General features: G+C 33.1%; 8 protein-coding genes, 1 long non-coding RNA gene and 1 pseudogene across 12 annotated transcripts; 5 read left to right on the top strand and 5 right to left on the bottom strand.

Annotated features, from left to right (window-relative positions):
• Positions 1-4,697: 4,697 nt before the first annotated feature.
• Positions 4,698-8,737, top strand: LOC131617914 (protein disulfide isomerase-like 2-3). The gene is made up of 9 exons (XM_058889181.1): positions 4,698-4,892; positions 5,140-5,298; positions 6,442-6,555; positions 6,812-6,975; positions 7,113-7,212; positions 7,369-7,545; positions 7,631-7,776; positions 8,072-8,218; positions 8,308-8,737. The coding sequence occupies exons 1-9, from the start codon at positions 4,767-4,769 to the stop codon at positions 8,480-8,482; spliced, it is 1,308 nt and encodes a 435-aa protein (XP_058745164.1). The 5' UTR covers positions 4,698-4,766; the 3' UTR covers positions 8,483-8,737.
• A 3,906-nt stretch (positions 8,738-12,643) lies between these two features.
• LOC131616029 (centromere/kinetochore protein zw10 homolog) lies at positions 12,644-18,472 on the bottom strand. 3 transcript variants are annotated; one of them, XM_058887250.1, is made up of 14 exons: positions 17,757-18,469; positions 17,264-17,401; positions 17,001-17,159; positions 16,426-16,587; positions 15,862-16,092; positions 15,639-15,788; positions 15,247-15,339; positions 14,964-15,059; positions 14,609-14,737; positions 14,422-14,499; positions 14,075-14,233; positions 13,841-13,985; positions 13,670-13,752; positions 12,644-13,255 (listed from the first exon to the last, which is right to left on the bottom strand). In XM_058887250.1, the coding sequence occupies exons 1-14, from the start codon at positions 18,303-18,305 to the stop codon at positions 13,172-13,174; spliced, it is 2,256 nt and encodes a 751-aa protein (XP_058743233.1). In that variant the 5' UTR covers positions 18,306-18,469; the 3' UTR covers positions 12,644-13,171. The 3 variants fall into 3 exon arrangements, 2 of the variants coding, with proteins under 2 accessions (XP_058743233.1, XP_058743234.1); XM_058887251.1 differs by having other exon boundaries at positions 17,264-17,424; positions 17,757-17,895; XR_009288005.1 differs by having other exon boundaries at positions 13,190-13,255; positions 13,841-13,891; positions 17,757-18,472.
• A 6,237-nt stretch (positions 18,473-24,709) lies between these two features.
• Positions 24,710-29,639, bottom strand: LOC131619778 (GDSL esterase/lipase At2g04570-like; annotated as a pseudogene).
• LOC131616030 (transcription termination factor MTEF18, mitochondrial-like) lies at positions 25,859-28,161 on the top strand. 2 transcript variants are annotated; one of them, XM_058887253.1, is made up of 2 exons: positions 25,859-26,286; positions 26,458-28,161. In XM_058887253.1, exons 1-2 carry the CDS (start codon positions 25,925-25,927, stop codon positions 27,677-27,679), a joined length of 1,584 nt encoding a protein of 527 aa, XP_058743236.1. In that variant the 5' UTR covers positions 25,859-25,924; the 3' UTR covers positions 27,680-28,161. The 2 variants fall into 2 exon arrangements, with proteins under 2 accessions (XP_058743236.1, XP_058743235.1); XM_058887252.1 differs by having other exon boundaries at positions 25,859-28,161.
• A 3,683-nt stretch (positions 29,640-33,322) lies between the features above and the next one.
• LOC131619779 (transcription termination factor MTEF18, mitochondrial-like) lies at positions 33,323-35,050 on the top strand. Its single transcript, XM_058890841.1, has one exon. It carries the CDS (start codon positions 33,323-33,325, stop codon positions 35,048-35,050), a length of 1,728 nt encoding a protein of 575 aa, XP_058746824.1.
• A 498-nt stretch (positions 35,051-35,548) lies between these two features.
• LOC131616032 (GDSL esterase/lipase At2g42990-like) lies at positions 35,549-36,464 on the bottom strand. Its single transcript, XM_058887255.1, has 2 exons — positions 36,216-36,464; positions 35,549-35,994 (listed from the first exon to the last, which is right to left on the bottom strand). The coding sequence occupies exons 1-2, from the start codon at positions 36,304-36,306 to the stop codon at positions 35,798-35,800; spliced, it is 288 nt and encodes a 95-aa protein (XP_058743238.1). The 5' UTR covers positions 36,307-36,464; the 3' UTR covers positions 35,549-35,797.
• Positions 36,465-40,089: 3,625 nt separating this feature from the next.
• On the top strand, positions 40,090-41,820 carry LOC131619780 (transcription termination factor MTEF18, mitochondrial-like). Its single transcript, XM_058890842.1, has one exon. It carries the CDS (start codon positions 40,090-40,092, stop codon positions 41,818-41,820), a length of 1,731 nt encoding a protein of 576 aa, XP_058746825.1.
• Positions 41,821-42,511: 691 nt separating this feature from the next.
• On the bottom strand, positions 42,512-44,496 carry LOC131616031 (GDSL esterase/lipase At2g04570-like). Its single transcript, XM_058887254.1, has 3 exons — positions 43,982-44,496; positions 43,022-43,511; positions 42,512-42,919 (listed from the first exon to the last, which is right to left on the bottom strand). The coding sequence occupies exons 1-3, from the start codon at positions 44,354-44,356 to the stop codon at positions 42,723-42,725; spliced, it is 1,062 nt and encodes a 353-aa protein (XP_058743237.1). The 5' UTR covers positions 44,357-44,496; the 3' UTR covers positions 42,512-42,722.
• Positions 44,497-54,662: 10,166 nt separating this feature from the next.
• On the top strand, positions 54,663-56,648 carry LOC131617915 (uncharacterized). The gene is made up of 3 exons (XR_009288704.1): positions 54,663-55,146; positions 55,805-55,942; positions 56,175-56,648. It is a non-coding gene; the product is annotated as an uncharacterized LOC131617915 (long non-coding RNA).
• A 6,434-nt stretch (positions 56,649-63,082) lies between these two features.
• On the bottom strand, positions 63,083-67,576 carry LOC131616033 (GDSL esterase/lipase At2g42990-like). The gene is made up of 3 exons (XM_058887256.1): positions 67,139-67,576; positions 65,222-65,711; positions 63,083-63,440 (listed from the first exon to the last, which is right to left on the bottom strand). The coding sequence occupies exons 1-3, from the start codon at positions 67,511-67,513 to the stop codon at positions 63,247-63,249; spliced, it is 1,059 nt and encodes a 352-aa protein (XP_058743239.1). The 5' UTR covers positions 67,514-67,576; the 3' UTR covers positions 63,083-63,246.
• Positions 67,577-71,304: the final 3,728 nt, after the last annotated feature.

The following is a 71,304-nucleotide window of genomic DNA, read 5'->3' on the forward strand; positions in this document are numbered from 1 at the left end:
GAAGGAATCGTAAGCGTGGAGAAGGAATGATGATGCAGTCTTGAGTAGGTTGATTACACCGAAAAACCATTGGGATCATAGCGCCAAAAAAAACAAAGAGCTAAAGGATTGGAGTAACCTCATCTAAAAGGCATGAGATATCATTCAATTCGACTTGGTTAACTCTGAAAGTGAGTCATAGTGAATATTTAGGTTCCACATCCAAGCTTCATCGAACCAAACACCTAAAGAAACCACCTTTGGTCTCAATGCTGACACAGTTACTTCATCAAATAAATTTGGAAAGACCAACTCTAGAAGTTCTCAACCGATCCACAAATTCCTCCAAAAATTAAATCCCAAGCCTGATCCAAGTCTGTAAGATACGTTTTTACTGAACCAACCTTCAAGCTCTCCAAAAATTAATTCCCAAGCCTGGTCCAAGTCTATAAGATACGTTTTTACTGAACCAACCTTCAAGCTCTCCAAAAATTAATTCCCAAGCCTGATCCAAGTCTGTAAGATACGTTTTTACTAAACCAACCTTCAAGCTCTCCAAAAATTAATTCCCAAGCCTGATCCAAGTCTGTAAGATACGTTTTTACTGAACCAACCTTCAAGCTCTCCAAAATTGTCCATATCTACTTTGAGATACCTCCATCATATTGATGCATTTATGTTACTTGATAACTAATATGGATCAAGTATCTGACCTTTGATGTCTCCATATGTGAATGAAAGAATTGATGACTAAAAGCAATTTCGATCATTTAGAATCCTTCAAAGCCATTTGCTTATAACCGCTCTATTGAACAACTCACTGTGCAAGATACCCAAACCTCATTTTTCTCTATATTGACAAGTCGTGACCAAGCCACCCAATTGATTCTACGTTTATTTTCTTCCCCTTCCAAAGAAAAGCACGTTGAATTTTGACAATTTTGTTGATAACTACCTTTGGAGTTCTATAAAAGAAAAAGTAGAAAAGTGGTAACGAGTTTAAAACTGAGTTCGATAGAACCACATGACTACCATAAGAAACAAATTTGTCATTCCAAGAATTGATACTACTTAGAAGCATAGAGAGAATCGGCTCCCAAGTAGCTTTCCTTCGGGAATTTACTACAATAGGAATGCCTAAGAAAGTAGAAGGAAGATGAGCGATAGAGCAAGATAAAAGTTTCGAAGTTGCTTTTAGAAAGCATGTATCCAAGTTTATGATATGATTTTGATCTTATTGAAATTTACGATTAAACAGACTAAATCAAAACCACGAAGGATAGTTTTGATTATCCATATATCTTCCCAATTTTCTTCCCCCAGAATAACTCTATCATCTGCGAACTAGAGAATGTCAAACTGTAATTTATTAAAAAGCTTTAAGGGATGAATTTTGTTTTGAGAAATAATTGATTTCAGTAACCCCGTAAGACCTTCTGATGTTATTGTGAACAAGAAAGGAGATAAAGGGTCCCCTGACGCAGCCCCCATTCTATTGGGAAATCCAACATTGGGCTTTGTTGACTATGATGGAGAAGGAACTAGAAAATACACAAGCCTGAATTCACTTTATCCAAGTATTGCTGAAATTCATCTTCTTGAGAATAAAAGTGAGATAGATCCAGGAAACTGAATCAAAAGCCTGTTCGAAATTGACTTTGAAGAGGAATAGGCTTATTTTGTGCCTACTAACATAATAGACCAAATCGTTAACCATAAAACCCCCTCCAATATATTTCGACTTGAGATGAAAGCTGATTTATTAGGTTAAATAAGGCCTCCAATAAAACATTTTAATCTTCCAACTAAAAGCTTCAAAATATGCTATAAACATTCCCAACCTGACAAATAGGATGATATGCATCATGATCTTGAGGATTAGAATTCTCAAGGATTAAGGCAATTAAGGAAGAGGTGAAAGCCTTAGGAAGAGAACCTGCAAAAAAGAATTTGTCAATGCAACTAAATAAATCATCTCTGATAATGTTCTAGGTTGATTGGAAGAAATTCATGTTCAATCTGTTTGGCCCCGAACTCTTGTCACTAGTGGAATCCTAAATAACAGCTTTAATATCTTCCATGGAGAAAGGAGTTTCCAAGTTTGAATTTTCCTGAAATGAGAGTTTGTTAAAAAGGACATCCTCCAATGTAATCGTTAATGTTGTACTTGATTATCTTAAGAAATTAATGTAAGTTTTATGTCCATATATCATGGGCTCTCAGGTTTTAGGGTCTTGCTTCCATATAAAATTTATTGGTCATTGTTGTTGAAATATCTGTTTGGTTTGTAAGCTCGATTGACAAAAACTTTGTTTGATTTTGGGAGGTTAACCTGTAAAAAAATCCCCCATTTGTTGGAATAAGGTGTATGGGCACATCATTAAAAGCTCAAGACTTTTTACTAGTGGAACTCTCAAGAAGAAGATCTTGGAGAAATGAGTAGGCTAAGTGGATAGGATAAACTTGTATAAATCCCGGCGCAATCTCTCTATCTTTATCTAGTTATTCTTCATTATTTATTTTCTCTTCTCTAGAATTCTTTCTTTACTACTTCTCTAATGCTTGATCTCTGTTTAAATTGTTAAAAAAAAATTTCAAGAAAAGATTTTTTAAATTAATCATAATTTTTTAATGTCACAAATTCACCCTTCCCCTCTTATCACATATTCAAGAAATGCTTAATGTCATGCCATATTGAAGAAGAAATATGATGCATGATTATTTTTTGTGCTTGAAGTATCTACGGATAAGCACATATACCATTTATTATTGATAATCTACAACTTCCCACAAAGAGAAAAACAATCAAATTTATTTATTGTCTTAATATCTCTCAGACCAAGACCTTCTTCACACAATGGTGAACAGAAGACCTTCCAAGATGCCGTAATCGAATTTCTACTATATATACTACATGTCAACACAAAGTTTCAGATGCAAGAATTCAGCTTATTAAGAAGATTGACCGACCATTCAAAGTTCCTAAGATTATATAGAAACATGTCTTGTATGACTAGTTAGACAATTAAATCATACCCATCATAGAAAGAAGCAACCCTTTTAGATAGATATCTTAGTCAATACTCGATCTATTATGATTTGAAGATGATGAGTTCTAGGTTTGCATTCAAATATAGGAACTCCAAGATAGTTAAATGGTGTATGTCCTACAATGAATCCAATCACATCTGCAATGTACCTCAACCTATATCCAAAACTACCCATCCATAAAGCTCACACTGAGTTAGGCTGATGTACTAACTAGAATTTTGACCATATTTTTGAAGAATATGGATAATGACTTTGAGCATTTTTTCTAGTAGCTTTGTAGAATATCATAAGGCCATCTACAAAAAAAAACGTGGCTAGAAATGATTGTCTTACCAACTGATATACATGTCAACTTACCTTAATTAGTCAATATAGGTAATTGGGACACAGAGCATTCCTTGCCTCACTCCTCTATAGCATGACAAAAATCCCACAACTTTTCCATGTATCATGATTGATAGTTTGACTGAGTGGAAAGTGGTAAGAATCCAATCATAAAATTTTCATCAAAGCCAAATTAAACAAGAAACTTAGTAAAATATTGTCAATTTAAAGTATCAAAGGCTTTTTAAATGTCTATCTTCAAAGTCATATTATCTCAAAAGGATTTTTTATTCAACATATTATTGGCTTCTGATGTAATCTTAATGCACTTTAAATATGTTTGCTCTTAATGAAGTCTCTTTGGTGTTTGAAATAATTTTAGAAGCTAAGATGGTCAACCTGTTTGCAATGATCTTAGTGATGATTTTGAATTGAAAATTTTCAAGTGCAAGAGGTTTATAATGCTTAATAGTTGCTCCACATTATTTAGGTATCAAAGTCACATTAACTGAATTGAGATTAGAAAGGATTCAACATTGTTCAAAGAATTGATTCACTAAATTGATCATATCACTTCCTACTATATCCTAGTAGGCTTGAAAAAAATATTTCCCTAAATTATCAGGGTCTCTGAAGCAGAATTATCATTTATATTGTGGACTACATTCTTAATTTCGTTTGACTGTGTCATTCTGGTGGAATATTTATTATATGCATGAGTTATAAGCTGTGGTATAATTCTCTCCCATAGCATAAGTGCAATTGTTTTCTGAATTAAAAAAAATTCTTGTAAAAATTAATAACATGATTATCTAATTCAATGTTCTCTTCCGAAAACATATTGTCATACCTGAGTCTAGTAATTATATTACTATGTATCCTTATATCACTTATTCCTAACCTGTTTTATTTAAAATTGATTTTTTATTTATTTATGTAAATTTTGTATTTGCATTTTCTGATAGTTTAGTAATTTCTTTTTAAGAAATATGTTTTTTATTTTATTTATTTATATTACAAATAATTTTTTTGAATTTGTTTAATAATAAATTATTATAAATATAACTTTAATCACGAGAGTAAAGTAGTAAATGAATAAATATCAAAACGTTTTTTTCTCAATTTAGAGTTTAATTTCTAAAATCAACAAAAACATAATACCAAAATTGCATTTTTTTTTTTGGGATTAAATTGCATATTTAAAAGTATGAAATCAAAATGGGTAAAAAAAAAAAGGACCAAAACAAGTCTTTGACAGTAATAATGCACAGAGAGATGACGTGGAAAGATTTGATTGGATGACACACGTTGCAAAGAGAGAACTCTTTATACAAAATCGTGTTCTTCTTCTTCTTCTTCTTCCTTCCGCAGATTCAGACAAAGAAAACTGTGTCTCTCACAGATAGAAAAAAATGGCAAAGCCCTTATTCATTGCTCTAACCATCTTCCTTTTCATCTTCAATCTCGTCCCTTCTTACGCACTCTACGGTTCTTCCTCCCCCGTTCTTCAGCTCACTCCTGCCAACTTCAATAAAAAGGTTCGATCCACTTCGTGATCTCACTCTATTAGCTTCTCTTTACGATTTGATGTTAGGTAAAATCGTGAAATTACGCATCTTTGAAAACCAATTCGGCATTTTCGTATTTGATTTTGGATATTTGAATCGTGTTACATTTGAATTCTGGATATTTGATTCTGGACATTTTTTATGGATTAGGTTTTTGTTTGCTTTGGCTAGTTTGTGATGCATCGGGTTTTTATAGGTGTTATTTTTATAATGGCAGGTTCTGAATTCTAATGGAGTTGTTCTTGTTGAATTCTTTGCTCCATGGTGTGGACATTGTAAGGCTCTGACTCCTATTTGGGAGAAGGCAGCTACTGTATTAAAGGGTGTAGTTACTGTGGCAGCCCTTGATGCTGACGCTCACCAGGCACTGGCTCAGGTTTTCCATTCTTCATTGCTTGGATTTATATTTAAATTTTTGATGAAATCTGTTAAATGAGGACAAGACAATGCTGTACATGTTGTTTTCTTCTTGCATTTAGTCTTTATGAATATGAATTGTGTTATTATATATTTCACTTCGGTGATATGTGCACTAGAAACGCCTTTTATGTACCAAGCATGATGCAAAACAGGATATTGAGCCTGTTTAGGTTCATTTATTTGAGCTTATTTACTTGCATAAGTATTTGTGAAACCGTGTGGGAGAACTTAATGACACAACATCTGACATGTTGTAATGTCCATAAGCTCTCTTTTTAGCTTATGAAAACAGTTTGATGTTATCTTATCTTTTTTTAAGGAACAGCTTATTTATCAGCACTAATATGATAAGCGAATGATTAAGCTGATTATTCACATTGAGCCAAATGTTCTCGTGGAATGTTTTAAATATGTGGCATATGATTAATTGGATGCCATCATTTTGATCATTTCAAATAGAAGATTGTTTGATTGTTTTAAGGCTTATCCATGGTCCAGCCATGCTAGATATTGTATATCATTATAAGTCAAGATTTTCCTTCCTCTCTTTCTAAATCTACCCTATATGTAACAACAACAACAACAACAACCAAGCGTTATCCCACTAAGTGGGATTGGCTACATGGATCAAATTCTGCTATAATGTTTTATCCAAGACCATGTTTCTATCCGATTCGTTATTCTCGAGATCTTTCTTAATAATTTCTCCATCTTTAATTGTTTGATTCCTTTTCATCTGATCTACTTTCCATACAATAAAAATCTACCGGTCTTCTCTCGACATGCCCAAGTCACCTAAGCTTAATTTTCATCATCTTTTCTACTATAGGTGCTACCCTTTCTATGTAAAGCAACCAAAAATTATATTACATAGGCGAATTAGAATATCTTTGTTAAGATTTTTCTCTTCTTGTCTCTTACAAGACATTTGCTATTGTTGGCATAATGAAATATTTATTCATGTAGTTCTTGTAAGTTTCTTACTTCAGTTATGATTCATGTTAGACTATTTTCTTCAATTTTTTTATTATAACTGTATATTGCAAATTTGAGGAAGAAAGCATTTAGATTTCTATGTGTGTCTCCTAATTTCATGCAGGAATATGGTATTAAAGGATTTCCAACTATTAAAGTGTTTGCACCTGGAAAACCACCAGTTGATTACCAAGGAGCCAGAGATGTCAAACCAATCGCTGAATTTGCACTTCAACAGGTTTGTTTGAATCTCTTCTGAGGTGTTTTCACTTTTTGCCCTAAATTTTCAGTCAAATATTTCTTACATGTATAGTGAGTATTAAATTTCGGATTCAATAGAGAGATGTCTTCTTTTTGTGGAAAACAAAACTATTTCTTGTACTTGTAAGAAAATTTAAATGACTACAAACAAATGAGAGTCTGATCAATAACTTAAAAGGGAAAATTCTTTTTACGCATCACTTGGTATGCTTATAGTTCATCTGCATGTACAGGTAAAGGTTCTTTTGAAGGAACGATTAAGTGGAAAAGCAACAGGGGGATCAAATGAGAAAAAGGAAACTAGTGCTTCTTCTTCGGTAGAATTGAACTCTAGTAACTTCGATGAATTGGTTATCAAAAGCAAAGAACTTTGGATTGTAGAATTTTTCGCACCTTGGTGAGCGCTTGCTATATTTCAAGAGTTAAATTTTAGATATCATTATCTATTACCTGACTGAACCTGTAATTCTACTTCTGCATTTGCAGTTCTAAATCTAATTACAATTTTTTTTTCCTTTTTTTTTTTTCTCAAAGGTGTGGACATTGTAAAAAATTAGCTCCCGAGTGGAAAAGAGCGTCCAATAATTTGAAAGGGAAAGTTAAACTCGGTCATGTTGATTGTGATGCTGATAAGGTAAGCTACTAAACTTATACTTCTCATAGCCGATACATATTAATATAAGTGTTTTCAATCGCAGTCTAGCATAGTGGAATTCAAACAAACTGCTATTAACTTTTTTTATCTTCCTTTCAATTTATATTATTCTTCTAACATGTTTTTTTTGGTCAGTCTCTAATGAGCAGGTTCAACGTTCAAGGATTCCCAACAATATTGGTATTTGGAGCCGATAAAGATACTCCAGTTCCTTATGAGGGTGCAAGAACTGCCTCAGCTATCGAATCATTCGCATTAGAGCAACTCGAAACAAATGTTGCCCCTCCAGAAGTGACAGAGCTATATAGTCCTGTAAGTGTTTGCTTTCCTGCAAACTTGATTGTCACTAATTTTTAAACAGAGAATATAAAATACCAACATAAATATTTGTTTATAGGATATTTTGGAAGAGAAATGTGGTTCCGCAGCTATCTGTTTTGTTGCCTTCCTTCCCGACATTTTGGATTCCAAGGCCGAGGGGAGAAACAAATACCTTCAACAGTTATTAACAGTTGCAGAGAAGTTCAAAAGGAGTCCTTACAGGCAAGTAAAACTAACATTTTGCTTACAGTTCATACTTTAACATCACTGTGAATCCGGATTAATCTTTCATATTTAACTGTCAATACAAACTTGTTTTACACTAACATCCAATGAGAATTCTGCATTTTGCGGTTACAAAGTGAACTTACGTGACAATATCATGACTCATGAGTTCTCATTTGATGTTAGTAGTGTAAAATTACTTTACACCGACAGTACGTCTCCAGAAAAACTTGTAAAATAATTTTTTGTTGACAAACTTTAACAGTTTTTATTGAACTTTTGTCTTGGACAGCTACGTATGGGTAGCCGCCGGTAAGCAGCCAGATCTTGAGCAGAATGTTGGTGTTGGTGGGTATGGTTATCCAGCTTTAGTAGCCTTGAACATTAAGAAAGCTGTTTATGCTCCTCTCAAGAGTGCTTTTGAACTTGACCAAATTATGTAAGTATATTCTTCTAATGTTATGCTAAATGGTAAACACTTAACTGAAATGAACAAGTACTTTAATATTATTGATTTATTTTTGGCAGAGAATTTGTGAAAGAAGCTGGACGCGGCGGCAAAGGAAACTTGCCCTTGGGAGGTACTCCTACCATTGTAAAGACAGAACCATGGGATGGAAAAGATGGAGAAATAATTGAAGAGGATGAGTTTTCTCTTGAAGAACTCATGGGAGAAGATGCCTCAAGCAAAGATGAACTATAATGAATCAGAAAGGGAATGATACGAAATTAGTGTTTGTCATTACCAATTTTATGCTATAGGAAATGATAATATGTAGAATATTTAAAGAGAAATGTGTAACTTATGATGATTGACTAGCTGTTTTTGGGTTTTTTAGTGATGAGTGATCTTTTGAGGAACATCATTTGTCATTCAGTGGTACAACATTTGTGAGGAAAATGTTAACCATGTTTTGATATTTTCTGTCTCATTAATGATCAATTGAACATTAGTTAACCAAGTACAACCTTCACATTATAAAAATAACAACAGAAACTGACTTAAGCACGCCATTTTTTATGAAATAATGATGATATGGATTATTGGTGTGTATTAGAGGTTCTAACACAAAATAGCATGTTTTCAATGGCAAATTTTTTCTAGATTCCTAACTGCTGCATCAACCTTTCTCTTCTACTTTTTCCTTCTCCTTTTGCTTCACTGGGAAATTTTTTCTTTAGTTAATAATTGATTTAGATTATTGATGTTAAGAATGTTGGAACAAATGACTTGTTTATTTGAGATGAAGACATGGACCAGAAGAATGCATTGGATGATGTAGTCCTTCCAAGAGAAATGTTAGAAGATTCAAAGAAGAACAACAAATTACAAAAGAAATTAAATGTTGAGATGATTGTAGAAAAAATTAAGTTGCATTGTATTGTTGATTTTGATGTTGAACATGTTTTTGATCATTAAATGTAATAGTTGATATTGTATTTGACTAATCTAAGTCCCTAATGCAGTTGAATAATGTATATTTGATTGACATTTTGTTAACGTTTTGTATGTTTGGTTGAAGAATGTTGGAATTTTATTGTAATGTTGGTATTTTATTGTAATGCAACAAGACAAGATTCATACAATAATCAGATCAAATGCACACATTAACAAATAAGTATCCATACATAAATTCAAGAACTCAGAATGATTTAACTACAGTAGGCTTAATATCAATGGCATATCTAACCCTTACATGTGATACACCTATGTTACTCTTGTATTACTCTTAAGCTTGTCAACAATTACTTTAGAATTCCAAAAGGTTTTGGTATTTTTGTTGAAGAATACCCTTCCACATGTGTGCTTAGAAAACAACGTGTTGTTCTTATAACTCTACTACACAACACATTGTAGTTACTTTTATTTTTATGTTTGCATACCACCCTTCATCTCTTTGTATCATTCTTGGCAAATATAACTTCTCTACGGTGTGATTTTATGTGTTATACATGTTAAAGCATTATGAGGTTTTGATGATGACAACAGAATAAAATAGAGTTAATCAGAAACATCGTGAGACAAGAAACTAGCATAAAGAAAAGTTGATCAAATTCCTATGTTGAGAGCAAAGCAATACAAATCAAGTTTAAAGATCAACATCGAAAGAAATTGAAAACGTGAAAGCTTGCTTAATCTTGCGCTAAGTTTGTAGTCTTTATAATTAGCAATATCTAAAATAAATAAGAGTAAGTATTGATGTACTAAGAATATGCACATGTGCACTAAAACCTTTTAATTCTCTCCATACATTTCATATTTCTTCTAAAAAAATCGATCATATCAATTAAGAAGTAATTCTGACCAATTAGAAAAGTAAAACTCGTTGTATAATTGGTTAGAGATTTATGTTAATCGATTAAGGAGTGAGTTCACTTCCTAATCTTTTAAGAAGTCAATTAATCGATTATGAAGCAAATTTGAATTAAGGTTGTCTATTTTAACACAGTCTAATCGATTAACGTCGCAACCTAATCGATTAAAGAGCAGTTAATGCTCAAGGATCGTTGTCTTTTTTAGCAAAAATATTTTCTTATATAAAGGAGTGATGTGTTCACTTCTAAAGCATAAATTTTCTGAATATACTACTCTTCTATCAATTAGTTTCTTCTAAAATTAATTTTATTTATTATACACTGCCTTAATGCTGAGAGAATAAAAAAAATTACTTTGAAAATTGTATAATTTTGTTGAGTTGAATTTGTATATTTAAGGGTTTAGTTCTCTTGTACATTTGTTATTGACTATGAAATTACGAGCTTACCCTATAAAAAAATTTATTTTAAAAAAGGCTTTTGGGTTGAACCTTTGTAAAAGGTCAAATTGTTGATAGTGAAAATCTCAAAAGATTTTTTTTTTTTGGAATTAGAGTAAATTGTGTAATTTAAGGCTGAACAAATATATATTTTATGGTGTGATCTCTCTAACTCTATCTTTATTTTCTATTGTTTATCTTTATGTTGCTTAATATATGCTTCTGCTACTTAAAATCAATCTGTTGCAAAAAAGATTTCAAGAACCAAATAACACAATTCATTCTTAAATATTGCATCTTTGAACTATTTCAATGACAAGAGCTTTATTTCAATCTTGAAACTGAATTTCTTACACATAGCATCTGCTTTATTGAACTTAACTACATGAAGCCTACCTTCAACATCATTATCTTTCTCTAATGCACTGTCAAGCTTATTTGGCAAGTACTCGTGTTGTATCACATATTCTGTCAAGCTTATTTGGCAAGTACTCTGTTCTATCACATGTTCTTTTTCCTTCTCTGGTGTATTAAACTAATATCTTGGTCATTCAAGGTTGGTTCCGTTGAATAAATTCCTAGCATGAAGTGTGACACCATCAACATGTGATTCCTCAGCATGAACTTCATCTGCAGTAGTATTGAAATTGGTATCAAACCCTTCATTAATCTCCATTCATTGTCTCTTCTTCAATGTCATCAAAATGTAAATCTTTAATTGAATAGTCATTATTGTCATCTTTTGTATCATCACTCAAGTCAACAACATCAACAATGTCATTTTCCTTTAATTCTCTATATTATATACATGTAGAATTTCCGACATTAACCTTAGGTTCCATGTATATAGTTCAACACCACACTTGTTGTCGGCAACATATTTGGGCATTTCAACAGTATCTCTATCATTCTTGAATAGCTTGAGGTCTTTATCCAAAGTTCACCTCTCATATTTCCACTCTAATTTTACTGCATCTTGTTTAAAATTGGATTTAATTTCTTTGATTTATGTCACTAGCCTCAAAATAGGAGTAGAAACATGAATATTGACCATTAATAACAAACACATCATTGTTTTCATACCTTAATTGAGCCTTTGACAAAAAGAGCCTTAAATAAACTTATGTGTTGCAGAAAGTATAATATAGTGTTAAATACAATGATCAAATATATGTTGACCAAATTCATATCTAAACATGTGCATGGAGTCACGTACAGTGGACCAAAAGAATCCCTTAACATATGGATAGAGTAACCAAATATGTCTATAAGCAATCACCAACTACATATACTTGCATTGTGCTTTCACCAAATACAATTCAGACGCTCGTACATTCTCCGATTTAGTTCAGAAATACATACTGACTCAAATACGAGTGACATACACAATGAACACACAAATAAGGTTCAATATACACTAATACGATTCAATACTGACACATCACATCAAATTGAAAAGGATAAGCATATGGAGGATCAACCTTTTTAGAGAAAGTGAATGTTTATGTCAAAGGACCACACACAAGGTTCAATATCTTCACAAACTTTCAATAGCAATTGGTATATTTAAAAGGGTGTAATTTTTTAGAGTTGGGGGTAAAAACTTATGTGCAATCTACACGGCTTAGTAAGGTGTTTATATTAAATAGGTTATTAGTTTGACAATCATTCCTATAAACTAATAATTGACTTGTTAAAGGAACATATTGTCCTTGATGGGGAAACTACTTTCCCATGTTGCAACACAACCACAAATAAAATGTTCCTTCGAAAATACAAAGAATAGGCAAGTTTAATGAAGAGAAAAAACCTCTAGAGGAGTTTGTACAAAACCTAACAAATGTAATTCCAAATTCCAATGGTGAACTCTTCTTAGTACTAACAGTCATCTCCAATAAGCAATTAGAAAGCCTGCTATTGACCAATAATAAACCCTTGAATTCTGTCAAAAATCAACCAAACTCTTTCGTATTCCCTAAAACTTACACATATACAATCGTGCAATTCGCGCATAAATTCATTTTTAACATATAGCATTACAAAGGTCAAAAAACTATCATACAGTCAATTCACATGCAACGAAATATAATAGTTTCAATAAAGTAATGTGATTCACAACAAACCATATGATTGCTACAGGTTTAACTTGATAGGAAAATGCTACTTGCAAAATTTGAGCTACAATTGTTTTATGTATCTGGATCTAAAAACAGTCTCACTGAAACCATGCCTTTATAGTGGAAGGCATTACGCGTATATCTACCATTGAATTTATATCCTAATATGTCTGCCATTAGTGGATGACAAATTAAATTAGGGTGTAGCAGAAACTATGCTCAAGTATGCACCAATCCTATGCCCGTGTTTCCTCTAAAGGGAAAAAGGAAAAACAGATAAAATTAATTGACTAACTTACAAACATAGATATGCAACAACAAAATCTTCATGGGAAGCCTCCACGTCAGAAAATTATAAGCACGGTTTTGTTCCGAACACTAACTTTCTCCTATCTGCAATATTTGGAGAGCTAGCTAAAACTAACATTTTTTGCCTCAGAGGGATCATCGTCAGAGTTTTTAATCTCAGCCTCCAGAGTGTTTTAAGATTTACTTATCATGTAGAAAGTTAGACGTATCCTAAAAGTTCGTATTTTGTATCCTCCGTAAACAGTCTTTTCTTAAAGGCGAGTCTGCAAATATAGCTTTTATGAAATCTTCCACCTGCAATGAGGTCAAAAAATTATGGATTTAATGGAAATACACCGACAGTGTAAAGCAGTTTTACACTGTCAATAAAATCTAAACCGTTAAATTTTGTAAACGTTTGACTTTTTCTTTAAATCACATATAAAGTATTTATTTTTAAAGGTTATAATGTACTGACAGTGTAAAAAAAATTACACTGACAGTGCACTACCTTTAATCTCAAAAATTATTTGTAAGAAACATGAGTGAGGAGAATGCATGGGAAGAAAAGGATTCATTAAATCCGGTTCCAATACTTTTAGTCATGCATAAAACATTATATCAGAATCAGTGGTAATACGGCTGGATGAAACATTTATTTAAAATCAGAATCCCTCAGTTATAAAGCCGTAAGGAAATGAAATAAAGCCATTGATAACAAAATGATACCTCCGTTATAGTAAAGCCACAACTGAGCAATTCTTTATCCTCCCAAGATGCTGTAATGGATTTTAAAGGCATGTCTAATAATTCTGCATGAACAGGTTAATTATCAATATATGAGAAAATAATAATGAAACCAACAGTATCTGCATATATAATTAAGATGATAAAACATGCCTGATAGTTTGCGGATTTTACGTAAAGATGGAATAAGATCTTCAAGAAACTCTGCAGAGAACTCACGTAAATTCGGATCACTCGTGGCCAAGGACTCAAATAACGATGATAAGCCTTCCGGCATTAAATCGATTAATCTTTGCAGCTTGAAAAAAGAGTGGAATGTATTAGGCTGACTTCTTAAATAAAATGGTGTTACAAGCATTAATTAGCTAACTTATTGTAAAGACATACCTGTAAAGTCTCATTTGCAGCTATGTCATCTAGGAGAAGTATATCTCTTGAAATTCTAGAGAAAACTGATTCTAATACTGTACACATGCTTTTCCTGTAAGTTGAAGGAAGCAAAAATGGTTCCCATATGATATGCACTTTTTGCAGAATGAAAACAACCTGATCAAGAAAACTCAGTTTATGTCATTTGTTAGAATAAAAAAGGTATCATTTAATACTTGTAACCTATTGTAACAAATGCCCCACACTGTAGCTTGCATGCAGAAAAAAGAAACATAGGAAGTAAGAGCTAACGCAACTCTGGGGCCGCATATGACAATGTGCACACACTATATTAAAAAAATAACCTGATCAATGCTGAATTTAGCCGACTCAAATTGTTGCATTTGATGAGTATTCTGAAATCCATCAGCACTATCTATAACCTAATAAACATAGCCGAATATGTGAATTAGCAGATCAGAAAGGCAAGTGTTAACCAAAACTAAGTGATATCCTACACAGATGCTGCATGCATTTTAACAAAGGCAGTACCTCCTTCAAGTTATAAATAACAAGCTGAACTTGTCTCTGCAATATTTCTTCTGCCAAAAGCTGAAATCTTGGAGCCAAATCAGCAAACACAGCATGCTCCTTCATCGAACTAGGAAAATCTGCCCGATACTGAGGTAATATAGCATCAAAATGAGTGAGGCAAGGAAAAAAAACTAGTTTCCATTTGATAGACTAAAAGATAAAATTGAGATTTGGCCAATATAACATTGAATAATCCATAGTAACGAAGACATCAATTAGAAGAAAAAAAATGATTTTGTTCACAATAAAAAAATGTATTCAAATATTGTGAAATCATTCATGCTTAGTTATTCAGGTATGTTAGTATGTATACCTCAAATGCAAATCCAAGTATCTCCTGGGAAAGATAAAGGCAGTCATTATGCATCAGAACAGCAACTTGATTGAAGCTACCAAGCTGCCTCTCTAGCTTCACAAATCAAAAACAGAAGTAATTACTAAGCTGAATCATGCACATATACAAGAACAAACATTCGAACACAGTATTCACTAAGGCTCTGTTTGCAGGTTTCGAGGAGAGGGCTTTAGGTAACAGGAAAATAGAAGAAATGATAAAAAAGGCTTTTCCAGTATGTCACGGCCTTACATGGACCAACCTTGACAGGGACTACCACTTCATAAAGAAGTATAGCATCTCTAGCAGCATTATAAAATTCCAAAGCAACTCTTGTAGATGAAAGGCAGACATCCTGCACAAATTATTTATCATTTATAAAGATCAGTTTCACTATTAACAAAAAAAAGTATATTATGTCTACTAAAACATTATACTTGTACATGTGGCGAATTAGTGGCCATTTATTCGCTTAGTAGTACAGATAGTTGGTAACGTAATAAGTAATAACATATTATGTTGATCATGCACACTAACAAAATCCACTTGAGCCTATATAGTCTTGATCCGAAAAATTTTGAGCTTGTATTTCAAAAAAAATATGTTGTATGGAGTCATTTAGTAAATATTCATTATTCTGAATCGTATACCTACCTGCAGTGTCTGATGAATTAGTTCCATCAATTGTTTGGCTGCTTTGGATACCAAACACCTCTCTGATGTGAAAAGCAAATCAACCACGTGGCTGGATGAAAGATCAGAAGTTTCATCATTCTTCCAAATAGAACCATCCCTTGTATACTCCTGCAGCAAATTCTTCATCAACAATAACAAATACTAATAGCAACAGAAGAATTTTACCAGTTCAAAAACTCACTTGAGGAATGGAAAAGTCACATTCAAGGAGCAGATTTCTAGCTTTAGCCAAGATTTCTGTCTTTTTCTTAAATGCAAAGTGAACCTCGACATTTTCAGCATAATTGCTCAGCCTGTTATCCTTGTCATCTGAGGAAATGAACATAAGCTCTTTTAAAGCCGTTTCAAAGTCAGATGTACATTTGGTAATCTTCTGAAAGTCATGTAGTTTTGAAGCATCGGTTGGAACAACCTGAAAAAAGACCTCTAGAGTGACTATACGTTCAAACTTAAAAAACTCAGCTTCTTTCTGGTTACTAGACAGGGTAACTAAACACCAAGTAATTATTCAAATTGCCAGGGATTGAATAATCCAACGAGAACTTATTATGTTAGCTGAGATGAAAGAAATCACACAATGTTGCATATTATTAGTTACGGAAGACTTTAATTCCATTCAACTGATATCAGTTAAATGATATTTTTGTGGATACATATTCTTAGACTTGTTTCTAAGCACCAGATGCAATGCATGGACACAGTTTTACATAACCAAGTTTGTTATAGCATAGAGCTTAAGGCAAACCTTTGAAAGAAAGCTTGATATTATTAGCTCTGATATCCTAGGCCACGTCAAACGTCCAAAACATCGGATCCAAGAACTGTTCTCGAAGCAAATGCTTCTATAAATAAATTTAATAAAAAGCACAATCCCTGAATAGAGAAGCTCCCCATCCAAATACTCAAGCTGCAAATCCAAAATCAGATGTTTAGGAACATAAAACAGTAAAAATGATGATGCTTCCTAGGAGACATAAAAAAAACAACTGACAGTAGTATCTAAGAATGGGGTTTGGCTCTTTCAAGTGTAAGGTTCACTTAAGAGGGTAAAGTGCAAAGTTATAAACCTTAATAAAAGGTTGATACTGTAATAAAATACAAGCATCTATACAGCAAATAATGAAACTATAAGAATTTAAATATTAATACCAAGCAATATTCATAATTTTGCACTTTCTAGAGAAGCCAAAACCCTAAGAATAAGATCAATAACACATACCAGCATTAAAAACCTACTCTGGATGGTCTGTATCATAAAACAGTAAAACATGACAATATAAATTGATAATAACTTATAAGACCCGAACGCATATCAATCACCTTACTATCAGGTGTTGGAACTATCTTTAGTACGGCTGAATCTTGATTTGACTCTTCTAGAAATGAAAGAGGTTGTCCACGATTTAAGAAAGGAATGATGACATATTTGATCATTAAATCAGCAACTTTAGCAAGCCCATACTCTAGAATACCAACCACCTAATAATGTCATCTATTAGTGAAAGTCAAAATAGAAACATCTGAAATCCCAATTATCTAAATTTACAACATCACAGTTGTAAAATTGAGATAAATTAACTTACCTCCATTGCTTCCAAAACCATTTGCAACTGAATCCCACTCAAATTATGAACTTCTAAATGATACTTGACTTCTACTTGGTTCAAGTCGCCATCAAATCGCACGGCCTTATCCATAAACTTCACGAGGACCTCTTGAATCTACAAACCGAAATCGAATTCCTCTAAAAACAATCACAAACTCAATAAAAATTACAAATCATCCAATCATCATATCATATGTATTGATTATACTGTTACACATATCAGCCAAAATATAATGAAAGAAAATATGGGCTAATTATCTAGAAAAAATACATCAAGCTATGAGCTCACTGCACATTTGATTATCATATAACTAGTGTTACTAAAATGCTTGGGGAAAGCTTGTGCGGATAATTTGGATACATCATGCCATGAGTTTCATTTAGTTTCTACATACATTGTAATGAAATTTCAAACCAAGTCCATTAAAACATAAAATTGAGAGAAAAATAGAAAGAAATCAAAGCAATACCTCTTCAAAACACTGAGACCATTCCTTTCTCAACAACCCATACACCAACGGCTCCCTATCATCTTCATCCCCAATCCTCAACGCCACCTTCAACTCCTTCAACCATTGCGCAGCAAACTGAAACTTCCCATTCTTCAACGCTTCCTTCACACTATCCAACCTCTGATTCAAATTCACAATTATCCCCACCAACCCTAACAACTCTCTCTTCACCTTTAATTCCTCGCTCTTTGTCTTCATCTCCTCCACAACTTCCCGCACCTCTACATCCGCCGGACGCTCGGAAACCATCCTCATCACACCGGCGAGGTCATCGGAGACCTGGATTGTCTGCGATACCGCGTCGTTGCAGAGAGAGAAGAGGCTCGCGAAGTCATCGTGATGAGAGGCGAGGTAGGATTGTACCTGTGACCGGATCTGGAGAGAGTGAGACTCGACACGGTCGATGAGGAGGCGGAGATCCGGCGCCGATAAGGGAGAATTTCGGTCGGAGAGATCTTGCGCCGAGAGAAGATCGCGAATGTTGATTGCGTCGAAGAGAGACTCCATTACGCGTGGTGAAGATGGCTAACGTGCGCTTGGAGTGTCGTCGACAGTGATGCAGTGTGGTGGGGGTTATTGTTTGGACTAGATGGACTTTTTCAGTTTTAGATCTTATTGTGACCCAACCCGACCCGAATAAAAAACTCCAAAGCTTAAATAAATTTTGTCATTGTTAACTTTAGAGTATCTCAATGGGTACTACCGTACTGGTACTGCAGCTTTTTAATATCTATTTTATATTTTTATAACTGAATATTTTCTGATTTTACTATATTTATATTTCCTCAAGTTTGATGAATATTAATTTTAAGTTATAATTTTGGATTTTTTTTTCTTGTTATTTTTTATACATAAAAAAAATTATTCTCTCTATAGTGTTTATCTGAGGAATATAAGCATAACAACAATCAATATATTTCTTACTACAAAGTTACATATTGATTTTCTGTTAACTAATGGATTGTTGATAACAGGTGATAAAAAAAATTTGGTTATTGATAATTTGTGTAGCAGAAAAGAAGATGAGTGATAAAGTTAGTCAGTATTAGAATTAAAACCCAAGATGTTTGTATATGCAACCTGAGTTCATTTTGATTGTAAACAAATTAGATACTTGAAAAGTCCTCTTAACAGCAAAACTTTGCATCAATAGTCTTAGTATTAGATTTTGACTCACACCCCAGCTCCTTTATTGTATAGGCTTATTCTCCTATGCCTCCACATTGGTTCATGGCATAAAGTTCCCAAGCTCACCTTTATATGTGGGGTGTCCAGGTAATGCATATATTGGATCCTCAGCTATATATTAGTCTTCTTTGCTTGTCATTATTTGTTCTTTATATTGTTATCTACTGTGCCAACACTACAAAATATCTGTTTTGAACACTTCCACCACACCCATTTGATGCAATGTATCCCCATGGTGGTGGCATATATGCTCATCCATCCATGCCTTCGGTGATCATTATAAATCATGTTTTCCGAAAGTTATCATATTTTTATCGATCATTAATTCAACAATCACTCTCTGCTAACTGTTGAAAATTTACACAGGGATCTTATCCATACAGTCCTTATGTGATAAGATGCCAAGGTATTGCTAAGTAGTGCAATGTTACTGTGCTAGCTTGAAGAAGATGATGCAGTAACATTGGCGGCAAGAATGGAAATTTGAATGTAATGAAATTAATTGAATCAGCTAGGTTACATGTGTTTATATATTGGACCTAAAGATGCTAAAGCCCATTTAACAATATGGGCCCAAAGTAATGAAATGTTAACTAAGAGCCCAGTAAGGTAATAATGTACTCTAATAGCCCCCCATAAGCTAGGGATATATAGAATGTAGTCCTAGCTTAGTAATATTATCAATAAAGGGTGTTGTGTCCAATGGTTTTGTGAATACATCTGCAAGTTGTTGTTGTGAGGTTACTGGCAGTAGATGAAAGAGACGTTGTTGCAGCTTTTCCCGTACAAGGTGGCAGTCGAGGTCGATGTGTTTTGTACGTTCATGAAAGGAGGAATTGCTTGCAATGTGTCGTGCTGAAGCATTGTCGCAATACAAGTTGGCAGGTGTTTGAATAGGTATCTTGAGCTCTTGAAGTAGATTCGTTATCCATTGAATTTCGCAGACCGTTGTTGCCATTGATCTGTATTCTGCTTCCGTTGAACTTCGTGAGACTGTTGGTTGTTTCTTCGATTTCCAAGAGATGAGTGATTGTCCTAAGTAGATGCAGTATCCTGTTATTGATCTTCTGGTGTCGGGGCAAGTTGCCCAGTCAGAGTCGGAGAACGCTTTGAGTTGAAGTTGTTGTGTGCTGGGAAAGAAAATGCCCTGTGCTGGGTGACTTTTAAGATAGCGTAGAACACGCAATGCTGCCTCATAGTGGATGTCTGTTGGAGTTTGCATATGTTGGCTGAGTTGTTGCACTGCATAAGCAATATCTGGACGCGTATTGAGAAGATATATTAGTTGTCCCACGAGTCGTCTGAATTTTGTTGGATCAGTCATAGTGTTTCCTTTAGTTGCTGAGAGTCTAGTGTCACGAGCCATGGGAGTTTTAGCCGGTTTGCAAGCAAGGAGTCCAGCTGAGGATAATAGATCGAGGGTATATTTCCTCTGGTTGATGTTGATGCCCGTTTTGTTCCTTGCAACTTCAATGCCTAAGAAGTACTTCAATGGTCCAAGGTCCTTCAAATGAAAGTGTGTATGCAGAATTTGTTTTGTGTTGTTGATAATTGTAATGTCATTGCCTGCAATCAACAGATCATCGACATAAATGAGAAGAAATGTGAAAGAATGTGCAGAGTTATAAATAAATAGTGAATGGTCACAAGCACATTGTTTGTAGTTATTTTTGAGGAGGACTTTAGATAATTTCTCAAACCACTGCCTGCTGGATTGTTTTAATCCATAGAGTGATTTAAGAAGTCTACAAACTTGGTTTGGTGAAGAGGTAGTCATCCCTTTTGGCAAGGTCATGTATACTTCCTCTTCTAAGTCACCATGTAAAAAAGCATTGTGTACATCCATTTGAAATAGAAAAAGGTTTAAGGAAGAAGCAAGAGCAAGGAGAATTCTTACAGTTGTTAACTTTGCTACAGGAGAAAAGGTGTTAAAAAAATCAATACCTTCGATTTGTTTGAAACCTTGGGCAACAAGTCTGGCCTTGTGCCTTTCTAAAGAGCCATCAGAGTTATATTTGGTTTTGAAAACCCACTTACAGCCGATAGTTTTCTTACCTGGGGGCAGAGTGGTGATGATCCATGTTTTATTAAGTGTCAAAGCTTGAATTTCATCTGCCATTGCCTGAATCCAGTGAGGATGGATACTGGCTTGCTTGTAAGTAGTAGGATCTGAAGTAGTTGTAATGGCAGCTATATATGCATGATGTGCAGATGCAAGATGCTGATAAGAAATGTGTTTAGATATATCATATAATGGGGATGAATGTGAAACATGACATATGAAATCTTTTAAGTATGCAGGGGCTGACTTGGTCTTATGGAGTGTCTAACATTGGAAGTTTCATGGGTTTGGTTATTAGGATTAAGGGCAACTTGGTTATCAAGAGTAGTGGTATGGTCCTGAGATTGTGTATTAGTAATGGCCTCAGGGGTAGGGCTGGCAGGTTCATGTTGCATAGTTGGGGCATTAGTAGGTATGGTGGTTAGGTTATCTTGTTGAGCTGTGGAATTAGAGCTACCTGTATTGCTATATGAGTTGTGTTCTAAGTCAAAAAAGAAAGGTGTGTTAGAATCCTCAGGTTGAGGTGTTAATTTCTGAGAATGTGGTGGTTTAAAGGGAAAAATGGATTCATAAAATATGCAGTTTCTAGAGGTAAGTAAGGATCTGTTTTGGAGGTTAAATAACAAGTATCCCTTAATGCCTAAAGTATATCCCAAAAAGATGCATTGGGCAGCTCTAGGATCTAGTTTATCTCTGTCTCTAGTTAGTGTTGATGCATATGCCAAACACCCAAATGTTTTGAGGTTGTCAAAGGATGGAGGGGTTTGGAAGAGCAGGTCATAAGGAGTGGTATGCTGTAAAGAGGGACTGCATATTCTATTAATCAAGTATGAAGCATGACATAATGCAAATGACCAAAATGGCTTATATAAGTTTGAATGGAAAAGTAAAGATCTAGTGACTTGCAGTAAGTGCCTATGTTTTCTTTCGACTATGGAGTTTTGTTGAGGTGTCTCAACACAACTCCTTTGATGCACAATACCAAGAGTAGCATAATAGGAAGTCATTAGGAATTCAGGTCCATTATCAGACCTTATTATTTTAACAGTGCATGAAAACTGAGTTTTGCAGAAATTAAGAAAGTTTTGAATATGCTGTCTTGTTTCAGATTTAGTATGCATAGGAAATGTCCAGGTATACCTAGAATAATCATCAACCACAATTAAGAAATATCGAAAACCATCTAATGAAGGAACACTTATAGGGCCCCAAATATCCATGTGAATCATATCAAAAGGCTTTTTAGAGATAGTGTTACTTGTTGAAAAAGGTAATTTGGTTTGTTTAGAGAGATGACAAGTATGGCATGGTGAATGTTTGTGTGAAGTAATGATAGGGAAAGTATTAGACATGTGAGATAAAACTTCATGGGAGGGATGTCCAAGTCTATAATGCCATGAGAAAGTGTGAGTATTATTCATATTTGTGTCAGAAATGACATTATTACAAGTGGTGGTAGTATAATCCTCCTGTATAGGAGTTCTATGTAAAATATAAAGGCTGTTAAGGGTTGTTACTTGGCCAATCTTCTGCTTGGTAGACACATCCTGTATTGAACAGGAATTGTGTAAGAATTCTACACTATAAGCAGAGTTTTGACAAAGCTTTGAGATAGAAATGAGACTAAATTTGAATTGTGGTATGTAGTAAACATGTTGAAGGCTAAGATGTTTGTTGATATATACAGATCCAGAAAATTTAGCAGTTATATTTGTGTCATTAGGAAGTTTAATATGCACAGGCTGTATGCAATGTAAGTCAGAAAAACAAGTTATGAATGGGCAGACATGATGAGAGGCGCCCGAGTCTAAGATCCATATAGAGGGATTGGATAAGGTATTACCTGTATGGTTCATACCTGAGATTACAGCTTTGTCATCTTTAAGGGCTTCCTTCTTTGATTGTTGGAGAAGCTGTAGGAGAAGCTGATAATCTTCTTTGGAAATTGGTGGGAGTGCATCCGTGGTAGGTGTGGATTTCTGATCTGTTGTGTTCTTTGAGTTCTTATTGCGGTAACCCGGTGGGAAGCCGTGTTTGAAATAACATGTGTCGATGGTGTGGTTGGTTTTACTACAATTGGTGCACACCATTGAGGACTTGCCCGTGCCACGACCTCTGCCCTTGGAATTGTTGTTGTTTGCATATAGTATAGTGGAGCTGGAGGTTGTTGGGATCTGTTGTTGGGCAATCAATGAGTATACGCGACTGATAGGTGGAAGGGGATCAAGGAGTAGAATTTGTGTGCGGATATTTTGATAGTTGTCATTCAGGCCTTTCAAGAAACATGTTACATACTCCATTTGTTTGAAATCACGAACCGCCTTGGATAAGCCACATGTGCAAGGAATGGGGCAAGTACAAGAAGGATTAGGGCGCAAATCTTCTAATTCGTCCCAAAGAATCTTCATATCAGTGAAATAAGTGGATAAAGAACGATCACCTTTTTGGATTGAGTGGATATCGCGAAGAAGATCAGAGAACCTGAAATGGTTTCCTTTGGTGAAGCGCTCGCGAAGATCCTCCCAAAGCTCATATGCAGAGTCAAAACAGATTGTGCTCTGCGCAATGTGTGGTGAGAGAGTTCTGTTTATCCATGAGAGCACCATGCTATTGGCGCGGTCCCAAAGTTCAAAATTCTTGTCCGATTCAGAGGGTCTTGGAAGCGTTCCATTGATGAATGAAACCTTGTTCTTGGATGTGAGAGCTCTTTTCATGGACTTGCTCCAATTGTGATAGTTGTTATCATCTAAAGGAGGTGCGACAATGGTAGCTCCAGGGTTTTCTCCAGGATGAAGGTAATAAGGGTTTCTAGGGTTCATGGATGGATCTTGATGGATTTTCGGTTCTGTGTTGTGTATAGAATCAGAGTCGGAATCACTTCCATCGGATGCCATGGAAGCGATGGAAAGGGAAGAAGAGATGAACTAATGGATATGCAGGTGGGTTAAGGGCTGAATGAATGATTGGGGTTTATCTTCTGATACCATATTGCAATGTTACTGTGCTAGCTTGAAGAAGATGATGCAGTAACATTGGCGGCAAGAATGGAAATTTGAATGTAATGAAATTAATTGAATCAGCTAGGTTACATGTGTTTATATATTGGACTTAAAGATGCTAAAGCCCATTTAACAATATGGGCCCAAAGCAATGAAATGTTAACTAAGAGCCCAGTAAGGTAATAATGTACTCTAATACTAAGGCTTCAGCGACTTTTCTGCCTTATGTATTTTTGGGTTCTTTATTTCTCCTTCTTTGTCTGTCCTTTCTTTTCCTTTTATGTGAATGGCTTATTCTTATACAAGTTCAAAAAAAAAATACACAAGTTTATATGCAGGGAAACATTCCACCAGCATTGAAATTGATGATAAGCCTTCTTATGGTACTCCACCACATCCATTTGCTGCAATATATCCCCAATTGACGAACAAAACACAACCAAACTTATCCTCTTATTACACTGACACTACAGCAAACCCACCCGTCAGGAAGAAAATCTCTCCCCAGCACCGAAACTCTGTAACTCTTAGAGGACTCACTTTCTAACAGAAAACAGAACAATTAACACACACCTCGACTCTCTAGTAGTTGACAACACAAAAACCTCTACCTATCTTCAAGTTTCAAAACTCCAATCCTAGCAAGGCAGCAGGACAAACAACTACACCAGAGCCTGAGTCAAGTCCAAAAACAGAAAACGCAGAGGCAAATTCTCGACTACTAAGATAAAGCAGTAGACACCGAACCAAAATGTGACCTGAATAGAGCGACATTACTCCACATGCTGATAGGAAGGAAAATCGAGCTTGAAAAAAGAAACCAGATACCTGCAACCAAATTCTGAGATTTAGTTGATGCAAAATAAAGGCTTTCTAGAACTGCACCTCAACACTGCATTGCCGCAACGAAACCAGAAAAATAAGAGAACCTCTATAGACTCCCACAAAACTATAGCAATTATTTTGTTACATTTTGTCATGGTAAATTCTTTGATACCCTTGTAAAAAAAAAGTGGGGTAACAATACCCTGCTAATGTGGCTTAATATAATTGGTAGACATGAAAAATATTTTACATCCCGTTGATAAACATAAAATTCTCAGGTTATTTGAATCTAAATCAAGGTTAGGTTAAAATTTAGTTCGATATTAAAAGTTTGATATGGTTTGAGATTAGTCTAGTATTAAAACTTTTATGTTTTTGGTTAGTCTGCGCCAAAATCAATGTTTAAAGTTCATGAGCGTAGCTCTTGTTAAAAGTTTAAAAAGTTTATTTAGAAGCTTAAAGAATAACAACTCTAAGATGCTCGTGAAAAGGAGAATAAACAACTTCGATCCACTATTTAAAATGAAAACTTGCTGTTTTACTATGTTGCTTATTGTTTGGTTGGAAGTCAATCTTAAACTTCAATTTTTCTTTGTACAAGGAGGGTTCGTGCGTGTAACCTAATAAAAGCTCTCAAGTTATTGGACACTCTCAAAATCAATTCTTAAGATGAGGAGTAGGTCTTATATTTTACATAGAAAAAGAACGACGAATCCTAGATCCAAATCTAAATCTACACCGAAAATAAGAAAATGGATATAATTATGTTCAAGATAGACCACAATTCTTTTGATATATGCTCTATATTTTATAATTACTCTAATAATATTACATATTAATAGTTTTTTATTGAACTAAATATAAAACTATTTTACTCTTATCTTCAATTATTCATTAAACTCTAACAATATTTAATTTTATTATAAAGTGATTTTTATAATAAAATCTTTTTTCAACCTTAATTTCCCAAAAATTTGAATCTCTACTTCACTAAACCCTGTTACCAAAAACAAACAACCTCATCTTGTTTCTCTTCTACCTTTTAGTTCCCAATGGTAACCCTTTCGCTTCTGCATAATCTAAACCTCCCTCTTCTCTTCAACCCTTCCACACACCAAAACCCTATCCTCAAAATCCAAAGCCCTATCTCTTCAATCTCTCTCAAACCCTCACAACTCCGCTGTTCCCATTCCGCCACTGTTCCCGCTCCTTCTCCGCCACCTCCAGTTCGCATCTCACGCGGCCCAAAAATCGAAGCACGCCATGCCCCACGTGATTACCTTGTCATCACTCGAGGTTACAGTTTCATAGATGCAGATTTTATCTCCAAAAACTCTCCACATTTTATCAATTCGCTTATCTTCAGAGTCAGAATCAACATCAGAGACCATGATTTTCCTCAGGCTCTCAGAAGGTATCTTATGCTTCACCCTATTAATGAATTTGAACCCTTTTTAGAGAGTATAGGGATTCATCCAAGGGAATTGAACTTACTTTTGCCTAAAGATTTGATTTTTCTTAATGATGATAGTGTTTTGGTTGATAATTTTCATGTTTTGTTTAATCACGGGGTTCCGAGGAATAGAATGTGGAAGATTTATAGAGATGCAAGAGAGGTTTTTGGGTATGGGAGTGGCGTTTTGTCCAAGAAATTTGAGAGTTATGAGAATTTGGGGTTGAGTAAATCTTCTGTTGTGAAGCTGTTTGTTTGTTGTCCATTGCTTTTAGTTGGCAACGAGGTTGATCCTCAATTTGTTGTTGTTCTTGATCGGTTGAAGAGAATTGGGATTGATATCGGATGGTTTGTCAATTGTATGTTGCCCTCGAGAACATATAGATGGAAAGCGATTATTGATAATATAGAGTTTTTTCGTCAAGGGGGATATTCTGAGAAAGAAATGTATGATTTGTTTACGGCGGATCCTAAATTGTTGTTGGATGGTTTAGGAAAGAGGACATATTTGGTTGTAGGTCAGTTGATTAAGTCCGGTCTTGACGTGGATGAGATTTGTTCTTGTTTCAGAGAGCATCCTGATGTGTTGTCAAGTCCGCGTATGACAAATTTGATGTTTGTGATTTCTTTTATGTATAATGTTCGAATGGACCAAGATGCTATTGCTCATGTTTTGTATAACTACATGCATGAACTTAGCAAACTTTCGATAAAAGGTTATACAACTATGTCTAAAGAGTTGGGAGTTCGAGAAGGTGATTTATGTGAAATGATCCAGGATGATCCGTTAGAATTTTTTAGTTTGGCTTTAAAACCGAAGCAAAAGAAAGATATAAATAAATTCAGATATGACCCGCATAATTATTTGGAGAAAACAAGTTTCTTGCAGAAGCTAGGATATAATGATAACTCTGAGGAGATGGAAATAGCTATGAAGAGGTTTGAAGGGAAAGGTGATAAGTTACAAGAGAGATTTGATTGTCTGGTTGAAGCTGGTTTGGAATATAACACTGTAGTTGGAATGGTAAAGCGAATTCCTAGTATTCTAAGCATTGAGAAAACTCTATTGCAAAAGAAGATTGATTTCTTAAAAAACACTTTAGGTTACCCGATAGAATCTCTCGTGGGATATCGATATCCATCGTATTTTACCAATAACTTGGACCAAATGTATGCAAGATTTGCAATGTATGAGTGGTTGAAGAGGAGGACTGATATAAATCCCGAGCTATCCCTCGCTACCATATTTGCATCTTCTGAGAAACGGTTTCTAAAAATCTTTGTGAATAAGCATCCTGAAGGTCCAACGACTTGGCAAGCTATAAACAGTTTATCTGACAAATTTAAGAATTAACCGCACCTTATAAGTTTAGTTGAGATGTAAATACAGGCTTGGCTAAACCTTGCACTTACTTTGGTTTCATTTTGGTTTTGTTTAAGGATTATTTTCAATTCAGCTAAATGAGAATCAATCAAGCACTTATCGTCACTTAGTTTTCTGAATGAAGAAATAATCTTAGTCTATGTTGTCAATAGCGCATTATAGCCGAATAATGTAGCGGTAGTAAGGTTAAGCGCGAAGCAATGGGGTTGTGAGCCGCTGTCACCAACTGTGTTTGTTGAGGCCCAACCTGCTGTCTCTTTGTTATTATGGTTTTGGAGCAAATTTTCTCAAATCCCTTTTTTCAGAACCCTTGTATTTTTTTTGGGATAAATGTCAATTCACACCCCATTTAAGGGTAAAATTATGTTCTTCATTCTATTATATTCATACTCAAACAATTGTTTTGTTATTCTTATTTTTAATTCAATCCTGTTATGTCTTTTTTCTCTCTATTTAAGTTTTATTACATGTACTTTGGTAATTTAATTATTAAATATGCCTGTTTCTTTCTTCTTTTTGTGTATTTTATATTTTAAAGTATTTATGTTTTAACAATTACACCAATTTTTAGTCTATGCAAATACAAATTTCACCCTCCAAAACATAGCTTTAGATTTATAAACTTGAAAACAACATGCTACCTATTTATATAGCACATATATATGAAGAATAATACACAAAGGAGACCTATATATTAGTCCATACAAAATGACTAATTATTCTAAATATCAGCACATTTTATAATGGATGTGCTGTATTAACATTCTTACACATATATTTTTATACGCACACATTGACACGCAGAAAACCATATTCTTACACTTTGCAACTATTCGTTTTCTCTGTGGGATGAAAAGAATCCCAAAACACGAATTTGGAAGCATCAGAACACTGCACCTGCTGCATGCATAACCCATCTCGAACATTCCAGTAGCACAACATGCCACTCAGGCTGATTCAAACCTTGTGATAAAAAGAAATACAATTTAAATTTATAATGATATGTTTCATAATTGTTATATGTGTATAAAAAAGTGGTAAATTAGATTATCTGATGCAGTAGCATACAGTAGAGTTCGGGTGTTTTTTAATGATGTGCAACATAATGTGATATGGATTTGAAAACAACAATTTCAGTCCAGGGAATTCCTGATTGAGCTTATTAGTTATATTCTGGAGTTTACCATTGAATTCAAGTGCTATGTTATTGTAGCTTGCAACACAACCATTCTAACCCATAAAATTTGTAGTTCTTTCTAATGGCAAGCATCCCATGGGAGGTAACCCTCCTAGGGAAATCTTCCTAGTACCAAGACCATAGAGACTCCTAGGCTATGTTTGGGAGTTTGGAGGGGAAGGGAGGGGAGGGTTTTAAAAAATAAGAAGAATTAGGTGAAAAGGATAAAAAGATTTTGGGTAGGGGGTTTTGGAGGGTTTGAGTTTATTCATAACACCAAAAACTCCATAAAATGGGGGAACTCAAAAATTGTATTGAAGGAGGGTTTTGGAGGGTTTTGAAGGGCTTACATAAATTTTCCAAATATCTTTTAGGTTGTTATAGTATTCTGAAAATTAAAAATTTAGTAATTATAATGACTCTTTTATCATTCTAAACAAAATCATTTTTCAAAAAATGTCAAATATTTTTCTATATTTTTTTAATTTTTAATTTTTGGAAACCTTCCCCTCCCCTCCTCTCCAAACTCCCAAACATAGCCTAGGGAAAAGTTTGGTACTATTGAATTGTGTATTGTGATGCCCTACATGGTAGAGTAATTCTCTAGGAAATCATTTTTCCAATGCTCATATGGTGTAATGATTCAGAAATACTCTCTTTTGCTTTGGTTACACCAAGATATGCAGTTAAATTCTCTAGGTATTGTTTGTAGTCTCCTATTCTCTTGGTATCACACCCTCCATCAAATATCATATAGTTTGCCTCAGGGTTAAATATGCTTTTATCCTTATAATATATCAAATTTTGTTTTTCTCCCTATAAAAAAAGACAATCTTTCATCCAACTCTATGGTAGTTCTCACGTATTATGTGCGTTTCCAAAAATAACTCTGCTTTCGGAGGTATATCTTCGAACACACTTTTTTTTTATTTAACGTTGATTTGTTCCGTAGGTGTATTTACGAAACTTTTTTTAACATTGTTTAAACGGTTCCGTAGATGCACCTACGGAACAATCCAACGTTAAATAAAAAAAATGCTTCCGGAGACACACCTCCGAAAGCATGGACAAAGATGAAATTTCGTCAGGTGCCTAAGATTATTATGCGGTGGATTGAGATATTGTCTAAAAAAAATGCTAGGTTTTGGTCTCTACAAAATTATTATGCATGTAGTTTTAGTCAATACTGTTAAATCAATGTGTATTTTTGAATGATTATTTTGCAAATATGTTTAAAACGTTTTAAAAAGTTCATTGAAAAAAGAACTTAAAATTTTATTTCTAACTCTAAGTCGAAATTTTCATTACTTTTATCATTATCTTTTGAAATTTAAAAAATTCATATTTAATTCTTCTCATTCTATAAAATTCTAAAGTTTAGTAAATAAATATTTTACAATATTATAAACATGTATGAAAAAAATTATTCAAAAATTTAAAAATTAAAGGGTAATTAAAAAGTTTTTAAAATTTTAGAAAATAACCGGGACTAAAATTGCATGCATACAATTTTTGTAGGGACTAAAATATGTCATTTTTTTTAATAGGGATTAAAAATAAAATTTAAGATATTTATAAGGACCAAAAACTTATTTAACACTTTGTCTTATTATCAAAGTCGTTTCATGTTTTTGGAAACGTTTTTGGAAACCCTACGTAGTTAGTCGCGGGTTTGTTATGGCAAAACCAATCAAGGCCCTATTTCATCAAAGTTTAACAACAACAAATATTTTATGAGACTTTATTTAACCACAATGTAACTATGATAATTTTGAGGCATTGTTTGGTAGCCCACCTTATCCGCCTTAAAAGATGGTCCTCATTATTATATATGTTAGTATGTTAGCAACATATTATAGATTATAAGCTAGATTTAAATTTGTTTTTTCAAAATTTATGAACCAAGAAAATTATTTTGATTTTTTTATTGTGAAAAATTGTACTTTATTTATACTAATTTTTAGGTCAAATAAAAAAAGTTAAAAACCTATATTGACAAATCACAGCCAATTAGAAACAAATATGACACATTGCGACCAATTATAAACAAATATGACACAATGCGACCAATTAAACAAGTATGACACTTTGCGATCAATTAAAAAGCAAGTATGATAAAGTGCGACCAATTAGAAATAATGATGACAAATCGGGAAAGATTCTGATTTTTTGTGATTTTTTATTATTATTTTCATTAAAAATGGATAAAAATAAAAAATAATAATTAAAAAAAGTCTATTAAATAAAAGAAAAATAATAGTAAAATACTTCAAAAAGTAACAATTGAGTTTTTTTGACATTTTAATAAAAAAATAACAAATATAAAGGAATACAATAAGGTTCAAACCTACGACACTGTGTCTGATGTCCCTACATAATTATCAGCTGAGCTGACTTACTCAAATGCATTTTTTTCTTTTGAAATGCTCCTAAAAATAAGATAGTAAAAAACACGCGGGCGAAATTTAAGGTACGATATTGCCCCCTATTTAATCACCTTTTACCCGAGAGCATGAGTGATATCAATCTTCATGTAAACGTGGTGGAAGATGATTAAATTTGAAAAGACCCAACATTTTGTCCATCGAGGTATGAAAAGAAATATAGAAGAATTAAGAAAACATCTAGATCGTGATAGGACACAAGATTGTCATCAACTCGTGAATAGATGCTTATATCAAATAGGAAAGGATCGCTGTCAACTCGTGAGTTGATGCTTAGATCTAAAAGACAGGAAAGGATCATCGTCAACTCGTAAGTTGATGCTTAGATCTAAAAGACAGGTCGTCACCAATTCAAATGTTGGTGCTTAGAGGTAAATACAGGTCGTCGCCAATTCAAATGTTGGTGCTTAGAGGTTAAGACAGGTCGTCGTCAACCCGAAGGTCAGTGCTTAGACTTAAAAGATAAGTCGTCACCAATTCAAGGGTTGATGCTTAGACGTAAAGACAAGTCGTCGCCAGCCTGAAGGTTGGTGCTTAGACGTAAATATAGGTTATCGCTAACCCGAAGGTCGATGCTTAGACATAAATATAGGTTGTTGCCAACCCAAAGATCGGTGCTTAAACGTAAAGAAAGATCTTCGCCAACTCGAAGGTCGGTGCTTAGACTTAAAAGATAGGCCATCACCAACTCAAGGGTCAGTGCCTGGACCTACGAACGAAAAAAGATCGTCGTCAACTCGAAAGTCGATGCTTAGATAGAGACAAAGGAGATTGTCGTCAACGGATCAACACATTTTGATGCACACTCTTTTACTATTATTCCACGACAATTCTATAATTTCCTATGTTATTTTTACTATTGTGTTTCTTAAGTTTACTTTATTTCTACTTTTATTTTAATTTCGTTACTTATTTTATGAATAAGCAGTAATTTGATACCTTCTCGCTGTGCAAGTCATAACTTGAGCTAGGAGATGCTATTTGACGCGTTATAATATGAGTTAGAAAGATGAGAGGATAAGCTACAAGTTTTGTGTTGAAGCCAAAAACCAATTCGGAGTGTAGCAGAGTTGAATTATGTATTTTTGTTTCAGGCTAAAGAAAATAATTAGTTTTAGGCTTGTTTTTATGTTTTATGGGTCGGTTGCTATTAGGGTCCGATTTTCCTTATTCTATTTAGACAAACTTCATAATTAGGATTGAATTAACCACCTAAGGTTAATTTGCTGTAATCGTGTCTCCATCAAACTTTGAGGTTTTCATATTTTCCAATTCAATTTAATTTCTTTTAAATTCTTCTCTTTGAGTTTCAATTGCTTAATTTTTTTATTTCATAGAGGAGAGTTGATGATTCAATTGCTTAATTTGTTACTTTAGCGTAGCTTTTTTGTTAATTTCCGTTAGATTAAGTCGTGTTTGCTTAATTCGCGTATGCTTTATTCGTTTGCTTAATTCGGAAATTAGAAGCATATTTCTGATAGTATTAATTGCGCTTGTTGATTTTCACGGTTGTGGTATAGTGGTAAGTATCTCAACCTTTAAGGTGACTTTATAAACGACTTTCTCGAATTGCTCCGATTTTTTTCCAAAAAAAATTGAAAAAAATAAACTAACAGTACTTCCTTTGAAAGGACTTTTAAGAGAATTTGACTCTCCAAATCACAATTTTTTTTATTTGATTTGATTTGTTTCTTTCTAATTTTTCGTATTTTGAATTTTTTTTTGTAGAATCGTTATTTTATTTTATTCGATTTTCAGTTTGTGTTGAAATTGAAGCTACTATACATGTTGATATTTTTTCTAATATTTTTTATGAGATTTCTACGGGCAAAGCTGATGTTGCAAATTTAAATGTAGTTCTTAGCTGCCAAAATTTTACTATCCATTGAGCAAACATCTACTTTAGAACTTAAGTAACTCCCTTCCAATTTTAAATATGCATTTTAGAATAGAAAAAAAGTTACCTGTAATAATTTTACGTTTTTGTTCCCAATGGTAACCCTTTCGCTTCTGCATAATCTCAATCTCATTCTTCTCTTCAACCCTCCCACACTCCAAAACCCTATCTCTTCAATCTCTCTCAAACCCTCACAACTCCGCTGTTCCCATTCCGCCACTGTTCCCGCTCCTTCTCCGCCACCTCCAATTCGCGTCAAACCCTACGCAAAAATCGAAGCAAAGCATGCCCTACGTGATTACCTTGTCAACACTCGAGGTTACAGTTTCATAGATGCAGATTTTATCTCCAAAAACTCTCCGCATTTTATCAATTCGCTTATCTTCAGAGTCGGAATCAACATCAGAGACCATGATTTTCCTCGGGCTGTAAGAAGGTATCTTATGCTTCACCCTATTAATGAATTTGAACCGTTTTTAGAGAGTATAGGGATTGAGCAAAGGGAATTGAAGTTACATCTGCCTAAAGATTTGTTTTTTCTTAGTGACGATAGTGTTTTGGTTGATAATTTTCATGTTTTGTTTAATCACGGGGTTCCGAGGAATAGGATGGGGAAGATTTATAGAGAAGCAAGAGAGGTTTTTGGTTATGGGAGTGGCGTTTTGTCGAAGAAATTTGAGAGTTATGAGAATTTGGGGTTGAGTAAATCTTCTGTTGTGAAGCTGTTTGTTTGTCGTCCATTGCTTTTAGTTGGCGACGAGGTTGATCGTCAATTTGTTGTTGTTCTTGATCGGTTGAAGAGAATTGGGATTGATATCGGATGGTTTGTGAATTGTATGTGGCCCCCGAGAACATATATATGGAAAGAGATTATTGATAGTATAGAGTTTTTTCGTCAAGGGGGATATTCTGAGAAAGAAATGTATGATTTGTTTACGGCGGATCCTAAATTGTTGTTGAATGGTTTAGGAAAGAGGACATATTTGGTTGTAGGTCGGTTGATTAAGTCGGGTCTTGACGTGGATGAGATTTGTTCTTGTTTCAGAGAGCATCCTGATGTGTTGTCAAGTCCGCGTATGAAAAATTTGATGTTTGTGATTGCTTTTATGTATAATATTCGAATGGACCAAGATGCTATTGCTCATGTTTTGTATAACTACATGCATGAACTTAGCAAACTTTCGATAAAAGGTTATACAACTATGTCTAAAGAGTTGGGAGTTCGAGAAGGTGATTTATGTGAAATGATCCAGGATGATCCGTTAAAATTTTTTAGTTCGGCTTTAAAACAGAAGCAAAAGAGGGATATAGATAAATTCTACTATGACCCGCATAGTTATTTTGAGAAAACAAGTTTCTTGCAGAAACTGGGATATAATGATAACTCTGAGGAGATGGAAATAGCTATGAAGATGTTTATAGGGAAAGGTGATAAGTTACAAGAGAGATTTGATTGTCTGATTGAAGCTGGTTTGGATTATGACACTGTAGTCGAAATGGTAAAGCGAGTTCCTGGGGTTCTGAACGTTAGGAAAACTCTAATGCTAAAGAAGATTGATTTCTTAAAAAACACTTTAGGTTTCCCAATAGAAGCTCTCGTGGGATATCCAACGTATTTTACCAATAACTTGGACCAAATGTATGCAAGATTTGCAATGTATGAGTGGTTGAAGAAGAGGACTGATATAAATCCCGAGCTATCCCTCACTACCATATTTGCAACTTCTGAGAAACGGTTTCTAGAAATGTTTGTGAATAAGCATCCTGAAGGTCCAACGACTTGGCAAGCTATAAACAGTTTATCTGACAAATTTAAGAATTAACCGCACCTTATAAGTTTAGTTGAGATGTAAATACAGGCTTGGCTAAACCTTGCACTTTGGTTCCATTTTGGTTTTGTTTAAGGATTATTTTCTCATCAGCTAAAAGAGAATCAATCGAGCACTTATCGTCGCTGTTTTCTGACTCAAGAAATAATCTTAGTCTATGTTGTCAATAGCGCATTATAGCCGGATAATGTAGCGGTAGTAGTGTTAAGCACAAATCAATTGGGTTGTGAGCCGCTGTCACCAACAGTGTTTGTTGAGGCCCAACCTGCTCTCTCTTTGTTATTATGGTTTTGGAGCAAAATTTCTCAATCCTGTTATGTATTTTTTCTCTCTATTTAAGTTTTATTACATGTACTTTGGTAATTTAATTATTAAATATGTCTGTTTCTTTCTCTTTGTGTATTTTATATTTTAAAGTATTTATGTTTTAACATTTACACCAATTTTTAGTCTATGCAAATACAATTTTCACCCTCCAAAACATAGCTTTAGATTTATAAACTTGAACATAACATGCTACCTATTTATATAGAACATATATATGAAGATGAATACACAAAGGAGACCTATATATTAGTCCATACAAAATGACTAATTATTCTAAACATCAACACATTTTATAATGGATGTGCTGTATTAACATTCTTACACACATATATCATCACAGAAAACCATATTGGTGAACATCTAAAACTGGTGAGATTACAATTATAATACATAAATTTCCACAAGTAATACTATTTATTCTAAAAGCTGTGCTAGCACATGCTCCACCACATACTTTGCAACAATAATATTCGTTTTCTCTGTGGGATGAAAAGAGTCCCAAAACACGAATTTGGAAGCATCAGAACAACTGAACATGCCGCCCCTACTGCATGCATAACCCATCTCGAACATTCCAGTAGGTACAACATGCCACTGAGTCTGATTCAAACCTGTGATCCAAAGAAAGACAAATCAAATTTATAATAACATGTTTCATAACTGTAATATATGTGTATGAAAAAGTGGTAAACTAGATTATCTGATGCAGTAGCATATTGTAGAGTTCAGTTTTTTTTTATGATGTGCAACATAATGTGATATGGATTTGAAAACAACAACTTTAGTCCAGGGAGTTCCTGATTGAGCTTAGTAGTTATATTCTGGAGTTTACCATTGAATTCAAGTGCTATGTTATTGTAGTTTGCAACACAACCATTCTGACCCATAATATTTGTAGTTCTCTCCAAGGGCAAGCATCCCATGGGAGGTAGCCTTCCAAGGGAAATCTTCCTAGCACCAAGACCATATAGATTCCTAATGAAATTCTATGCTATTCCGGCGAGAAAAGTCTGGTACTGTTGAATTGTGTATTGTGATGCCCTACCAGGCATGGTATAGTAATTCTCTAGGAAATCATTTGTTCCAATGCTCATAAGGTATAATGATTTAGGAATGCTCTCTTTTGCTTTGGTTTCACCTGCAGTTAGATTCTTTTGGTATTGTTTGTAGTAATCTAATTCTTTTGGTATCATACTCTCTTTTTTTCTTCCCAAAATTACAAGTCACTTTGTCAAAAATATCTTATAAGTCACTTTACAATCCCAATTAATCATTAATGATTTTTTTTGCCTAATATACCTTCTATTATTTACAATCCCAATTAATCATTAATGTCTTATAATTTAGGACGAAGGGAGTATTTTGCATTATTATCTGGTTTTTTTTTCATGATTTTGGGAACTCTGCGAGTCTGCGTAGTTAGTCGCGGGTTTCTTATGACAAAACCAATCAAGTCCCTATTTCACTAAAGTTTAACAGCGGCAAAAATTTTATGATATCTTATTTAGCCACAATTTAACTGTGAAAATTTAAGTGTGATCAAATAGAAATATGGATGAAAAATCAAGAAAGATTATGATTTTTTTATATTTTTTTGTGATTTTTATATTATTTTATGATTAAAAATGATAAAAAATGTCTATTAAAAAAAGAAAATAATATTTAAATACTTCAAAAAGTAACATTTGACTTTTTTTGACCTTTTAATAAAAAAATAATAAATAAAAAAGAATACAATAGAGTTCGAACCTACGACACTGCACCTGATGTCCCTACAGCTACCAGTTGAGTTGACTTACTCATACATTTTTTTGATTTTTTCTTTTGAAATGCTCTTAAAGATAAGATCGTAAAAAACACGCGGGCAAAATTTTAAGTACGACAACAACCCCTATTTAATCACCTTTAACCCAAGAGCATAAGTGACGTCAGTCTTCATGTAATTGTGGTGGAAGATGATTAAATATGAAAAGACCCAAAATTTTGTCCATCAAGGTATGCAAAGAAATATAGAAGAATTAAGAAAACTTCTAGATCGGGATAGGGCGTAAGATCGTCGTCAACTCGTGAGTTGATGCTTAGATCAAACAAGGAAAGATTGTTGTCAACTCGTGAGTTGATGCTTAGATCTAAAAAACAAGAAAGGATCGTCGTCAACTTGTAAGTTGATGCTTAGATCTAAAAGAAAAGTCGTTTCCAACCCAAAGGTTGGTGCTTAGACGTAAAGACATGTCGTTATCAACTCGAAGGTCGGTGCTTAGACTTAAAAGGTAGGTCGTCGCCAACTCAAGTGTCGGTGCTTAGACGTAAAGACAGGTCGCCGCCAACCTGAAGGTCGTGCTTAGACGTAAATACATGTCATCGCCAACCCGAAGGTCAGTGCTTGACGTAAATATAGGTTGTCATCAACCCGAAGGTCGATGCTTAGAGGTAAAGAAAGCTCGTCGCCAACCCGAAGGTCGGTGCTTAGACTTAAAAGATAGGTCTTCGCCAACTCAAGGGTTGATGCTTAGACTTAAAAGATCGGTCGTCACCGACTCAAGGGTTGGTGCCTGGACCTATGAACGGGAAAAAATCGTTGTCAACTCGAAAGTCGATGTTTATATAGAAACAAAGGAGATCGTCGTTAACTGATCAACGCATTTTGATGCACACTCTTTTATTATTGTGCTATGAAAATGCTATAGTTTTAGGCCCATTTAGGTGGGACGGGCTTGATTTTTAGGCCCATTTAGACTTGGCGCACTTGCTCGCACCGCTTTTTTTGACGGGTATAAGGTGGGGCGGGTGCGGGACTAGGTGCATGACCTGTTTTGTCTCCCCAACCGACATGAGCTCGGGTAATTATTCACTAAAATATGAAGGTATAAGTACGAGTATGGGCACCTTAGTACCTAATCATCCCCATACTCGCACACTTTATATATTTATATATTTTAATATATCTTATTTTATAAAAATGTATGTCTATGAATTTTAAAACAATTTCAATACTAAACTATTACATATTTAAGATATGCATTTATTTATTTTATAATTCCACAAAATATTTTTTTAAATATTTTTAGTGTTCTTAAAATTTTAAAATAATATTATATTTTATAATTGATCTATTTATCTTTCTAATTAAAAATGTAGGTAATAGTTAAGGATACATGTATTTACGTATCCACGGGGCACGGGTATAAGTGCTAAAGTTGACAACGGGACGAGTCGAGGACGATTTTTACCTCCCCAAGCCCGAGTTCCTAAACAATCGCCGTTTCCCGCCCCAAACCCAAACATGAATGAAAAATTAAAACCCAAACCCGTTCCAAACGGATTCGGGTTGGGTTTGGGTATCCCGCCCCTCCACCATCCATTTAATAAAATCATTTTTTTAATTGAAATATTTATTTTTTCAAAAATCAAATTACATTATAAATGATAAAATAAAATAATCTCAAAATATTCTATAGATACATTTCAAATATTTTAAATAATCAATATAAATCAAATTATTAAAACATTGACCACATATTTAATATTATAATTTATTAAAAATAAATAATAATGTATATAATGAAATAAACGTGGCGGGTTCGAAAACGGGTTTGGAATGGGTACTAGTGTCCCCATTACCATATTTTGTAATCGGAAAAAATCTAAACCCGAATTCAAACCCTGCCAAAGCATATTTTCTCTGTCAACTTCAGAACGGATTCGGGTGGATACCCGCAGGTAGAGCTGTCAATATGGGCTACCCGGCCCATATGGGCTTCGGGCTTTTTAGGGCCGGGTCCAAAAAACCCATTTTTAAATGGGCTCTAATTTTACTACCCAGGTCCGGCCCTGTCTGGGCTGCGGGCTACCCGGCCCTAAATGAGCTTCGGCCCTAAACGGGTCCATTTCTATAAAAAATTAAAATTTTCTCCTTATTTTTGTAAGTAACCATATAATTGCATGCAAGAATACATTTTATTTTATATATATATATATATATATATATATATATATATATATATATATATATATTAAATTTTATATCCAAAATTATAATTTCTAAATAATCCATATAAGTTAATAATTAAAATGTAAAACAACACATTAACTTAATTTAAACTATTCAAAATACATCACAAATTATCTAATGTAGCATAAATAATTAAATAACTTGTTCCAACAAATTTTAAGTTATAAATATTCATGACAATTATAATTTTATGATAATTATAACAAGAAAATGTTATAAATTTTTATAATAATTATAATTAAGAAAAGATAAATTTTAATTATATTAAAAATATTTAATTTTTTCGGGCCGGTGGCCTACCCATGGCCCATACGGGCCGACCCATATTTTTTAGGGCTTTTTAAGGCCGGGTTAAAAAAGGCTCGGATGTAAATGGGCTCGAAAAATGAGGCCCAGACCCTAAAATTTTTCGAGCCAAATGGGCCGGCCCATGGGCTTCGGCCCATTTTGACAGCTCTACCAGCAGGTATGAATTTTGTTGCCATATGTATAAAAGATTATCTTATTCAAAATCTGCCGATTGCCATCCGTAATTTACATTTTAATCATTTTTTATTGAATAATAACTAAACATAAAACAATGTTACACTTGGGTTCGTTAAACTTTAAAATTTAATTTCCCACACATTTGAATCTCCTTTTAACATAAACAAACATCCTTATCTTTTGTCTTTCTTCTACGTTTGTGTTCCCAATGGTAACCCCTTCGCTTCTGCATAATCTAAACCTCCCTCTTCTCTTCAACCCTATTCTCTCACACCAAAGCCCTATCTCTTCAATCTCTCTCAAACCTTCACTACCCCGCTGTTCAAATTCCACCATTGTTCGCGCTCCTTCTTCGCCACCTCCAATTCGCATCAAACCCTACACAAAAATCGAAGCACAGCATGCCCTACAAGAATACCTTTACAACACTCAATGTTACACTTTCATAGACGCTGAATTTATCGCCAAAAATTCTCCGCATTTCATTCATCAACTCATCTCCAGAGTCAGAGTATACAACAGACACTATGCTTTTGATTTTCCTCGGGCTCTCAGAAGGTATCTTATGTATCACCCTATTAATGAATTTGAACCCTTTTTAGAGAGTATAGGGATTCATCCAAGGGAATTGAACTTACTTTTGCCTAAAGATTTGTTTTTTCTTCGTGATGATAGTCTTTTGGTTGATAATTTTCATGTTTTGTTTAATCATGGGGTTCCGAGGAATAGGATGTGGAAGATTTATAGAGAAGCAAGAGAGGTTTTTGGGTATGGGAGTGGCGTTTTGTCGAAGAAATTTGAGAGTTATGAGAATTTGGGGTTGAGTAAATCTTCTGTTGCGAAGCTGTTTGTTTGCTGTCCATTGCTTTTAGTTGGCGACGAGGTTGATCGTCAATTTGTTGTTGTTCTTGATTGGTTGAACAGAATTGGGATTGATATCGGATGGTTTGTGAATTGTATGTGGCCCTCGAGAACATATAGATGGAAAGCGATTATTGATAGTATAGAGTTTTTTCGTCAAGGGGGATGTTCGGAGAAGCAAATGTATGATTTGTTTAAGGCGGATCCGAAATTGTTATTGGAGGGTTTAGGAAAGAGGATGTATTTGGTTATAGGCCGGTTGGTTAAGTTGGGTCTTGACGTGAATGAGATTTGTTTTTGTTTTCGAGAGCATCCTGATATATTGTCAAGTCGGCGTATGAAAAATTTGATGTCGGTGATTGCTTTTATGTATAATATTCGAATGGAACAAGAAGAGACTACTCGTGTTTTGTATAACTACATGCATATCCTTAGCAAACATTCAATAAAAGGTCATACAACTATGTCTAAAGAGTTAGGAGTTGGAAAAGGTGATTTACGTGAAATGATACAGGATGATCCATTAGAATTTTTTAGTTTGGCTGTAAAACTGAAGCAGAAGAAGGATAAAAATGAGTTCTACTATGACCTGCATTTGGGGAAAACAAGTTTCTTGCGGAAACTGGGGTATAATGATAACTCTGAGGAGATGGAAATAGCTATGAAGATGTTTGAAGGGAAAGGTGATAAGTTACAAGAGAGATTTGATTGTCTGGTTGAAGCTGGTTTGGAATATGACACTGTAGTTGGAATGGTAAAGCGAGTTCCTGGGATTCTGAGCATTAAGAAAACTGTAATGCAAAAGAAGATTGATTTCTTAAAAAACACTTTAGGTTACCCGATAGAGTTTCTCGCGAGATATTCAAGGTATTTTTTCCATAATTTGGACAAAATATTTGCAAGATTTGCAATGTACAAGTGGTTGAAGAAGAGGAATGTTATAAATCGCGAGTTATACTTGAGTACCATAATTACACCTTCTGAGAAACAGTTTCTAGAACTCTTTGTGAATACGCATCCTGAAGGTCCAACAGCTTGGCAAACTATAAACAGTTTATCTAAAGAATTTAAGAATTAACCGCTCCTTACAAGTTTAGGTGAGATCTAAATACATGCTTGGCTAAATCTTGCACTTACTTTGGTTAAATGTTGGTTTTGTTTTAGGATTATTTCTCATCTGCTTAATGAGAATCAGTCAAGCACTTATTGTCACTTAGTTTTCTTACTCAAAAGAAATAATCTTAATCTATGTTGTCAATAGCACATTATAGCATAGTAATGTGGTGGTAGTAGGGTTAAGCGCGAAGCAATGGGGTTGTGAGCCGCTGTCACCAACAGTGTTTAATGAGGCCCAAACTGCTATCTATTTGTTATTATGGTTTTGGAGCAAAATTTCTCAAATCCCTTTTTCAGAACCCTTGTATTTTTTTTGGAATAAATGTCAATTCACACCCCATTTAAGGGTACAATTATGTTCTTCATTCTATTATATTCATACTCACAAACAATTGTTATGTTATTCTTATTTTTAGTTCAATCCTGTTATGTCTTTTTTTTTTCTATTTAAATTTATTGCATGTACTTTGGTTATTTAATTATAAAATATGTCTGTTTCTTTCTTTTTGTGTATTTTTATATATTTAAGTATTTATGTTTTAACATTTCCACCAATTTTTAGTCTATGCAAATACAATTTTCACCCTCAAAACATAGCTTTAGAATTATAAACTTGAACAGAACATGCTACCTATTTATATAGAACACATATATGAAGATGAATACACAAAGGAGACCTATATATTAGTCCATACAAAATGACTAATTATTCTAAACATCAGCACATTTTATAATGGATGTGCTGTATTAACATTCTTACACACACATATATTTATACACACACATCGACATGCAGAAAACCATACTGGTGAACATCTAAAAGTGGTGAGTTTACAATACATAAAATTCCACAGGCAATACTATTTATTCTAAAAGCTGAGCTAACACATGCTCCACCACATACTTTGCAACAATACTATTCGTTTTTTCCGTGGGATGAAAAGAATCCCAAAACACAAATTTGGAAGCATCAGAACAACTGAACATGCTGCCCCTGCTGCACGCATAACCCATCTCGAACATTCCAGTAGCACAACATGCCACTGAGGCTGATTCAAACCCTGTGATCAAAACAAAAACAAATTAAATTAATAATATGTTTCATAATTGTAATATATATGTATAGAGAAACGGTAAGTAGATTATCTGCTTCAGTAGCATACCGTAGAGTTCAGGTTTTTTTATGATGTGCAACATAATGTGATATGGATTTGAAAACAACAACTTCAGTCCAGGGAGTTCCTGATTGAGCTTAGTAGTTATATTCTGGAGTTTACCATTGAATTCCAGTGCTATGTTATTGTAGTTTGCAACACAACCATTCTGACCCATAAAATTAGTAGTTCTCTCCAATGGCAAGCATCCCATGGGAGGTAACCCTCCTAGGGAAATCTTCCTAGCTCCAAGACCATAGAGACTCCTTATGAAATTCTCTGCGATTCCAGCGAGAAAAGTCTGGTACTGTTGAATTGTGTATTGTGATGCCCTACCAGGCATGGTATAGTAATTCTCTAGAAAATCATTTGTTCCCATACTCATAAGGTGTAACGATTCAGAAATGCTCTCTTTTGCTTTGGCTTCACCAAGATATGCAGTTAGATTCTTTTGGTATTGTTTGTAGTACTCCAATTGCTTCCATAATGGTATCACACCCTGCATCAAAAATCATATAGTTTGCATTATTATCAGAGCTGTTTCATGTTTTTGGGTTTTTGGATGCCCTGTGTAGTTAGTCGCAGTTTTCTTATGGCAAAATCAATTAAGACCCAATTTTATCAAAATTAAGCGTGACAAATATTTTATGAGGTCTGACTTAGCCTCAGTTTAACTGTGACAGCTTTTGGACCCTGTGTGGTAGCTCGTCTTACCCGCCTTCAAAGACGACTCTGATTATTATATATGTTAGTAACTTAGTATAGATCATAAGTTAGATTTAAATTCGTTTTTTTCAAAATTTATGAAACAAGAAAATCATTTCAATTTTCTTATGAGAGAGAGAGAGATGCAGAGAAGTGACAGAAAAGGAAATGAACTAGCTAGTAAAATGGAAATCAAGAACTTATAGTGGGATCTAAGATTTTTGCTATAGTAGGAAACAAAATTGAAAGACAATATGAACTTACAAGTACAGCTGAAGTTGCATTATCATAACCAGTAGCAGCAGAAGCAAAACTGACACCAGTTGCAAAATCTGAAATATTATTCTTAGGATCCAAGTATGCAGGCACATATTCCTTTATACCAAAAGCTTCTGATATGAAATCAGTCGGTATTCTCCCATTCGAGAATCTTCCGGTCGCTTTTCCGCCCAGGAAGTCACGTCCATACGGTTGAAAATTGCTCCGTGCAACGGTCGGAATAAAGTTGTTGTTCCCGGCGTCAACGGAGGAGTCGCCGAACACGATAATTGCCGGAACCTTTGCATTGGCCTTGATCAAAATGAGACAGAAAATGTGAAGTGAAAATAATAATGCTAGTAGGTTTGATTGCAATTCCATGTTGTGTTGGTTGATTTTTTTGAGTACGTGAGTATGGAGTGTGTGTGTGGGGGGGTTAAAGAGGTGTGACTTGTGATGAAATAAATATTGGTTAGGAGTATGTATATTTATGGAAGTTTGAGCTTTTGAAAATTGGGTGAATAAGTTGTTGGATCATAAATTGCATAGACAAACCTGTTTTGCGGTGGGAATGTAAGTTTTTCTGCAGATTTTTTTTTTTAATAAACCAAGTATCTTTTGCCTGTAGTTACATAGACTTATCTTTTAATTTAAGAGATTTAACAGTGTTCCATGTTCAATATTGGATTCAAATCTAGAATCTCTGGTTAAGTTAAAAGGGATATTTACCATCTCAATTAAATGCTCTTGAGTAGTTTAGAGCACTTTCAATATCATATTTCAATTTTAGTTTTTCTTTTTAAAAATTTATAACTTGGGTTAGTAAATATAAATTACTCAAAAGTTAACAAATTTAAATAATAAAAAAACAAAATCTAATATAATTATACTGCATTAACTTGAGTTGGCTGATTTTGATAGGTCTAAAATGTTTTTTTAATGTAGTTAAGAAGTAGGATTCTATATTTTGGCAGAGCGAAATGAAATGGTATAAATTTATATTCTATTGTTTGGATTAATTAATAAATAGAGTGGAGCGGAACACCTGATGAAATACAGTGAATCATATTCCATCAGTTTCCTTCATTTTTTATCCTACAATTTGGGTGGAATGAAAAAATTGCTATATTCTATTGTGAAATACTCAAACAATGGAATGATATCTTTATTTTATTCCGCTCTGCTCCACTCTATTCTACTCTGTCCTGCTCTATTCTGCTCAGTTCATTTTAGCATATCCAATTATAGCCTTAAAGACTAATAAAATAAAAACTAATTACTCAAAACCATTGATACAATAATTTCATTTTAAATGTAACTCAAAAACACTTTGATGAGATGGTAAAGAATCTCTTATAGCTTTATCTGCCGTTCTTTTTAAATGTAACTCAAAAACACTTTGATGAGATGGTAAAGAATCTCTTATAGCTTTATCTGAGGTTCTGGATTTGTTCTCAATTAATTATGCAATTGTTCGATTTAAAAAAAAAAATTATAGTTGTAAAATTCATACACATTGGATACTAATAGCATGTTTGACTTAACTTTTAATCAATTAGACTCACATTCAAATGCCACTCTATTGTTATTTTCTAAAAGGTCCAAAAGATAGATTTCGTCTAAACATGAAAAACCACCGTAATTTTATAAAATGCAACAAATACCACAAGAATTTAGTAACAGATACTATTCCTTAAAAACACCAAGTTACTATTTTAACTGAATTTATGAGATATTTATGGTATTTCTTATTGGGGTTCTATAGTTTATTTTTGGCTTATGGTCCTATAGTTTATATTAGGCTTATGGGTCCTATAATTATAACTAAAATGTTTGTATAATAAATGAACCGAATAATTTGTCTAATACTTATGAATACGTCCCTTTATAATTCTTTTGCGTTCCTTTACACAGTCTCACTTTTATTTCTTCATTTATTATTTATAATAAAGATAAATAAAAAGTTTCTACGTACGTGTAATGCTGAGGATGGTTCGACGTGAAAAACCATAAATAAGTTGGTGAGATTTTTCGTCAACAAAAAAAAGTTCCTACTTCCATGCTGCATGACCTCAATCTTCTTCAATCGCATTTATCTCAAATTCGTGCACATATGAATAGATTGGAAATTTACTCTACCTTTTCATACATAAGAAAAAAAAAGTTGTTTGAAACAAATGGGTTACTGACTTACTGTTGAAGTAGTTGTGAAAGTTTTGATGTTCTTTTATGTATTTTATTGGAACTCTTATTTTGTGTTTTTTTTAATCAGGGAACAAATGTATTCCCAACGTCTTGTGAATGTGATTAAGTGGTCATTTTAAAGTTAGTTGGCTTATTAAAAGAATTTGTAAATACATTGTGTGCATGTGCTTTTTCATTAAAGTTCTCATTCAGTATCAGACCCATCAGGTTCTTTATCAGATCTCCACGTTTTAGTTATGACCTTCTCTTGTCTGAACCTTTCCCCTGACTATGATACAACTGAGTCTTTCTCATGTTTCTTGAGGTATATGATTTTATTTCTTTGTTCATACCCTTCATGATTCAGCCTGGACTTTCCTATGTTATTGAACTGTTCTCTCAACACAGTCAGGTTGTCGGATGAGCTTTCAGGGGTCATCTCTTCCTTGGTTCTGATGGTCGAGGCAAAATTCATACTCTTCTTTTCAGGATGTTGAGACATTTGATGTAACATCTTTGATCTAGTCTAGGGATGACTAGAGTCTAAAGCTGACTTCTTTTTCTTATTCAACCTTAGGGTACTCATGTCCCTTGTCATTCTTCCCACTTGAGGGATTTCATCACGAGAGACAGACCCAGTATTATGCACTCTGACTAACTTTTGAGCTTTTTAAAGTTCAAATTGTAGAGAGCTAATCTCTTCTTCCAGCTCAGAGATAGTCCTCAACTGTTCTTTCTTTTCTTCATTCAGTTGGCGCACCGGATATTTCTGCTTCTCCCTTTCTTCACATGATTCAGCACTTGTGAGACACAACTCTCTGTATGATGCAACTAGATCACCATATGCTGAATCACAGTCATCAGATGTCCATATGCTTGTTAAAGCATTTACATGTTTGGTAGATTCGTCTTCAAGGTCACTATCAGAGTCCTCTTCAGACCATGTTACAGATAGGCCCTTCTTCTGTCTCTTAAGGTATGTAGGACACTCAGGTTTGATGTGTCCAAAACCTCCACATTCATAGCACTGTATACCCTTTTCTTGCAATGACTTTTCTTCCGGCTTCCTTCTTCCAACATCATTTGAATTTTGAATGTCAGATGAGTTGTTCTGGACATTTGATCTTGGATTTCTGCCCATCTGCTTCATCACCCGGTTGAATTGTCTTCCAAGAAGTACTATGACATTGGATATTCCTTCATCTTAACCTAGATCACATTCCTTCATTCCATCTTCAGAGTTGGCAACAAAAGCTATGCTTTTGTTCTTCTTTTCAGCTCTATCATTGATACTTAACTCAAAAGTCAGAAGAGATCCGACAAGATCGTCCAGTCTCATCCGGTTAATGTCTTGAGCTTCTTCGATGGCAGTCACCTTCATGTAAAATCTCTTGGGCAGAGACCTGAGCATCTTTCTTACTAGTTTTTCTTCAGGTATCTTTTCTCCTAATGCACTAGACGCATTAGCTATCTCAAGAACATTCATGTGAAAGTCATGAATACTTTCATCATCTTTCATCCTTAGATTCTCAAATTGAGTGGTTAGCAGCTGAAGTCTGGACATCTTCACTTTGGATGTGCCTTCATGAGCAGTTTTAAGAATTTCCCATGCATCCTTGGCTACTTCACATGTGTTCACCAACCTGAAGATGTTATTGTCAATTGAATTAAAGATGGCATTCAGGGCTTTAGAATTGCCAAGAGCCAGTTCATCCTCTTCTTTGTCCCAGTCTTCCTCAGGCTTTAGCACAGTCGTGGGTTGTTTGTCTGCTCCTATAACAACAAGATGCTTCTATCCTTTCAAGACTGCCTTCCAAGCCCGACTATCTATGGATTTCAAGAAAGCCACCATACGAGGTTTCCAGTAGTCATAATTGCTTCCATCCAGAACAGGTGGTCTGTTAAAAAATCCTACTTCCTTGTCCATTGTACCAGAAAATAACCTCCCTAGATCTCACCCAGATGCAGAGCAGGATGCCTGCTCTAATACCAATTGAAATTCTGGTATCAGATATTTGATGTCGAATGAGATGCCACGGCACAATATCTGAGCACTTAACAGTTATGAACAAGTTGATAACAACGACAATAATAGTGCAGAAAGTAAAAAACACAGCAATATGTTTACCCAGTTCGAAAATAACCTTCCTACTCCGGGGGCTACCAAGCCAGGGACAAAACCAATATTCGACAGTATCGATTCAGAGTTAAACTCCTCCGTTTACAACTCCTCACTTAATCACTACCCTTCCTATGACTTCTACCTAAGACTCACCTAGGTATGAGGCCCTCCTCAAATCCCTTCAATCACAACACCCTGTGACAAAATAACACAAACAATAAAAATATAAGACACTCTTCCAAGACACACAATCCTCAATGCTTAAAAGCTTATGAGAACGAAACTACTCTCCTTGCTTAATAGCTTTAGAGATCACACAACATTCAACCTACAGGCCTGTGAATGTACACATATGGAACTTACAGCACAAATAAGGATTCCTATAACCCTAAAAACAAAATATCAGTTCCACCTAAAACTAGGCTACAACCCTTCAATTTATAAGTTTAACATCGACTGGACTGGGCTTCAAAACGCAACAAAGAGGCTGCCAAATATCTGCTACTTGTTCTTCAAGAAAATAGGTCTTCAATCCAAACTTTCCTATATTGTCTCCAATAATAGAAAGTGTGGAAATCTCTTGATTGAATCAATCTTGGATAACACATCAACTAATTTGATTATTCCCGAATATTCTGTAGCTGAAACATTAGATTCCTGTAGCAATAAAAACGCCTGATTCACTTGACATATCAGTTTCTGCAGTCAGGATGTCATACCATACATGTTGTGACATCTTGTTTGACATGTTGAAGTCTGATCGCTAGGTCATCTTGTATTTCTTTCAACATGTTCTTGCTCAGTATGTTTTACCAAAATGCATGCCAACCTTAGAGAAACTACATAAACCTTTACTTCTAGACACCGTATAATAGCACAACATCCTCCCTTATCTCTAAAGGTAATCCCATCAAACAATCATTCGCAATCTACGTAGAGAAAATAGAAATCAGTTACAATTAATAAATTTAATTATTATAAATATTACTCTACATTTTTGTTTATGTTTTTTAATATTCTTTAAATACTTATTTAATTCTATATGTTATATTAAGAGTCACAAATATTCTTTAATATTCTTTATGATATATTAAGAGTCATAAATATTAATTTAAATTCTATATGTATATATTTGTCACACCCATATATTATTTTCACCCACAGTTGCAATAATTCTACCTCTCAAATAATGACTTAACAATCGAAATGTAAACCTTCTAGATACTCTCACTTCTTCCATCCCCAAAGACCATAACTACCATACTAAATTTTTTTGCTATGATGATCCTCTTCAATCTCTCGTTTATTTTTGTTCCACTACAAAATTAGCCTATTGAACTAAAAAAAAAACCTTCATATACTTACATTTTATGTAACAGGTAAAATAAAATAAATGTAGTGCTTAAAAAATATGTACATATTTATTCATGGTTATATTGAGAAATGAACTTAATATATATACAAGTTTTCAGGATATTTTATGATATAAAATTATTTATTAAATTAATACAATCAGTAATATTTATTTTTGACTTGATAATTAAGTCAATCAATTCGATGATATTTAGACAATATTAATTTAATTTAATTTAAGTAGTAGTAATTTACAACTCAAAGTGAAGCTTCGCTTTGAAGCGATGTGTGATATTATTACAAACCGAGTCTTAATTTAGTCAAATTCAAAGAATGATATCAAACTCAATTTTAAGGGGTGACTTTGTCATGGAAATGATTGCATAAATGTCCATGAATGTTTACTGAAAAATTACACACTATACAAAGTATATTAATACATGTACTAAACAACATCAAAGAGTATGATTTTGCATTTAGATGTTGGCTCACTTGCAATAACTTGGTCCCTACCCTACACTACTTAAATTGTACTATTATCGTAATTTCAGCTTCTCCTTTTTGTGCACTCGTTGTAGTTTGGAGGTTACGTCGTTGTAATTGCAACCACTTTTAAAACACCTATTTGAGCAGGTTATGACGCGGTCATTGTCAATTGCAACTATTCACATGGTTGGTACTTGGTATGATGTTCTTTTGAACTTCAAATCGAGCTCTTCAGATATTATTCAAAAAGAGCTTTATGCAGCCCATTACGAATATAACCTTGCAAAAAATATGAGCTTCAATGACTCAATTATTTCTACGATGATTCCTTCTATAACAAGTTCCATAACTGTTTTATTTATGTTGGTATGAATAGGGTATTTTCCGCATGCTAGTGTATCGACTAAACCATCAAGGTAAAGAGAATTACAATGGAAAATAAAACTCTAAAGAGATTTAACACTGCTGTATTTAAGCATTTTTTGGTCCCTAAATATATTGTGTTGTGATTATAATTAGTACATTTTGATGCACACTCTTTTACTATTATATTTAGACAATTCTATAATTTATTTTATTATTTTAGTATGTTTTTATATTTAAGTTTATTTCTTCCTGTATTTTCAGTTTAAATAGTTAATAGATACTTTTTCATTTTGCAAAACATAATTTGAGTTACGAGAATTAGATTGACGTGTTCTGATATGCATTGAAATGTTAAGAGAAAGAACTACAAGTTTCGTGTTGAAGTCAAAAGCTGCTTGAAACTGCAAGAGGGTCGAATAATTCATTGTATTTCCAGACTTAGTAAAATAATTAGTTTTGAGCTGGTTTTTATGTTTTCCGACCCGATTTGGATTAGAATCCGAATCCCATGTTTTCCTTAATCTAAGTTAGCCGCTACTTTTCATGTCATTCAGAAATTTACAAAATTAGAATAGCTTGTAGGATTTTCACATGGAGAACTAATCTTTAAGGCAAATTCTGCTGCTTACGAGTTCCATCGTTTTGAAATTATAATAATAATAATTTCAATCTAATTTCTATTCCTTTCAATTCTGCTATGTGATTATTGTTTGCTTTATTCGATGATCATATAGTAGTGTTGATTTAATTCGATTGATATATGGTCCTTACTTTAATTGCGTGTTACGGCATGCTTAATTCGTTAATTCGCTTTATTTTTAACTGTATGCTTAATTCGACACAGAGGAACTTAAATTAAATAATGCCAATTTCATTTGTTGATTGATATTGTGATCGAATAGGATTAGAGATGCTAATTGGGGGAATGGAGTTACAATAGCCAGTGATAAGCTGAAAACCGAATAAGTAGGATTAGTAATTTTAGCTTATTCGTAATCAAACAATTTTTACGGTCTTTTTAATCGAAATTGAAATCCACCATTGTTCTAATCGATTGATAAAAATCAATTCAAAAGTCATTGTGATACAACTCAAATGTTATTTTTCTAAATTACATTTTTTTTAATTATTCGTTTTTGATCCGTGTCTGACAGCCGATCACGTTAATTTAAGAGGACGAGAATATGATACACAAGAATCAAGAATGACCATATGAAAATTAGTCACACTCTCCATAAAAGAAACTAATATGCTGATTGAAACTTTATTTAATCGATCCCTTTTGATTTACACCTCTCCCTCGTCTTACTCCCAAGTCCCATCCTTCCAATTAGACGCAACATAAAACTTCATTTTAAGATTGTAGCCTTTTTATTTTGTATATCTTTTTAGTCTTACTACCAAAAACAAAAAACAAATATATATATATATATATATATATATATATATATATATATATATATATATATATATATATATATATTTAATATTTATTTTAAAATTATTGTATGAATTTTTTATCATCCATTTATACATGATTAGATAATTATTCAACAATTTATCTCTCACATTGTTGTTTATTTAATTCTTTAAATGAATAAAAACATTCATTATTTTTAATATACATTGAATGATATTTTATTTTCATATAACCAAACAATTATTCAATAATTTATCTTTCACGTTATTTCTCATTTTATTATTTTCACAATTAAAATTATAATTATGTGTTCGTAAATCCTAATTTAATTAACAAAAAATCAATATTTAAATAAAATATCATCGTCAGAGTTTAAATTCTGAAACTCATGAGTTACGATTATATGTAAGTTTTTAATTATTATTACTTCTTCGTCTATTGACAAAAAAAAAATCAGTTATTATCCTTAATGAAACACTTAATCTATTTCATGGTAGTTTCTAGTACTATGAAGAGAGCCAGCCATATGCCTATGTGATTTTTCCACATCAACTAACAACCAACCACCAGAAAGGATGAAAGAGAGGTGGCATATATTAACTAGACAGTCATGCAGTTGCAACCGTCCAATAATCTAGGGACAATATCCTCAACTTATGGCCTAAACGAATGAACTCATTAAATTATTGAATTGAATGTTTTCTCAACCAGAAAGGAGGTGATGTTGTTTATGTCCTGTTGTCCAAATTAATGAGACACTGTTGTGTTGTCTCACAAGGAACCAACAAGGGTGAAACATTACTCATCTGTCGCTAACTTCTCTCAACAACTATTCACTTTCCTTAGTCTCATGTTTAAGTAAGTCTATAGTAATTTAATAATAAACATATGAACACTAGACATTAGGAAAACTAGATTGAAACATTAGGACACAACTAATATTTAGAATATGTTGAAGATCCTCTAATAAAGGATTTCTTTTTCCACATAAAATTAGGATCCTCTAGGATATAAAGAAAATAGTTATATCAATGAGTTGAGTTTATTGAAAAGGCCCCCAAGTATCCTAAGAGCACTAAATCAAAAAACATTCTTTGCATTGAAATTACTTAAAAGAAATGGTAAAATATTTTGTATAGCTATATGGAAAACATGACAAGAAGTGTGATGATTAATTGGTATAAAAGTAAAACCATATTATTTATTCAAACATTTCATTATATCATGAGTTAAATGCCTTAGTCTTAGTTTCCATAATTTACCTATTTAATCCATTATTTAATTATCACAATCCCCGGCTTTTAAATTTTTATCTCTTTCACTAGCATCATCTCCTTTGAATTAAGATGGTTTAAACTCTTCAAATTTAAATGACGAAATCACTTATGCCATAAAATTCTCTTTTTATGTTGAATCATAATTGCGAAGCATTTTGGACAAGTTCGTTTGTAATTGACATACTCATATCCTCAATAATAATTTATGAGAGTATTTAATAAATTTGAGAGCTTTTATAAAGATATGCTCAAGAACGTTCTTATACAAGGAAATAAAATTTTATGATTGACTTCCAACCAAACATCAAACGAAGTTTAGAGTTGTTATTTTTCAAGCCAAATTGATATTTTTTACTAGATGATCTCAAACTAAGATGGAGTTTTGAGTTGGTTATACTCAGAATCGAACTGAGATTTTACATAAGCTGACCACGAACCGAGTTGAGATTTTACACTTGTTAATCTCGAACTGACCGTGATTTTACCAGGCTGAACACATGAACCAAGTTGATATTTTGTTGGATATTTGTTGTTGAAGAAGGTGTTAATGAAGATCACACTTGAAAATTCAAAGCGTGTGAATTCACACTAATCTTTAGGTTCAATTCGCCCTCACTAATTATTATATATCAAATGCAATAGGGATTAACAACAAATTTCCTTCAGGATACTTTGAATACTTTAATGTGAATTGCACAAACACACTAAGCATATCATTTGATAATAGATGGATCCTGGAGTGATTAAACCCCTCTTTGTATAAATAGAGAATATAATATACACCCCTTGAGAGTATACTTCTCTCCCGTTGACATTATAAAAAGACAGGAAATATATGCTAGACAGTAATGTAAGTACATAATTTACATATATCAAACATGCATGATTTATCAAAGAGAGGAAAACAATGCTTCACTAAAGATAATTCAATTTACAAAAGTGAAAAAGTAGTGAATAGAAAAGTAAATTCACTTAAGGCTAAACTATACAAATAGGCGTGACTTATATTCAGTATCTTCGTCATCATTGGTGAACATCCTTGAAGGTAAATTCCCTAAGTCTTGGGGTGAAGTTATGGGGTAAGAAGTTGATCTTCTTACCAGCCCACTTTAGTCTCTGGATAATGTCCTTGAGTAGGTCTTCAATCGAGGATGTTTTGGGGATATCATACTCTAAATCTATTAGATTCGTAAGAGCTTCTTGTTGAGGAAAATTGTCTTTTTCTATTGAACTTTTCTTTCCTTGTTGAAGACATTCCTCTTTAACCCTAACTATACCCACTAGTAGAGATATAACAATAGAATTTTTGATATGAAACCTTTTTAATTAAAAAAAGGTGTGAAATTGAAAATTAATAAAATATTTTGATATATAACACTTAATTTTAAAAAATTGGGTATAAAATAGAGTTATGTGAAATTTGTAAATATAAATATGTACCTAATTTTATTAAAAATTGGTGTGATATGTTAAGTTAGGTTTATATGTTTGGGGTTCTGAGCGTAAAAAATTTCCGCCACTTGTAAGACGAAACCTCATCCCGCTTCATACAGGAAGCCGCTTCAACCACAAAACCCTTACGACTTCAAACTTGTTCAAAATTTGAAATCTATCATCAATCTCTCTATCGACTCATGATCCCATCCCTCTCTCAATTTCCTCTCAATCATAATCGCTGATCAAACGAGAAAAAACGATTCAACGCATTCCAAATCCTTGAACCCCTCTCTCAATTATAGATCCATGACTCAATCTCCGCGATCCAATCCCTCTTATAATCAGAATCTTTAATCAATTCCACTCTCAATTCAGAATCACCCTCAATTTCTCTCTTGATTCAAAATCACTCTCAATTCCTCTTTGGATTCAAGCTCTTGATTTGTCTGCTCAGAAGCCATATCCCCTATCTGTTGCAGCAGAGGTGGTGGGACAATGTTCTTGGTGTACCCTTACTCTCGACGTGGTATGAGCATTTATTAGTTTGTTTTCGCAGGAAGTTTTTTTTTTTATTTTTATCTTTAAATTCTTACTCTAATCTCATTTATTTTTTTATCCTGTGTTTTCTTGGGAAATGAAATTATGTGTCACCTCTATCTTAACTTATTATCTGACATTTTTAATTATACAGTATTTACACTACTGTAGTTGTTGCAATTAGTCTTCCTTATCAATGATGTTTGAAGTTCATCAGTGGTTTGATTCCATAATCATGTTTAAAGTGCATCAAGTTTGTCTACGGCAATTCCTAAAGTGCGTGAATTTGTAAGGGTGCAAGAATGTGAAGTTTTGGTAATGGGATCATGGCGTTTGGGACAAAGGGGTATCAAAATTTTGGTTCAATATTATATGAATCAAAATGACAAATATCATTTTTTTTGTTAGGCTATTATATATGTTTTGTTACTTTATGCTCTCCATAGCTAGCCATAAAAGAGTATATATTTGTTTTATTTATCATGATTGATGAATGATATATGAATCAACTAAAGCAATGCAAAAACTCACGTGACATGCTCACCTAGTATCTATGGTAGGAATTCAAAAGGGAAAATGGTTTTATTTTTTTATTACTTTGTATTCACAATTTCACAAATTAAATTACTCTTATGATATTTTTCAAGTTGTCATGAAGTCGGTGTTGCTATAGACACTCATATGTTAGTGGGATCGGTTCCATGCAAGGTTGTAATATGTACTACACTAAGTCTCTAGCACAGGTGGAATTTCAAGTAGGAATCTAACTACCAGTGCAAATCAATGTGAGTTTTGTTTCTACGTCAGCTTCTTTTGGGTAATTGGTTTTATTTATTATATTGATTTTTTGAATAGGGTGGTGGTTATGATTTTTGGTTAACTACAACTTAGTTGGATATGTGTAGGCGTTTTCCACTTTCAATGTTATTATAACATAGACTCATCATTTTGTTAGGACCATCTTACCTATTTTGACATGTGTGGTGGATTTTGACAACTTACCTGTTTTGGTTTCAGATGTGTGATTCAAGAAGAAATATGATATGGATGGACCTTGATGCTATAACTTAAGCCAAAATGATCAATACAAGTAACTCATCGATGTTGAAATATTTTGGTGGATTTGTTTCACCTTAGACACAACCACGAGAAGAACCGTTAAAACTAGTCCCCATTATTGTACCTCTGGTAACCAAATAGTGTGGTAACTGTTTTCTTTCATAGAAATGGATATTACTTGAAAAAGTGCAGCGTTAAATGCATCTCCAAGTAAATAGGATAGGGGATTATGCTAAGTATTGGATAAAATTAAAGAACATCATAGTTTATTTGTGTAAATCACTAGTTAAACACAATTGGCGGCATTTATATATTGATCAGTTATTTTATACATAACTTGTATGACGTCCAATGTTTTTATGTTAGAGTTAAAAGGTAGTGCACTGACAGTGTAAAACTATTTTACACTGTCATCCAATAAGGAGTCATGAATGTGCCATGTCATTAAAGTTTTTTTAAAATAAAAGAATGTTTTAATTGGATGCATGGTGGTGATTGGTTGACAGTGTAAAAATATTTTACACTGTCAGTGCATGACCCATTTTCTCTTTATGTTATCTTGTAAGTTTCTCGAATATTTGTTATTTAAGTTTTTGAAAAATTGAAACTCTTATATGTCTTCCATATAAGTTTAAAATATTTGTCATCTAAGTTTATTTTATACATTGCTGTAAAAATTTGGATTATGTGAAAAGAAACATAATAAGCCTGGAATTTTTTTAAAAATATAAAATAAAATACATCTAACACCGGTTATTAAGAAAGACAGATGTTAAATAATGACAATCAACACCTTTTTTTCACATAAATCAAACGTAAAATTTAGACATTTAAAACCTAACTTAATAATAGGTGTTAAATGAAGGTTTTATACCTATTTTTAAACCGGTGTCAAATGTCGTTACTTACCATACCGGTAACAACAACACCGGTAAAAATCAGGTGTTACATGTTTAAAAAATAGGTGTTAAATCTCTTTTTTCCACTAGTGACCTCTCCTATTATTGCTACACATTGCACATATACTTCTCTTTCAAAGTTTTATCTAACATGTTCTAAGATATTTGTGACCCATTCCCTATATGGTAGAAATATTTCTTTCCTTGTTCTCCCTAACATGTGTTGGATCATTGTACTTTCTCAATTTGTTTCAATTTTGTTGGCAAGTATCTATTCTGCGGCAAAATCTGATATAGCCAAGTGATTGATGTTTCTCTTCCTTGAAAAAAGTATATGATTTGCTACATAATGAATTAGACGAATATAAGGACGCACAAAGCCTATAGTGAATAGAGAAGAAACACGAATTTGGACCCAATAGAAAAGAGGAGACAACACTTTTATACAAGTAGTTATCACCTTATTATAGTTCATCTGGCTTGAAAAGAGGACCATCATTGGGCAGATCCAAAACTTAAACAAATTCTCTCAAAGATAGAGATATCTTGTGATTTTTAACTTTAGAGTAGATAATTCCACTATTATTAAAGTAGAGATTTGAATATAACATCTTGACTAAAGAAAAATACATTTCTCTTGAAGGATTGTGGATGAAATCCTCTGAGTTTGATTCTTCAAAAATCTTGAAGAATTCACATTCTTGAAATACGGGTTTTAAATTTTATTTTATTTTATTTTATTTCACTAGGTACATTTTCGCTCTTAAAACTCTAATCTTATGATGAATGAAAAATCAACTTTCTAAAGGGGAGTTGTATTGTTTTTTTATTTTATTTTTGATATATACCTAATAAACCTCTTTAGAATCACAAAATTCTAATTACTTTGACATATAATCTTTCATTTTCTTGACATATAATCTTTCATTTTCATGACAGTTAACCACTTTTCAACTGCGATCTTGAGGATTTGGACACCATATGAATTTTGATGGCATTTCAGCTCTTTGTCTATCACAAACCATAATTGGTGAGTACCGGCCATAAGCCAAAAACTCTACTATTGATTTGTGATTATAGCATTGTTTTAATTCTTCAGAATTTTCATGCATTCTTAATGAATTTTATGTGTAATTTATGCCCACATATAGACGATATATCTTGGTCTCCAGAGCCTTCACGTTTACCCGAATATTATTTTATCCTTTGATAGCCCTTTCTATGTGTTAATAATCCATATTACAACTGAGCCATATGACAAGCCAAAACCCCCCAAAAAGAATCCCGACCTTATTTGAATTTAGGTAAGAACTTGTATTTTAGTTTTGGAAAATTCTTAAGTTGGATAAAAAACTTTAATTTTGAAAATTTCTCACTCCATCGTATAGATATTTGGCATACCACCGAATTGACAAAAATATTGTCGTGTTTTTGTAGATACATTTCTAGAAGTATTTTTTTTTTGAATTTAGTTTTTCCGTAGATGCATTTACGGAACCCCTTAAAACATAGTGAAACGTGGAATTTTTCCAATTAATTGGGAAAGTCAGAATGTTTCGTAGATACATCTTATCGAAAGGTTTGATAGGGTTTGAAAATAGAGTGTTCCGTAGATGCATCTACGGAACTTGTGATTTTCTCAATTAATTATAACTTAATTTGGAATTTTTCCAATTAATTGGGAAAACCCAACTTTCACAATGTTTTAACGATTATGTAGATGTCATCAAACTTAATTAATTTAGGATTTTTCTAATTAATTGAGAAAATCTCTAATTAAATTATAAATTATCTCTAATGAAATTTCGTGTGGTGTTTAAGAGATCTATGAGATATGTTGAAATTTTTTCTTTATTTTTGGGTGATAGTTTGAGCAAGAACGACTTTAAGAATAAGAGAGAAATAAAAATGTGAGAAATGTTGAAGAGAAAAAATGAAAAGTTTCAAAAATAAAATGATATAAAAATGAAAAAATAAAATGAAACGAGAAAGAAAAAGAAATAGAATAACAATAGTTCTCAAAGATCTCTAATTCATATAATTGAATGTTGAGTTGAAAGATTTTGAAAGCTAGTAGTGGATATTTATAAATATTCTATGTAACTCATAGTTGTTAGTAGGACTGGACACCCAGACAGTTTGGGTTGGTCTCTAGGATAACGTGGAAAATTTTATTTTGTACTCCTATTTTTGCTTTTGTATCTCTACCATTTAAAAAAATGGCAATTTTATTCTTCAATGTTTTTAACTATTTTATCATTTTACTTTTTACTATTCATCAAAAAAATTAGAAAATTGTACCTCCACAAGACTCCGAGAACACTTACTGCAAGTCTTCCGGTATGCAAAATTACAAACCGACCTCATTCCTTTGGACTTCCGGTTTTCACCAAAAGTGTTCTGGAAGACTTTAACAAAGTGTTTCGAAATGGTACAAACCAAACCGGAACACTTTGTTAAAGTCTTCAGGAATACTTTTGATGAAAACCATAACACTTTTCTTAGGTCTTCCGGAATGGTTTTTGTTTTTTTTTTGTTTTTTCATGTATGGAACTTCCGCTCCAGATTTGCCAAAAAAACGAGACAATTATAGATACTACGGATGCATTCACAACTTCTTAAAGATTCGTCACACGAGAAGAGGTTATTCGATGGATTAAAGAGACTGGAATCAACAATAAAGTAATCGTTATTATCACCCGTTCGAACACCGAAACAGGCAAGAGAGGAAGAAGCAACAAAGTGATATTTGATTGCGATAAAGGGGGGAAATACAAAAACAAAAGTGATACTCAAAGTGCGACTAAGAGACGTGAATGTCCATTCAAAATTAGGTCAACACCGACAAAAGATGGGTCAGGATGGAAGGTTGTTGTAAAATGTGGAGTTTATAATCATGGATTACCAGATAGATTAGAATGTCATTCCTTTGTTGGTAGGCTGATCGCAGATGAGAAGCAGCATGTCGTTGATTTGACAAAGAGACATGTTTTGCCTAGACACATATTGATTTCCTTGCAAGAGCGAGATCCCGAAAATGTCACTCGGATCACTCAAGTATACAAGCATAAGAGTGTGATAGAAGCAGAGATAAGAAGTCCAAGAAATGAGATACAATATTTGCTTAAGCTTATAGAGGAGGCGAACTATGTTTACTGGAGTAGAAAAAGAGATGATTAGGAAGTTGTTGATTATGGACGCCACATATAAGACAAACAAATATAAACAATCGCTGTTTGAAATAGTTGGCATGACATCGACCGAGTTGACATTTGCTGCTACATTTGCTTGTATGGAGTGTGAGCAGACAGAGAGTTATTGTTAGGTCTTGGATAAGCTGAAGCAATTGTTTGTGAACAAAGATATGGGTCCACAAGTGATTTTGACAGATAGAGATCTTGCTTTGATGAAAGCAGTTGAAGTTGTGTTTCCTACGACGCATAACTTGCTATGTCAATTTGACATTAACAAAAATGTTGGGAAGAAATGCAAGGAATATGTGGTGAAAGACATGCAAAAGACGATAGACACATTGTGGAGAGATGTTGTATGAGCTAGTAATGAGGTTGAGTATAGTCAACAGTTGCAACATCTTGAGCAAGCGTGCTTTACTTGTAGTGATTTCCTTGATTTCGTGAAAAACACTTGGTTGATCCCACATAGGCAAAGATTTGTTGGTGCATGGATTGATTGGATGCTTCATTTGGGTAATACCACGACTAATCGAGTTCTCCAAGTGTACCAAAATAAATCATAAAATACAATAATAATCAATGCTCACGAGAGATGCGTAAAGTCTAGAATAAATCAGCATACACTTGATCATCCTCGTCAGCATCAACCTGTCAGAGAAAATGGTGAACTAATGTGGAAACACGAGCCCAATTCGGATCAGTCGATCTTGCATCAAAGACAGAAACTGGAACCTCTCTACGCGCATGAGTTGGGGGCGACACCAACTGAGGATTTAACACACGATAATACCACTACAGATATGCATCAACAGTCTCAAATGAAAATTTGACTGGTGATGTGTCTCTAAGCACATCCTTCACGCTCTGGTCATAACCAATCCACACTACAACAATGTCATCATCACTCATCGTATTAGCAGGATGTAGAGGAGGAATATACTGACAAAACCCAAATTAACGTAAACATCTGTCAGACAAGTACGGAACATGCAAGTCACCTCAAACTAGAAACCCTCTGTACAGAGATAGCTCGTCAAAAGGACGGTGTTGTCTGTGATCCTCGAACGGGCGCCATACGACGTCTGTAGGTGCCAGAGCGTCTAATACCGGTCTAAGCTCGTCCACCTTCAAGGCTCCTTGCTAGTACGTCCGTCTCATCGCCCGAGAAAGCCCTTGATTCTCTGATGGAAGCCAATTCTCTCCTCTCTTTCGATCTGTGGGAAAGTACTTGTGAATCCAGCAGTGTTACATAATAGATTATATGATATAAATTAAAATACATATACTAAAGAATATAAATAAAAGTATATGAATTAACATACAATTAATTAAAGGATAAAAATTAAATGACATAAATACTTGTACAAGAGTAGGATATCCAATAAGCTACTTGCATCTAAATATAGATGCATCTCTAAGATATCGTTAATGAGTGACCAATGCAACAAATGTCCAACTGCAAGCATTAAGTCTCTCTAGGTCTCTAAACAACAACATATATTGTGCCTTGACAAGAGTAAAAGTCTTGTCAGCAAATATGGTACAACCCACCAACATCATAAAATATACAATATTGATCCTTACTTTTATTATAAAAAAGTTATCATATTAAAGCTACTGATATTTTAATATTTTTAAATTAAACAATATTGAATATAAGGGATTCAAATATAACAAATAGCCTAATTTAACACTATTTTAACATTTAACAGATAAACTTGGGCCTTTAAAAATTACAAATGGCATTCGAAGAATCATTTACATTGATCTAATAAACCATTCACACTAAATTTCAAATTTGTTAAACTTTCTACCTAGTGTTAATATAATACCAATAATATCTCCAGCAGCAAGCAAATCATCACACAACCTCTTAATAAATCTTCAAATATTGTACAAATAAACTCATCAAATTAAATATGGGGAATCATTCAACTGAAGCAAACACAAAACATGAATTAATGAAAAATCAATAGAGATCTTTAGAATTGACATACATGAATTGCAATAAAAAATAATGGTCCTACAAATAAACTTTGACGAATGCTATAGCGCAATTATTCTCGTTGTTTGGAAGTGGTTTAGATCAGTTAATAATTCTTCTTCTCTTGTATAAAGAGGTAGCCGGTTCCTTGCGTGTAATCATTTCTTGTGTTTAATTCCATTACTTATTGAAAATAAAAAAAAATCCTACATCATCTATAGAATTGACACCAAAAAAAAAAAAACCTGAACTAGAAAACATCTTACAGGAAACATGAATGGACATTGGCACTAAGCTAAAGTATAACGAAATCAAAAGTTATTAATTGAGTAGAAGGTTTAACTGTAACTATCTAAAGAGTGAATAATCTGAAGCAGTAAATAAAGTGAAGAGAATTATCTTTAACATTGATACTGATATAAGGTATTAGAAACAATTACAAATAGATTGAGACACAAACAACAAATTAAATTGTAAAAAAAAAAAAACATAAACTTCGCACAAGTAACTGATTACACAAAACTTATAACTAATTATAATTGCTACAAAATTGAAAAATACTAACAGTAGTAACTGGTTACTTGCAAATGCGTAACCAATTACACCTACGACAAAACCACTTTCTCTTAGCTTATTTGACTTTTCTTCGTACCTATATAAACTGTTACACTCTTGTGGTAACCAATTACAACACTTAAATTATGTATTTTCACTTAATGTTCGAATCATCCATGAATGGATTGAACACCGGAACATTTGGTAAAATTTATAAAATCACAACAACAAAAATTCAACACATGCATATATTATAAAATGCAGAGACCAAATGTGGTCTAAGACAAATGGTTTAGAATTAAGTTCTTTGTTTGTAAAACAATAATATTTGAACATAAGATAGATGGTGACCAAATAAATATTAAATGTCCAAATTAGTTTAGAAGGGAATGAATGGATCATCTAAAAGCTGCAAGAAGTTTAGGGATCAAATAATTTGCAGCTATACGGTTTGTCTTCTCCGTAGGATGAAAGGCATCCCAAAACACATATTTGCTTGCGTCTTTGCATGTTAGTGGATTCTTGTCACTGCATAAGTAACTCATCTCAAATGTTCCAGTAGAACAACATGCCTTCTCTGTCTCTTCAAATCCTACAAAACATGATGTATAATGAATGTTGTCTTTAAACTTCAACAATGAAAGAAGATCAAATGAATTTAGATTGTGATTTAAGAGAGCCAAACTAAGCCTATTACCGAATCAAACAATAATAAATAAAATTAAAAAATTGAATTATTGAACCGAACCGTTTCAATTACTTATAAACTGAGCTGTTCAATATATCACGTCTAAATTTTAAACGGAACTATTAATAATATTTTTTTTTCCAAACTAATAGTTAAATATTGATTTGTTATAATTCAATTCAATCCGGTTTAAAATTTTTTTGTGTAACTTTCAGTCCAGTTTAATTTGTTTTGGCTAAAATTATATATATCTTGAATACTATATATTTAATTAATTAATTAATTAATTTCAGTTTGGTTATTTTAGTTTTGATTCATTTAACTATGATATGGTTTGATTCTTGAACTGTTTGAAAAATATTTGTTTGATTAATTAATACAAAAATATTCAATTATTTAACAATAATTCAGTTCCATATTTTAAAGTTTTTAAACAATCTCACTCATAAAACTTTGACATATTATAAAGAGAAATGCTAGCTTGGACACAAATCCAAATATTTTATATTTAGACACATTCACATAAGTAAATAAATTTAAAAACCAAAAAAAATTCAATAATATCATAAAATTATTTTTGTTTTAATTTTTGTTATATGTTGGATGTGCGTTGGGATTGTGTCCAAGCAAGATTTTTGAGGCTCAAAACAATACTAAAAACAATCATATTTTGCTGCTTGTTTGGTAGATAGGTGACCTGGCCCTCCATAAATTTCTATTAATGACCAATTATAAAAGCATACCTAATAAAACTTTAGTAGGGTACAAAATATATAAAAGTTTCTTGCTGGCTACGTTTAATAATTTCAAGTAGGTGCTCAAAACAGAGCTTTTTCATTAATTCCAATAGTTAATTCATGTCAGAATACAACTTATTGTTACTTTTAATCAAATAGTACATTCTTTTCTTCTCTATGATCTTAATAATAATAATAATTATTATTTAATCTTATTTGTTTTTTAGTTTTAAAGCATCAAGTTGATTTTTTTATGTTTTTTCTTAGTTTACAAGAACCACCTGCTTGTAAGGGAACAAGACAGTCATTTGAAAGCAACTCAGCAAATCAAAGAGGCTATCAAATGCCACACCAACTTTTTGTCCAAAATTTGAATTATGAATTTGTCTAATATCAACATTTTTAAAACTATAATTACCATTTTTCATAAATCTGGATTTTTTTTTATATCAAAACTAAAAGGGAATATTAGATTTTTATTTGCTTTTTCTTTCAATTTTACTTATTATTTTTATTTTTTTATATAAACTTTTTTAATTAAAAACATGATTCTTTCAAGCACACTTTAAAAATATTGAGAAAATTGAAATAAAATACATAAGCAAAAAATAAATTTTCTAAGTTAAATTTATCAAATTATTTTTATTAATTAAATAATACAATTAAAAATTAAAAATTAAAACTGATTAAAACTAAAGTCTATTTTTTTTTTTAAATATTGATATTCTATCTTACGATTATTGATTATACTAAAGTCAATAGTTGTTTTAAAAATGATAAGTTGAGTTGAGATACTTCTAACAAGAGTGTTATTAAAAGAAATAACTATTGAGATCCGTCCATTTAACACACTATTTTTGGATGGGGTAGATTGAAAATTTGAAAATGTCACTATTGAGAATGAAAACTCATAAGACACATAAATCAAAACAAATATAGAAAACATACCATAAAAAGAAGGTCTTGAAATGATATCAAAGACAATATCATAAGCATTTGCCGACAAAGCTTTCAATTGAGGAAGCTCCTTATTCACCTTAGAAATCATTTTCTCCAACTTTGCATTAAATTGCAAAGCCACTTTATTATATTTCTTATTGCAACCATGATCACCAAAAATATTTGCAGCCCTCTCTAATGGAAGACATCCCATAGGAACAAGACCAGTTATGGACAGTTTCCTAGCACCAAGTGAGTGCAATTTTCTCACAAAATTTTCAGCAATATTCACTAGAAAATCTTGGTATTGTGACACTGTAAAATGAAGTTGTCTTGTTGGGAAAATATAGTAGTTTTCAAGAAAATCATTGGTTCCTAAACTTATTAGATATAATGCTTCACTTATGATTTCATTTGCCTTTTCATTACCAACATGGGCTCTTAGTTTGGCTTGATACTCTTTGTAGAAGTCTATCTCCTTCCATAGTGGTATCACATTCTGTAAAATATTCACAACCCATATTAATTAATTAATTAATTATTAAAACAAATAAATAGGTTAACTTTATGAAATCTGAAAGAGTATTGAAACTTTTACACCGTATCCAATACAATTAAAACAAAATCCAATACAAAAGAAAAATTATTAAAAATATATATATAACCATATACTCCCTCTGTTTTGTATTATAAGTCGTTTTAGACTTTTCACACAGTTTAAGAAAAATAATAATTGTTATATGAAAATGAGAAATTATGAAGGTTTTTACAAAATTATCCTTCATTAATGACATATGGAAGATAAATTTATATAATTGAAAGGAGAGAGAATAATAAATATTTAAGGATATAATAGAAAAAGTAGCATTAATTATTCATTGGAATTGTAAAGCGACTTATATTTAAATACAAGCTTTTTTTCAAAACGACTTATAATAAAAAACGGAGGGAGTATAATGCTGTAGGTGTAGCTTTTAGGTGTACACTTAACATTTTTCGATGTGAAATGATAAGTTGTTTTTCATCTCGATCAGACATCCGAGATAAAATATGACAATTTTACTATAATACTACTTCGAAAGATCAGCATGTAAAAACCTATTTTATGCGATGTGAAATGTATTTTATGTATACTCTTATTGATACATTAAAAATATTAATATTATGCTAATTTTAGTGTGTGGCCATTGAATACTATTTTTTCTATAACTTTGTTTATCTCGACAATACATATGGTACCACACCTTGTCATGTCTAAGGTGTCACTGGCATAGCTACCACAACATATCTCCATTAATTATTATGAACAACCTCTTTAACTTTCTTGACAACCCTATCTTGTAGGTTTTTAATATCATCAATGATTGAAGCTATATATATTATTATTTGGATTCTTTTCTTTTAATAGTCTATTTGAATCCTTGATGAGTCTATATAAGACTCTTAATTTTAGTCTTTTATTGACTAAATTCAACCCAACTCTTATTTTTAGTTTTATTTCTGATAGTACCTTCTAAAATAGATTATAATTTCTAAAATAGAATAGATGACAGAACTCTAATTAATTTATTTTAATATTATTATATATTTAGAATTGGATTCGAATTTAGAACTTCGGATTAAGATGAACATATTTCTTTCTGTCTCATTCAATTATTATTTGGTATTTTTTTCCTCTTTAAGTAAAAAATATTAAATTAAACTTTCTATAATTTGGTTTTTGGCTCTAAAAATTCATTTATGGAAGGTTTTTTTGTTTAACAAAGTTCATTTAAGGAAGGTGATATCAATTTAAAAATTTTATTTAATTTATTAAATAAAACAAGACTAGCTTTAGTGTCCAAAAAAATTATCTTAATAAAAAAAATCACTATTATATTAGTGACTATATATAATTGAACACTTAGTTGGAAAAAAGAAACTTACAAGTACATCAGAAGTTGCATTATCATATCCAGTTCCAGCAGAAGCAAAGCAAACGCCAGTAACAAAATCATCCATGGTATAAGCAGGATCCAAGTATGCTGGTATATTCTTCTTAACACCAAAAGCCTCGGCGATGAAGTCCGGTGGAACGCGGCCGTTACAAAACCGACCGGTGGGGCGGCCGCCTTCGAAGTCGCGGCCATAGGGTTTAAAGTTGCTCTTGAGAAGTGTTGCTATCTTATTGTTGTTTCCAGAATCTACAGAAGAATCACCAAACACAATTACTGCTGGTACATTATTTCTGGTTTTACAGGCCACCATGATAACTTGGGTTATTAATATTGCCCATGTTATGCAAATGTATATAGGCCTCATGATATATAATAATGATTATGTAACTGTGGTTATATTTCTTTTTGGAGAAGCTATTCTGGCTTCCACAGAAACTTTATACATGTATATATAGTAGTTTTTCAAGGATAGATAAATGTGATTAATGCTGACAGAAAGTTTGGTTGGGATTTTTAATGATCAGTTTGTATGTGGTTCTAACTTTTTTGGTATATATATATATATATATATATATATATATATATATATATATATATATATATATATATATATATATATATATATATATATATGGCTGAGGCTTAAATGGTTAAACGGTTAAGGTATAATTCGTCTCAAATTTGCTCTACTTGACTCGAGGTATATAAGTCGATTCACATTGAAAGCAATGTATATTTTCTGATCTTCACTTTTCACTACACTCATCTTGAATCTTGAATTAACTTGAGCGTTGGAGTGTTAACCATGTAGGTCCACCATGCGCTACTGTAACAGGGATCAACACAGCCAATTCAAAACCATCTGTTTCTAAATTATCTCCAATTCTGGTTCCTAAATGGAAAAGTGGTGTTGTCTATGGGAAACGACTTCAAATTCCTACGATTTTCACGATTTTAAATTCAATCTCCGATTTACTAGTTCGTAACCTCCTCAGGTCACCAAATCAAGAGCATTTAGAATCAAACACGGAGATTTGTCGCATTCAATCCAATCACTTATCGTTTCAACTACGATTCATCGAAATTCAAGATCTCTGATTCCCTCTGGAACACCGCTAAGTAAAATAAGAAAGAATCCTAAATCTAAATCTACACTAAGACTACCAAAGAATGGGGTCTCCTCATACTCCCACGAGCTTAGGGTAGTAGCGATTTCCCCTCCAACTTTTTTAACTCTTCCATTGAGCTTGAAACCATAACTTTATTGCCTGCATGAAAGTTTTTAAAATAGACTCTAATTGGATGGTTTTATTAGTTGTCACACTTTCATTAGGAGCTGAACTAGTGTGGTTTTTCCATCCTTCACAAGAAAAATCTAGTCATATGTCTTGATATTCAGTGGTGCGGTAATTGTCACGTTAGGTGGCTTCATAAAGAACTTCAGCATATTGTGTATTTCAACCAGTTGAATAGTTAGTGAAGAATAGGAAAATAGAGAAAGAGAGAGTAGAAAATAAGATAATATATCTTTAATTTTGAAAATTATTATAGAATATAATGAGGAGAAACCCTCTATTTGTAGGAGAAGAACTGACTCAGAAAGGAATAAATCCATGGGATTTTTTAATTTTCTGATTGATTACCCTAGCTATTAATCAAGTAGATAAGCAAAATATTGATGGTTTTTGAATTTAGGAGTCACTAATCGATTAAAGGCTTCCTTAATTTTTTTGAGGTTACAAATGAGTTAATAGATTAAACCTAATACGCTATCATTTGACCAGTGTAAAAGACGCTGCTAACTGATTAAACAAGTCAATAATCAATTAGTTACGTGTATACAAATATTTTCAAGTGTTTTATAAAATAACAAAGACTTCAAAATATATTTGTATGTGTGAGTGCGTGTGAGAGAGAGAGTTGTCTTAGTATTTGGAGAGTTACTCTTATACTTTTACATTAAAATAATCATTGAAAGACATGTTAAGTTCAGGACGAGGAGTGCTTTCACACTTCCTCTCTTGCATACTTTGAAGCTTCAAGTTTCCTTTCTTGATTCAATATCAATTTTTCACTTCATCTAGAACTTAAGTCCTCTAACTCTTGAGGCTTGAGATAACTTCTTTGATAATAATCCATCATTAGAGATTGTTGGGTAGTTGTCTCCACAGACTTCACCGAACGCCATTTGATCTTAGATATTGTCTTTGTTAAAGCTACCAAGATCATACATCAGTTACAAACAAATGTACTTATAAGCACATAGATTCATAATGTCGTAGTTGCTCAAACTATACGAGTATAACATCCACTATGTACCTAGAGGCAGTATAAATTCTCAAGTACTAGAAGATTTATTAGTAAAATTTAACCCCCTAACGAGCGAAGAAGCATTCCATGTCTAGACATTGTTGGTACATGGTGCCTCAAACCTAAAGGGAAGTGGTGTTTTGGTAATACTGGAACGCCTAGGAAAAAATCTCATAGAACAATCCTTGAGGTTTGAGTTCATAGACATTAATAACTAAGTTGATTACGAAGTCTTCTTCTCTAGTATGAACCTCGTATGAGAAATGGATGCTTCAAATCTAAGAGCATAGAGAGATTCCTGGATTCACGCCAATCAAGTAGTTGGTAAGTATCAAGCAAAGGAAGCCATGATCATCAAATACCCCCATAAGGTACATAACTTAGATAAACATTTCAAATGCTTTGAAATAGTCCATGTACCTATTAATCATAATTCACAGGAGGACCTTGTTGAAACACTTTTGATAGAGTAAAGTATTTGTATTATCGTTTTCCACAAAGACTGATGTGATATTACCACCGTTCTATAGTTATATTTGTCTTATGCATAAGATTCATAAAAGGTTTTGGTTTTGGTTTTAGTAACGGAAAGTTTCGTTCTCATAAAAAGTATCAAGTAAAGAGAGTTTTGGTTTTAAACTATTGGTAAAAGCATGTTAAGATTAGGCTTCGACAATCAAATCCATACATAATTTCTTAACAAAGCATGTGAACTCATAAATGATCAATATAATCACATATCCTCTCAATATGTTTCATCTCTAAACCATATTGTGAGTTTTATCATTTTGATCCTTAAATGATCTATTAACCTAACTATCAAAATGATAACATTCAAAGCTTGATATTAGTGAATATCAACTCACAAAGCTATATCTAAACTTTATTTGTTGATAGATGAAAACCTAGGTCTCACTTGAAACATACTTCTCAATAATGATCCAAATCACAAACAAACATAAACACAAGGTTTTTCACCATATATTAATCATCACTTTTTCACATACAAATTATTAAGAGCAATACATAACAAAATAACTCCATCCAGCAAAGGGAAAGTTAGCTAGTCATTGACGTGGTAACTTCACAAACAAGTAAAAAGAAAAGATAATCAAGCATCAATGGTGATTTCTCACCGATCAATGCTCTGATTCTTTGATTTTTCCTTGCTACAGTGCTATGTTGAGTTCTTGAGCTTCAAAACAGTGTCTAACTATCAAAATATCTAAAGATCTCCACTTAAAAGAAAACAAAATATCGCAGACCGTGCTAAGCGCCAAAAACTGCGCTAAGCGCGCCCCTCAAATGAGCAAACCGTCTATTTTCACGCTGAGCGGGATATCACCGAGCTTAGCCCACTACTTTCTGCCAGAACTTCTTGATTTTCACCAATTTCGCGCTAAGCACCAAAAACCGCGCTAAGCACGCCCTGTAGCCCAGAAATTATTTTTTTCCTTAAATGCTTGAATTACTTCCAATGCTTTTCCAAGTCTCAAGCTTCAAATCAACAATTCAAACCTACAATAATAGAAAAAAATTGAGTAGTTAAGAATTATTTGTACGATAAACTAAATATACAATTATTTACATAGAAACAAGGGGTAATTCACAACTTTGCGACAAAATAGAATCGAAAAGCACCATTATCTATACTACATATATACACATTTTGGCACCTAACAAACCTCTTATCAAAGCTCGACATCATTAAGAAACCAAGCCACAACACGATAGTGATACAAGAGACCTTGGCTGCTCCTAGCACATTGAAGAAGGAATTTAATACCATAGATGTTGCACACACCTTAAATCTGAGAGCCTTAATAATATGCTATCTGACAACAT

Source organism: Vicia villosa, linkage group LG7 (genome assembly GCF_029867415.1).
Source record: "Vicia villosa cultivar HV-30 ecotype Madison, WI linkage group LG7, Vvil1.0, whole genome shotgun sequence".
Classification (NCBI taxonomy): Eukaryota; Viridiplantae; Streptophyta; class Magnoliopsida; order Fabales; family Fabaceae; genus Vicia; species Vicia villosa.

Coding starts and splice junctions, on each gene's coding strand:
- LOC131617914 (XM_058889181.1), top strand. CDS start 4,767: ATGGCAAAGCCCTTATTCATTGCTCTAACCATCTTCCTTTTCATCTTC. Junction 4,893..5,139: donor CTGCCAACTTCAATAAAAAG/GTTCGATCCACT, acceptor TTATAATGGCAG/GTTCTGAATTCTAATGGAGT. Junction 5,299..6,441: donor CTCACCAGGCACTGGCTCAG/GTTTTCCATTCT, acceptor AATTTCATGCAG/GAATATGGTATTAAAGGATT.
- LOC131619780 (XM_058890842.1), top strand. CDS start 40,090: ATGGTAACCCCTTCGCTTCTGCATAATCTAAACCTCCCTCTTCTCTTC.
- LOC131616032 (XM_058887255.1), bottom strand. CDS start 36,306: ATGGGATGCTTGCCCTTGGAGAGAACTACAAATATTATGGGTCAGAAT. Junction 35,995..36,215: donor CATAGCACTTGAATTCAATG/GTAAACTCCAGA, acceptor TTTGGATCACAG/GTTTGAATCAGACTCAGTGG.
- LOC131619779 (XM_058890841.1), top strand. CDS start 33,323: ATGGTAACCCTTTCGCTTCTGCATAATCTCAATCTCATTCTTCTCTTC.
- LOC131616030 (XM_058887252.1), top strand. CDS start 25,925: ATGGTAACCCTTTCGCTTCTGCATAATCTAAACCTCCCTCTTCTCTTC.
- LOC131616031 (XM_058887254.1), bottom strand. CDS start 44,356: ATGGAATTGCAATCAAACCTACTAGCATTATTATTTTCACTTCACATT. Junction 43,512..43,981: donor ATGCAACTTCAGCTGTACTT/GTAAGTTCATAT, acceptor TTTTTGATGCAG/GGTGTGATACCATTATGGAA. Junction 42,920..43,021: donor AAAAAAACCTGAACTCTACG/GTATGCTACTGA, acceptor TTTTGATCACAG/GGTTTGAATCAGCCTCAGTG.
- LOC131616033 (XM_058887256.1), bottom strand. CDS start 67,513: ATGAGGCCTATATACATTTGCATAACATGGGCAATATTAATAACCCAA. Junction 65,712..67,138: donor ATGCAACTTCTGATGTACTT/GTAAGTTTCTTT, acceptor AATATTTTACAG/AATGTGATACCACTATGGAA. Junction 63,441..65,221: donor TTCAAGACCTTCTTTTTATG/GTATGTTTTCTA, acceptor CATGTTTTGTAG/GATTTGAAGAGACAGAGAAG.
- LOC131616029 (XM_058887250.1), bottom strand. CDS start 18,305: ATGGAGTCTCTCTTCGACGCAATCAACATTCGCGATCTTCTCTCGGCG. Junction 14,500..14,608: donor TTATTTATAACTTGAAGGAG/GTACTGCCTTTG, acceptor TATGTTTATTAG/GTTATAGATAGTGCTGATGG. Junction 13,986..14,074: donor CTGCAAATGAGACTTTACAG/GTATGTCTTTAC, acceptor TCTTTTTTCAAG/CTGCAAAGATTAATCGATTT.